Here is a 71,045-nt window from a genome sequence, read left to right as displayed (position 1 = left end):
CTTATTAACTCAGTGAATTCCAGCTTCTTATCTTGCTTGCTTAAGCTTCTTCGGGCCTCTCATAGCCTTGCTGTATCTTTCAGGATTATTCAGAGTTTATGTACTAATTATGCATTCTCCCGTGAGAACACTGTCTCCACAGTTTTTGAGTCCACATTTTCTTGTCCTCTGCTCTGGTAATATCTGTGCTCACGTTTTCTGTTTGCTGGTCTCGGTTCCCGAGTTGAAATGGTTACCCCTAGAAGTAATCCATTGGGAATTATACTTAGATACCTTTCTGTATGTAAGTGGGGGGAGTTCCATCCTATAGGATTAAGTAGTAAGGTCTCCACACACAACTGTTAAGAATTTTGGAAAACTACACTGCATTGACATTACCTTACTCTTCCTCACCTCTTTTCTCACCATGTCAGTATTGCCCTTGAGTAGCCTTCTGTAGTGGTGAGCCATGGGTGTAAAACCTCAAAAATTAAATGACCCATCTGCACCCTTCTGCCACACGTTGTTGCTTCTCCTTAGCATGGCTGTGGAAATTTTTCTAAGCAATGCTGTAAATGAAAGCATTCCAGTCACATTAATTTTAAAATGTCCACTCTTTTTCTAGGAAAAAAACTAAGAGGAACAGTTTCACTGTGCTTGCAAGGGCAAGAATGAATAACTGAGGGCAGGGATTTCTTAAGCTAGCTTTTCTGCTAAAGTTAGTGTCTCATGAAGATATACCTTGAGTCAGTTACTTGTGGAGTGTTGTTCCTATTTCAGAGGGTTTTTTTAGTTGTAAGACTGGTGTGATTTAACAACAAAAGCCACTAGGGCAGGAAAAATGATGGAGGATGTTACGGTTTTGGATGTATTTGCATATGACTTTGAAACGTGTGTATGATTTATTTTAGTGCATGTTTTAAAAAATGCATCCCTATTTATCTAAATTTCTTTATGCTTCTCATGAAAATTAAGTATTAAAATTAGCAACCCCATAGCGTAAGAATATCATATGTTTCTTTCTTCTGACTGTATCCATTTTTATGAAGAATTCTGATTTCTTCTTACTGCAAAAAGTTACATCTGTTCTAGTAACCAGACTTGGCTGCAGTTGCATGTAGTTACCAGTTATTTGGTTATGTTAGACTTGCTGTAACTACTTCTGTCTGTGTTTATGCTCTCTTTCTACCTCTTAATTTTGTCCTTTTGTTTTTCTAATAGTGATTTAGGCTGACATGACCGTATTAATAAACTGGTGCAAACAGGAGTTCTGTTTACATTTCACTGAAGTTCTGTATTACAGAATGTAATATTAGCAAATATAATAATGTAATAACAATATGTAATATTGTTCATATTATAGGAGAAGAATTTGGATGACAGGGCATACCGTAACATCCAGGAGCTTGAAAAGTATGCTGAGAACACTCAGAGTGCTCTCTTGTACCTCACCTTGGAAATGCTGGGTAGGCATTTTCCCCTTTTAAATTTTGTTGGTGACTCTGAGTGCAGGTACAATATTTACTGGTGTTTATAAAAAGCCCACTCCTTTTCCACTGGAGTTTAATTTCAGAAGAGGTTGTTTTAGATGATACTTCAGTTATCTTTTGAATGCTTAACCATAAATCTGGAATCATACCTAGAACTCTATACTTTCCTTAGGAGCTGCACAGTGGAAAGTGCATTAAAGTGCAACTTCGTGCCGCTGTGTTGTTTGTTACTTTGTTTTCTCTTTTCTTGCTCCCTGTGGTAAATTTAACTCTTCACCGTATTTTCTGATTGTTGCACTTGTCAGAACACCAAGTGCTGTAGTTTATTCTGCAGCTTTTCTTCTGTATTGCAGTGATATACACTGGTTATCTTGAAACAGCTGACTTCCCAACTTTCCTTGCTTATGATGTACATTTGGGTCTGAACTCTCTCCTCTTCCTGAAAGTAGGTTAACTCTCAGTGATTGAATAGCTAGGGAAAATGCAACAAAGACGATAGGACTCTTGTGATTAAGAGCTACTATCTGTGTTATGTCTAATAGAAGAGTCACAGAATGGGAAAGAACTGTTCATTTGCAGTGGGGAAAAGGATGTTCTTTTAGGTGTCTTGTTGCATTGTGGAAGTATTCTCTGTATGACTTCATATGTAAAAGAAGGGTGAGAATTATTATTATTTAGTAGCATTTAGTATTGTAGTAGCAATATATTCCTCTTCCTTACCACACTAGTCTGATGGAAGGCCAGTGCTGTGGTTAAAACAGCTTAAAAAGAAAAAAAAGACAAAGAGAGATATGGTGAGCACATTCTTCTTTGGAAGAAATGAGGAACCTCTCTCTTGACATCTGATGTTTACTTCCTCAGTATGAAATCAGTTAAATGTTGCAAGTGTCTTTCTGAACATCTGACAGAGAAATGTTAATTTTCCATTGCTTTGGTGATGAGATTCAATTTGCCATGCTACTGCCTCATTGCCCATGACAGCACAAGGGAGGCAGCAGAAATACAGTTTTGGGGCAGGGGACATAGCTGTAGGACCATTCTCTTGGGCTTCAGTATACTGCTGAATTGGCTGCAGCTAATCATGAAACCATTCTGTAAGCATTAATGCTTGTCAGGAATCTTACACTTGAATTATTCTTCTGGAAGGAAAAACAGTTCTTGGAATACTGTTATCCTGGGAAAAGACATGACAGTGAACATGTGTATGTGTACTGATGTATTGGATCTGAGTACTGATGTATTGTATCTGAGTAGGTGCTACCCTGTTAACTATACCCTTTGCAGAAACTGCAACAAGCTAAGAGATATCTTGCTCCTGAATGTGGAAGTCAATGAATTTACCTGCTGCTTTGCAACTCTGAGATGAGATCTCAAGGCAATTTATGAACATAGACAGTTTTAGCACAGATCAATGCACTTAGCTTTCCTTAAATATGACTGTGATACACATCAGGAAAGACTGTACCCCTCAAAAGTCCTGGCAGTATGTTTCTAAACATATTATTTCTGCAATTTTAGGTGTGAGGGATGTCCATGCTGACCACGCAGCCAGTCACATCGGGAAAGCACAAGGCATAGTTACCTGTTTAAGAGCAACTCCGTATCACTGTACAAGACAAAAGGTCTTTCTTCCCATGGACGTTTGTATGTTGGTAAGAGAAGCAAGTTGTCTGGAATTGCACAGGATAGTGTTTATGACTGTGTCTCTCAATGCTAGATATGAGAACATAGATTATTAGGCCAGAAACAAAACATGCAGAAAATTAGTGTGTAGAAATGCACATACGGAATGGTGCCTTTTTTTGTTGTTGTTGCTTTGCTTTATTTTGGATTTTTTACCTTTTTTCTTTTCCTATCCCCATGAATCATAGAATCATAGAATTTTTTACCTTTTTTCTTTTCCTGTCCCCATGAAGGAAGCACTGTGAGAAATCTCACTTCTGAAACATCCTTGGGTTTCTCTGTGCTATCTTTTCATAAATGTGCTGGTGGATTTGGGTGTTTTTTGGGGCTTGTTTTGTTTTTTTTCTTACATATTTGAGAGCTTGAAGCATACATTCCATATATTGCTGTATGAGATGGTGTAGTCCTGCGAATTCTGCAGTTCAAACTGTATACTTAATTTGCATTGGAATTTGGCAGATCTTGCAATTTGGGTAAAATGGGATTAAAGATTAAAATGTTTTAATTAATATTCTCTAGCTAGATCTGTAGGTATCCTAGCTGTTACTCCTTCATCAAACATTAATGCTGTTCTTTTTATTTTTCACCAAAATGTATATAATTATGGTGATGCTTAAGGCAGTTGTGTTAGTATTTTCTGACTATTGTTTCAATACAATTGAAAGTTTTAATTTGAAGTTTAGTAGTTTAGGCCACTGAAAAAAACATAGATACTAATACCGGTCAGAGTTACAAGGCTGCCGTAAGGAGCTGCACCCTGCTTTCAGCCCTTCTGGAGCTGGATGGTGTGGAAGGCCTTCCAAGTATTTAGCTTTTCAAACATAGCCTGAAAATTCACAGTCATTGCTTGCCACGGAAGGTGTTTTACAGTGAAACTGTAAAAACAGCTTGCATCCCTTCTGTGCAGACTGAGCATCCTGTAAGCATTTCAGCTGCTGGCAAGTGTCACAGAGTTCTGCTGGAGTCTCTACCTCCTTTGAGGCCTACCTGTCTGCCTCTATACAGCTTTCATATGTCTGAGTTGTGGTTGAGAACAGGCAACTGGTGCAGTTCTGATATACCAGATTATGTCTTATATTGGTCAAAGATTGTGATCAAAGAATAAGTCTGGGGTTCGTTATTTTTTTTTGGGGGGGGGGGAGTGGGGTTTTTGGTGTTTCTGTTTTTTTTTTGTTTGGTTTTGGCAGTGGGTTTGTTTGGATTTAGTTTTGGTTGGTTGATTTTGTTTGGGTTTTTTAGGTTGGGTTTTTTTTTTGCAGGCTTGGAGGTGCACAGTGATCCCAAGATAATGACTTACTTCATAAGCCAGCATGGCTTCTGTGTTAGCTGTTACTGGCTTTTTCTGCCTAATACTGATTCTTGAATTCTGGTTTTAAATATTGAGCATCTAAACTGATCTGAATTCCTGAAACTTTAAAATCTGACTTGGTATCTGACTGACCACAGAGTCTTCAGGGGACAAACTCATGCAAAGAGAGTCTGTACCAACTGTTCTCTTTGTTAACTTGATTTTTTTTTCCCAAGTGACTGGCCAAAAAAAGCCTAGTGGAATTAAAAAGGAAAGGGCAGTGGTAAAGCATTTAGGCTGTTTCAGTCTTGTGTCATTAGTGCATTTGCTGGGACAGGATTTTGAGAAACTAAAATGGAAACTTGGATATTTATTGAGGGGGTTTTATCTTTCTGATTTTCCTTCCTGTGTCTAGCATGGAGTTTCACAAGAGGATTTCCTAAGAGGAAAGCAAGAGAAAAATGTGAGAGATGTAATATATGACATTGCCAGCCAGGCCCATATTCATCTAGAACATGTGAGCTTCCTTCCCTTTTATTTAATTAAGCATAATTGATGCTAGGCTTCACAAAGCATTGTGCATGTGGTGTTAGAAGACTTAGAGCTGCATATTGGACTTCAGATATTTTACTTTTAATTACTTTGAGGGTTTAAGTAAAAAAAAGCAACAAATCAAATCAGCAGAAACCACCACACAAGCCCTTTAAATATTACAGCTACTTCTGTTGGAATATTATCTGTATGTACAGGAGGCAGTTTACTTACAGCCAGATCCAATTGCATGTGTATAAATAGTGCTTAAAAGCCTTATTACTGGGAGGGAAAATTCAAGCAGACTTTTCTAAATGCAGCTATGTGTTTATGTCTACAACTACATGCATACTTGATGCTTCACTATGAAAAGATGCCACTTCAAAGTAAAGAAATGCCAGATTTATCTCTCCATTTACAACTTTAATATAATCCTCAATTACAGCATTAAGCTGTGATCACAGTATTTTATGCAGTAGAGATGGAAGGGCCCTTCTTGATTTTTCTGAAAGTAAGATGAGGCATGCCTGGTTTCTTCAGTCAGCAATTAGTTGACTAATGTTTTTATTTTTTGATAATAATGTGTAGCCTTTGGCTTTATTTTTAATGCAGACTATTTATAATTTGCATTTAATACATTCCTGTTCATGTCATTTCACCCGATGCCTCAGTTTTTGTTGTCACATGCTCAAGGAAACTGTTTATTTCACTTAGAAGCAGGGAACAGAGTTGAGAAAAATGCAGCATCAGAACTGTCCACGATGTGTCTTTTTTTTATTGCCCACCCCTCAACCCATAATGCACCGTGTATAAAACCCATTGACTTTGGCTGCAACTGTGGCTTTCAAAAATTCCAGTGCTTGGCCTGAAATGCCTCATATCAGGGATGGGAGGCATGGAAAATGAGCAGTGTGTGTTTCTTGTCCAGATGTTTAAGATTTGGTTGATGGTATTGCATGGAAGCTTTGGGCAGAAGCAGGGAGAGAATTTGGTTCTTCAGAGCCTTTCAGCTAATTTAATAATTCCTAGTGCGCCGGTGCCCTGGCTCCCAACATGCCAAACCAGCTTCTGAAGAGAACAGGCAAAACCTTGCCCCCCCTTCTTCCCACTCCGTTCCTAGAGCCCTGCCCATGTGATGCACTGGGAGGGTCCCATGGAAAATCTGCAGTGTGATCATGTAATTAGAGACTACACAGAAAAAGTATAAACACAAGAAAGCAGATTAGGGCAGCATTAGCATTTTATTCAGCTGAATGTTGATCTTGGCAACGCTGCCCCCCCCCCCTTTTTTTTAATGGATGGGTTCTATCATCTTAGTTAAAATACGAAAAATCCTGTGTGAATACATGCTTCCAGCCTCCAGCATCATCAGCGAAGAGTAAGTGACAGTGCAAGATCTCTAGAGTGTTCAAACCACTTGAACTGGCAATAACTGGCAGTAATAACAGGGTATTAACCTCCTTGATAATCGGATGGTCTTTGTTAATGCAAGGATAAAGATACTTTCTCCCCTAATGGATTAAATAGGCTTTTGCTGGCAACGTTTGCTGGGTATTTCAGGACTTTAGGTGAATGTAATGGGCTGCTGCCTCTGAATGCATGTATTCTCCTGTATAAAATCACTGTCTTGTTTTGACTGAGGGTCTTCTCAGCCATTTACGCTCTGTCTTGGTTGGAATTTCAGGGTAGGGTAAAGTTTAAACTTGCAGAGAGGTTTCAACAATCTCAGCATTTATTTCACAGACCACATAGTTTGGAGGATGAGGGTAACAGTTACCAGCCCCATTTCACAGTCAGAAGAAATATAATCCTCATATGCTAAGTCTCAGCAATATTATATGAAGTATATTGTAATGTGGCACTTCGTGCACTGAGGTTTAGTTTCTGACATGTGGTCAGCTCTTCTTGATACTGCGACTGATGACCAGCAGAGGGCAAAGTAAGGTAAGGAAGATTGCAGTTTTCTTTAGGAAGTGTGTGGTTTATTAGAATAAAAGCATATAATAAAAGTGCTCTGTCAGTCCTACAATGATCCCTTCAGAAGCCTGCATATACATTTACATGTTCCACCTCTTTCTTTTAAGCATCCCTCCTTTTTGCTTTTTACATTTACCTCAATTATGCTAGATCATTATGGACTCAAATTTACCAAGGAGGGGAGGGTTAAACTGTATTTATTAAATCAGATGCAACTTGGAACTTTGTTGGAATAAGGGATGCTAATTTACATTAGTTTATTATATGTAAACTGTAAGATTGGCAAACCATACAAGAATTCTAGTAGGCCTCTCCCAGTATTGCATATATTTGTAATTCCTTTTGTATACAGTGAGGGATGGTGCTGGCTTGCACGTAATGAAAAATTATAGTTTCAGTATGTCAAAATAAAGAGGGACAGAGCCTGTAATGCAGTCTGTTGCCTCTAACCATTATATATAGTACTTGATGTTTAATGTGATGTGTTAAATTCTCCTTCTAAGTATGTTTGGTTTTGTTTTTCTTTCTCCCACCTTACCCCATTTACTTCCAGGCTAGATCTTTCAGTAAGAAAGTTCCTGTGAAGGCATATCCTGCTTTTTTCTGTACGGTGGGTGTGATACAATGCACTCTTTAAGTGATGGACTCCTTTCTGTGCTAGTATGTTTGTGAAGAGCATGAAATTGAGCATGGGTAACTAATGCTTCCTGTGTCTGTCTGGGGGAGGATGTAATGTGAAAATTGTAATGCCTGCTTGAGGAACCTCATGGTTTTGATCAACGCTTCTAATCCTTCTGTAACTACATCATTGCACCCAAGATGTCTGCATATTCATAGACCATTGTTCTGATGCAGGGGCCCAATAATCTTATCTATTTTTAGAATTTGCTGTTTGGTCTAATAAAGGATAATGCTTCTTTTCACAAAACCTGCTTTTTATATATCCTTTAAATGTGATGGTTATGCTACTGTTTAATAAAACAGGCAGATCATCAGGCCTTTTTGCATTTCCTCATTTGGTTTCATGTATTGCTTTTTAAACTTAATGCCCATTTTGTTGTGTGCACGATATGGATTAACCTTTTTTTTTCTTTTCTAGGTCGCTTTAGATGATTATTTATGTAATGTGCGAAAAGTGGACTTCAATATATTTCATCCAAGCTTACAAAGAAAGAGTGCATTATTACCATTGCATTTATATATTAGATCTTGGAAAAAAATATATTAAAGGTTTGGGTTTTTTTAATATGAGTTCAGAGTGCTGAGTTTTTTCTTTAATGCCGTAATTTTATAGAATTGTTAAGTGTGTAACTTCACACTTCCACAAAGTGGAGTTCATGGGAAACAGCAGATGCACATGAACTGTAGCTGTCAGCTTGCTGGCACTAGTTAAGTTCGTTCTTGGAATATTAGGCTGATATCTCTGCTTCACATGTCTGCCAAGTCATATGTCCCTGTCTGAGATTATACTTTTCTTGTCTTTCCTATAGTAACAGCAATATGACAGAATTCTTCTTGGACAAATTGTGTGCTAATGGATACTTCTGACAGTTCTGACACTTTACTGAGGAAAAAATAAAAAGACTGCTTTGTTTGTGCCCAAAAGCAGTTACAGTGAATGCTTTATAATCAGTTAAGCAATTCTGTTTAGTGCAAGGAGCAGACTTCTTGCAAGTATTAATGATGCTTTATAGTTGGAGGAATGAGCACATATATTTGAATGCAAGAAAACTGTCAGAAAAAGCTTAAGCTGTTTCAATTATGTAGAATTTCAGACTGGTGAAATAGAGCTGTAGTACAGAAATCGGTTAAATGTGTGTTGAAATTGAGTGTTAAAATGACTATAGGTAGTGGGAGGATAGCTTTGCAGCATAGGAAGAGAACCCTAACACTGTTTATCTGCAGCTCAGCCGAAGGGTTTTTCACTCTGCTCTTGGCTTGGCTGTATCTTCCTCCTGGCCTCTTGTCTCACAGCTACCATTTCAGTGTGGGTTTGACTGCTGCTTTGTTCATATTCACCATGCTGCTCAGGATACTCTCCTACATGGCTTCTGTGAATTCCTTTCCTTCGGTACTGTGAAGAAACATATTCCTGAATGTTCCAGGTCATTTGAGTCCTCCCTATGTAAAGATACTTCTCTGTATCTTTGGTGGGAAATTAGTGGGAGTGTTGTACTCTGTGCCTCTTAGGATCAAGGTAAATGTTTCTGTTTGAATTGGTTTTTGGTAAAGTCATACTTCCAAACATCCAACTTGATTCAGCTGCCCAAATCTGGTAGCTTATTCTGCCATCATCCTTGTTCTAGTAAACAGCTGCTTTTCCCAGAGAATTGTGTCTTTAATCGGGGTTAATCTCTCCAGATGCTTGGTTGCATAACAGCATCCTGTATTTTAAGTGTACAGTGCCTCATCATGAACTTCTGAGAACAAGAATCATGGCTTTTTTTTAATCACAGAAACTGTCAGGATGGTAGAAATCTTAGGAACCCAACATTAAATCCTTCATTTGGTGGTTTTATTTTACATGTCTGAAGTTAGTTTGTGATACTAGTTAATTCTGCAGTTTCCTATTTCCAAGTAAGACATTTGTCTTTGAATATGTTCAACTCAGGATCTTGGTTTCTGTATTATTAGAAGTGTAATAATCAGGGTTGTTAGGAACCTTGAAAAACCTGTGTATACTGTACTGGGAGAATCCTGGCTGTTTTCTAAAAGTAAAATCTCAACAGGCTCCATCCACTTCTCAGGTCAGCTCCTATATCTTATCATTGGGGTTCTTGGGTGTGGCAAAGACTGGTAAAAAGAAAACATTTCCTTCCTAAGCAGGCATGGCAGCTATTGCTGTCAAATGAAGAGCAAAGGCCTGGGCTGTATTGCTACTGCCAGGCCAGCTGCACATTCGCTCTGTTTATTTCGTGTTCTGCAGAAAGCATTACAGATGTCTCTTTCTGTTTGGTCCTTGTTTTGTTCCAAGTGTGCTGAGTCAGGACAATAGTGGCAGCCCTCTGTCCTCTCAAAAGGAATCGCTCTCCTGTAAAGTGAACTTTTGGCAGGAACACAGTACAATAAGGAGAAGGAGAAGAGAAAGCGTGTAGTATCTCCAGTGCATCGAGTTGCTACAGTGATATCTTGCTTGCAGGCCACAAGGTCAGCACTTAGCTTTGGTGTTGAAGTGGAACAAATCTTGACAGTGTGCTTAAAAAGACATAAGTAGAAGGGCTGATTTGTTGTAGTGTAGAAAAGAAGCCATGTGATGCAGTGAAAGGTTAGCAGAGAGACTTAGTAAACAGGATATGGAATAAATAAGTTCAAGTTATGACTTCAGTCACAAGAGAGTTTTGGGTGACCTCAGAAAGTAAAGCAGCACTTTGAATTGCAAGTGACAGAAGGCTGCTTGAATAAGCAATCTGTCTCCTTTGCAACCTTCAGAGAGCAGCTCTCTCTTGGATGGCTGTGCCTGATTCTGCCTTAGGGACAATGTTGTGAGCAGAGGTATTAAATACCTGTCAAACAAGGTAGTCTTTATTTGTCTGCTTTCACTAGTATCATCTCCGTTTTATTTCTCTATAGCAGTTCTGATAATTTGTAATTCTACATCTTACGAAAATTCATCTTATTTTTCCTTTTTGTTGTTGGTTTTGGTTTGTTGGTTTTTTTTTTGTTTACCTGTTGGACCTGACAAATACTTTCTCATACTGGTGCTAACTTACTGGTTATTGCTATCAGAAAAACAAGTAGCAAATCTGTTGCTAGATGCTAATTGCATGCTTGAAAAAAAATTCCCCATCTGGTTAAGCCTGGCCCATGTAAAGCTGCAGTCTTGCAGGAGTCCTCCTCAGTGACCTTATGTGTTTTGTATATCTTTGATCTATATGGTCTTGCTTGCTTTTGGTTAAGCACAGAATTGTATGTCTTTCTCTTCAGAGCACTTCACTGGAGTCTGTTCTAGAATCTCTTAGACATGCAAGCGTAAGGTAGCAAAATATAGGAGTTGTATTAAGTCCTGTAACAGATTTTCATGGTAGGTAACAACTACAGGATCAAAAGACGTGAATTAATAGAAACACATCAGACATCACTTACCTAGTGATCTTGCAGTTTCGTTGGTTTCCCACTTAGACACATAATAGTCTTAGTAAAAAACCAAATGAAATTTCAAGGTAAAAATGCAAAAATCTTAATCATCGCTTGTGAGAAATGTGTCCTTCGCATTGTCCCCGTTTCCCTCACAGCTCAGCATCTCAGTATCTGCGTCTTATTTTGGTCCTCTCTAGTGTCAAAATGTTCCAACAGTGCCAGAAAATGCTTTCCAGGCCTAAACACAGGAACTGCTATACTGCAGAAGGGGAGGGTCATGCACATTCGTCTTTGTGTTTTACAAAGGAAGACACAAGAGGAACCATTTAGACTATTATCAGCAGTCTCCAAATCCAAAAGAGTGAGGATTTTTTTTCCTTGCTGCTCTGATGCCAGGTTAAGAACTACAAAGTTTTAGTTATAAAAGGATTTAGAAGGGGATACAGTGTTATGCCGAATGTTCTCAGAACCTGTTTTCCATTGTGTTTGCTGATAGCAGTGTACTGAAAAATTATGTTTCAGTTGTTAAAACATCTCTTTCTTCAGCTTTCATGATTCTTCTAAGTCTACAGATTTATTTTTTTTTTTAATGTGGTTCAAAGTGGTGATCGTCAACCAGTTTGAATCCACTGAAGTTGATCTCGTAAAAAATTGTGATAACATCCATGGATACGTACATAATGACAAAATACACAAGCAGTCCTTTATGCTTCAGACCATACATTGATTGGTATTTGCCTTTATAGAGAGGCAACAATCCACAAGCTAATGTTCTCTGCCGAAGCAAATGGAGTTCAGCATTCTGCTCCCGTAGGGGCAAATTATATATGCAGTGGGTTGACCTATGGATACTTGTCCTGGGTTCAGCAGTAGCAGTCATGTTTCTCCTTTGTGGTAGCTGGTGCAGTGCTGTGTTTTGACTTCCAGCCTGGGAGCAATGTTGGTGAAACTGATGTTTTCGGTTGTTGCTAAGTGATGTATGTTTACCCTGACCAAGGACTTTGTGAGGCTCATGCTCTGCCAGGGAGGAGGGGAAGCCGTGAGGAAGCAGAGACAGGGTGCCTGACCCAGGCTAGCCAAGGAGGTATTCCATACCACAGCACGTCATGCCCGGGGTGGGGGATAACTGGGAGTTACCCAGAAGGACATGGGCTTCCAGGTGGGACTCGTTTCTTGGCCGGTGGTATCGTATTCTCTTCCCTTGTTATTTTCTAATTGTTGTAGTTGGTGGTAGCGGTGGTGATTTGTGTTGTACATTGGTTGCTGGACTGTTCTTGTCTCAACCCGTAGGAGTTGCACCCTTTCGATCCTCCTCCCCGTTCCTCCGGGAGTGGGGAAGGGGAGAGCCCCGGGGGGGGAGGGGGGGGCCTCGATTGTTGTCAGCCCGGCACCACTCACTGGGAGTGAGTGAACAAGTTACCTGACTGGGTTTAAACCACGACAGTTCTTTCTGGCGCCCAACATGGGGCACGAGGGGTTGAGATAACAGCGGATCTGACTGGATTAATAGTCACTTGTCACAATGCTGATTTATTGGCTCTCAAGGTTGTTCCTCTTGATCTCACAGTTTCAGTATATCGTACCTTACTTCCATCTGGTATTTGCTGTATTAGTGTTTTTCAAGTGTGGGGCTTGGGCTAAGGTTTTTGTCCCATTGTACTTTATGGTAATGACTTGTAATACAATAGAATCATTGATCATGAAACTGATCTGGCTTATGTTCCCAGTGTGGTCACCACCTTTATACTTTGGGAGGTATATAATAGAAGTGCTTAGCAATTGCACATCTTTTTTCTCCTTCTCAGGTGCTCAACCTGTGAAGGAGACATCCTTTTACCCTCCCAGTCGTCCCCCCAGACCATTTACATTTGAGAGTTTTGAATTTTTTGAATGGCCTTTTAATGCTGTTGAGACTTGTTTGCTGATGGTGATGGGAATCACCATGCTAACACGCATACAGAGTGTGTTTTACCCACGACTGATTTCAAGAGTTAAGCAGAGTCAGGTTTGGGTCTTGTCTGGGGTCAAACGACGATGTAGGAGGACCGAGAGATTTTCCCTGAGGCTGGACAGCCATGAGTGGCAGGGTGTGTGGGATAGTATGGGCAAGTATCTAGGTCAGTGGGCCCCTCCAGTACTTTGGAATTTCACTACCGAACAACTGCAAAATCCAGAAGAATTAGCAAAACACTTAAATGAGATGTGTGGTCATTCTGGCCATACCAGAGATGGACAAATCACGGCAATGTGCTGGGGCTTGGCCTATGCTTACAGGGCCTTGTTCAACACTATCCAGCACCTTCAAAAGGAAAAGAATGTCGGCGGATCTGAGGGCAAAGCAACAGTCGCTACTCAAACTTTGGCTGCAATGAACAGTGCAGCTACCCCAGCGGCAAGTACAGCAGCTGCTCAAACTTCGACTGCAACAGACAGCGCGGTTACCCCAGCTCCAAGCACAGCAGCTGCACCACCCCCAGCAACAAGTACAGTCACTACTCAAACCACAGTGATAATCACTGCAGCCAAACCAGAGGACCAATTCGTACCAATATCAGTTGCCCCTGTACGCAAGAGAACAAGCAAAAAAGAGGCAAGAAGGGTGAAGCGAGATGAAGAAACAATGAATTCACCACCCGGTCCAGAATCTGATCAGGAGTCATCATCACATGACGAAGAAGAAGAGGTAACTTCTCAACCTCGGACCTCAACCGAGCTACAGAATATGCGAAAAGATTTTACCCGTCAACCAGGGGCGTGCATCATCACCTGGTTACTCCGATGCTGGGACAATGGGGCCGATGGTCACGAACTAGAAGGTACAGGAGCCAAGCAGCTGGGATCGCTTGCTAGAGAAGGGGGAATCGACAAAACAATTGCAAGAGAGAAAAAGTCCCTCAGCCTTTGGAGGCGGCTCTTGGCAGCTGTGAAAGAAAGGTTTCCATACAAGGACAATGTTATGAGTCGTTCAGCCAAGTGGACTACTATAGACAAAGGCATCCAGTCTCTGAGGGAATCAGCCATCGTAGAGATGATTTATCACATCCAGCCGAATAACGGGGATACACCTATAGATCCAGATGAAGTTGAATGTACACGACCCATGTGGCGAAAACTTACACGGAATGCACCATCATCATATGCCCATTCATTGGCAACAGTAACCTGGAATGACATAGTACCACTAACAGTGGATGAAATGGTTCATAAACTCCGAGAGTTCGAAGACAGTCTCACCCCTTCCATCATCTCAGCTGTGAAAAAACTGTCCCAGGACCTCAAACAATTGAGGGACGATCTATCTGATTTATCCAGCTCCTCACGTGTACCAACACACGTCTCAGCTATTAACAAAAGGCGTCCTATTGTTCGAGAGAGGAGATACAGGAAGTATACCCTATGGTTTTACCTGCAGGATCAAGGAGAAGACATGACAAAGTGGGATGAAAAACTATCCTGGGTTCAGCAGTAGCAGTCATGTTTCTCCTCCTTGGTAGCTGGTGCAGTGCAGTGTTTTGACTTTCAGCTCAGGAACAGAGCTGATAGAGATGTTTTGGTTTGGCCAAGGACTTTGTGAGCCTCATGCTCTGCCAGGGAGGAGGGGAAGCTGGGAGGAAGCAGAGACAGGACACCTGACCCAAACCGACCAAAGAGCTATTCCATACCACAGCACGTCATGCCCAGGATGTAACTGGGAGTTAGCCGGAAGGGCTGGGAGACTGCAGGGTTGGAGGAGGTATCGGTCGGAGCTTGGTCGGGCTTGGGGGGCGAGTGATCGGTCGGCTGGTGCTGAGGTGTTGTATTCTCTTCCCTTGTTATTTCCTTTATCATTATTATTATTGGTGGTAGCAGTAGTGATTTGTGTTATACCTTAGTTACTAAACTGTTCTTATCTCAACCCGTGGGAGTTGCATTCTTTTTGATTGTCCTCTCCGTCCCTCCGGGAGCAGGGGGAGGGCAAGAAAGGGGGGGAAGTGAGCGAACGAATTACCTGACTGGGTTTAAACCACGACAGTTCTTTTTTGGCGCCCAACGTGGGGCTCGAAGGGTTGAGATAACGACAGATTTGACTGGATTAATAGTCATTCGTCACAATGCTGATTTATTGGGTATCAGAGTTGTTCTTGTTGATCTCACAGCTTCAGACCGTTGTAACTTACGTAGAGCCGGTATTTGCTGTGTTAGTGTTTATCAAGTGTGGGGCCTGGGCTAAGTTTCTTGTCTCACTGTGCTTTATGGCAATGGCTTGTAATACGGGCGGGCTCCAGCAGCAGGGCGGGACGGACGTGGCCGTGGACTTGTACCTGGCCGTCCGGCTGCTCTTCACCGTCCTGGCCCTCACCCTACTCTCCATCTTCGTGAGGCTGCGGGGAACTGAGGGGGAGCGGTTCCGGGAGCCGGCGGCTGCTGAAGCGGCCCAGGAGAGCGGCCCCGGGGACCAAGCGGCGGCGGGAGCGGGGCCGGAGGCCGCCAGGGGACGGCTGCCGGTGGAGGAGGTCGGGGCGGTCGAGGAGCAGAAGGAGGCGGCTGCCGAGCAGCGGGAGAAGGCGGCGGAGGAGCCGAGCCCCGCGGAGGAGCCCAGCCCCGCGACGGCCGAGAGCATTCCGCGGAAGCCACCCGCCGAGCCCCAGGAGGATGCAGGAGACCACGCAGCACTTCCCAGCAAGGCAGAGGAGGAAGAGCTGGACTCAGGAAAAGAGAAGCCGGTGGTGGGAGAGCCGGCAAGCACAGCAGCTACACCAGCCCCAGTGACAAGCACAGCAGCATCGTGTGAGAGTTCTGAAAGCTCTGAATGGCCTTTGGGTACCCTTGGGACCTGCCTGCTGATTGTGATGGGGATCAGCATGTTGGCACACACACAGGCTGTGTTCTACTCACAACCATTTTGTCTGATCTCAAAAGTTAAGCAGAGTCAGGTTTGGGTCTTGTCTGGGGTTAGACAACAATATAGGGGGACCAAGAGATTTTCCCCAAGGCTGGAGAGTCATGAGTGGCAGGGTGTGTGGGACAGTATGGACAAGTATCTAGTCCACTGGGCCCCTCCAGTGCTTTGGAAGCATCGGAGATGGAAGGCAGCTGTGTGGAGTCCCCAGCAACAAGCTGCAGAAACTGCTGAAGGGGACAGTGAATTATTTTAAGCCTGGTGGGCCCATGGCACTTCAGGCCATCAGAGCAGAGATGCAACACAGAGATGGACTCATGATCGAGGGGTGGACTTAACAATGGACACTATTGCCCAGGTTATTCACGAGTGTGAACACTGCACACAGTCTCTCCTGCTCTGGAAGACTGTTACAAGAGATGGAGCCTGACATGGACCAGATGGACGCAGCAGCTTTATAGGGACTGGTCCATGCACTAAGATAAGAGTGCACCGAGATAAGAGTGATGGTATATTGAAAATGTGGGATCTGAGCATGACGTGAATGGTATGGAATAAGGGGTGGATAATGTCCTGGGTTCAGCAGTAGCAGTCATGTTTCTCCTCCTTGGTAGCTGGTGCAGTGCAGTGTTTTGACTTTCAGCTCAGGAACAGCTGAGACTGCAGGGTTGGAGGAGGTATGGGTCAGTGCTTGGTCGGGCTTGGGGGGCGAGTGATCGGTCAGCTGGTGCTGAGGTGTTGTATTCTCTTCCCTTGTTATTTCCTTTATCATTATTATCATTGGTGGTAGCAGTAGTGATCTGTGTTATACCTTAGTTACTAAACTGTTCTTATCTCAACCCGTGGGAGTTGCATTCTTTTTGATTCTCCTCTCCGTCCCTCCGGGAGCAGGGGGAGGGCAAGAAAGGGGGGGAAGTGAGTGAACGAATTACCTGACTGGGTTTAAACCACGACAAAAACCTACTTCAGCTTTGGAGGAACGGGTGAGTGAACTGAAGAGGGGAGCCAAGACTGATCATCCCATGAGAGCTACGGCTTCAGTCTCTGGTGAGCAGTTTCCCAGATGGAATGGAAGAGCTGATTTTACTCCAGCTCCTGTGATAACGAAGAATAATCCCTTTTACCATGACTTAAGTGTCCAACGCTGTGATGACCATTAGAGGGGCCTTGCCTCCAGCCAGGTGGAGGTAGGGGACAATGGGATTTACTGGACTGTGTGGATCAGATGGCCTGGCACATCAGTCCCACAGAAGTATAAGGCTCTAGTAGATACCAGTGCACAGTGTACCCTGATGCCATCAAACTGTCAAGGGGTGGAACCCATCTATATTTCTGGAGTGACAGGAGGATCCCAAGAGTTGACTGTGCTGGAGGCTGAAATCAGCCTGACTGGGAGGGAATGGCAAAAGCACCCTATTGTGACTGGTTCAGAAGCTCCATGCATCCTCGGCATAGACTACCTCAAGAGAGGGTACTTCAAAGACCTGAAAGGGTACTGGTGGGCTTTTGGTATTGCTGCTTTGGAGACTGAGGAAATTGAGCAGCTGTCCACCTTGCCTGGTCTCTCAGAAGATCCCTCTGCTGTGGGGTTGCTGAAAGTCGAAGAACAACAAGTGCCAATTGCGACCACAACAGTGCACCGGCGGCAATATCGCACCAACCGAGACTCCCTGATTCCCATCCATCAGCTGATCCGTAGACTGGAGAGTCAGGGAGTGATCAGCAGGACCCGCTCACCCTTTAATAGCCCCATATGGCCAGTGCGAAAGTCTAATGGAGAATGGAGACTAACAGTAGACTATCGTGGCCTGAATGAAGTCACACCACCATTGAGTGCTGCCGTACCAGACATGCTAGAACTTCAGTATGAACTAGAGTCAAAGGCAGCCAAGTGGTATGCCACGATTGATATTGCCAATGCATTTTTCTCCATTCCTTTGGCAGCAGAGTGCAGGCCACAGTTTGCTTTTACTTGGAGGGGTGTCCAGTTCACTTGGAACCGACTGCCCCAGGGGTGGAAACACAGCCCTACCATTTGCCACGGACTGATCCAGACTGTACTGGAACAGGGGCAAGCTCCAGAACACCTGCAATACCTTGATGACATTACTGTGTGGGGCGATACAGCGGAAGAAGTCTTTGAGAAAGGGAGGAAAATAATCCAAATCCTGCTGAAAGCTGGTTTTGCCATAAAACAGAGTAAGGTCAAGGGACCTGCACAGGAGATTCAATTTTTGGGAATAAAATGGCAAGATGGACGTAGACAGATCCCCACAGATGTGATCAACAAGATAACAGCAATGTCTCCACCAACTAATAAGAAAGAAACGCAAGCTTTCTTGGGTGCAGTGGGGTTCTGGAGAATGCACATCCCAAATTACAGTTTGATTGTAAGCCCTCTCTATCATGTGACCCGGAAGAAGAATGATTTTAAATGGGGCCCTGAGCAGCAACAAGCCTTTGAGCAAATTAAACGCGAGATAGTTCACGCAGTAGCCCTTGGACCAGACTGGACCGGGCCAGATGTAAAAAATGTGCTGTACACTGCAGCTGGGGAGAATGCTCCTACCTGGAGCCTCTGGCAGAAAGCTCCAGGGGAGACTCGAGGTCGACCCCTCGGCTTTTGGAGTCGGGGATACAAAGGATCTGAGGCCAGCTATACCCCAACTGAGAAAGAGATACTGGCAGCCTATGAAGGGGTTCGAGCTGCTTCGGAAGTGATTGGCACTGAAGCACAGCTCCTCCTGGCACCCCGGTTGCCCGTGCTGGCCTGGATGTTCAAAGGCAGGGTCTCCTCTACACATCATGCAACTGATGCTACATGGAGTAAATGGGCTGCACTAATTACACAACAAACTTGAATAGGAAATCTCAGTCGTCCAGGCATTCTAGAAGTCATCATGGACTGGCCAGAGGGCAAAGATTTCGGAATGTCACCAGAGGAGGAGGTGGTGCCTGCTGAAGAGGCCCCACCATATAATAAACTGTCAGAAAGTGAAAAGCAGTATGCCTTGTTTACTGATGGGTCCTGCCGTATTGTGGGAAAGCATCGGAGATGGAAGGCAGCTGTATGAAGTCCTGGACGACAAGGGTCAGAAACTGCTGAAGGAGAGGGTGAATCGAGTCAGTTTGCCGAGGTGAAAGCCATCCAGCTGGCCCTGGACATTGCTGAACGAGAAAAGTGGCCAGTACTTTATCTCTATACTGACTCATGGATGGTGGCAAATGCCCTGTGGGGGTGGTTGAAGCAATGGAAGCAGAGAAACTGGCAACGCAGAGGTAAACCCATCTGGGCTGCTGCACTGTGGAAAGATATTGCTGCCAGGGTGCAGAACCTGGTGGTGAAGGTACGTCATGTAGATGCCCATGTACCCAAGAGTCGGGCCACTGAGGAACACCAGAACAACCAACAAGTGGATAAAGCAGCTAAGATTGAAGTGGCTCAGATGGACTTAGATTGGCAACATAAAGGTGAATTAGTTTTGGCCCGGTGGGCCCATGACACTTCAGGCCATCAGGGCAGAGATGCAACATATAGATGGGCCCGTGACCGAGGGGTGGACTTAACAATGGACACTATTGCCCAGGTTATTCATGAGTGTGAAACATGTGCTGCAATTAAACAAGCCAAGCGGTTAAAGCCTCTTTGGTATGGAGGACGATGGTTGAAGTATAAATATGGGGAGGCCTGGCAGATTGACTATATCACATTGCCGACAACCCGCCAAGGCAAGCGCCATGTGCTTACCATGGTGGAAGCAACCACCGGGTGGCTGGAAACACATGCTGTGCCCCATGCCACTGCCCGGAACACTATCCTGGGCCTTGAGAAACAGATTTTGTGGCGACACGGCACCCCAGAGAGAACTGAGTCAGACAATGGGACTCATTTCCGGAATAACCTTATAGATATTTGGGCCAAAGAGCATGGCATTGAGTGGGTATATCACATCCCCTACCATGCACCAGCCTCTGGGAAAATCGAACGGTACAATGGGCTGTTAAAAACTACACTGAGAGCAATGGGTGGGGGAACTTTCAAGCATTGGGATACACACTTACCAAAGCCCACCTGGTTGGTCAACACCAGAGGATCCACCAACAGGGCCGGCCCAGCCCAGTCAGAACTTTTACATATTGTAGAGGGGGACAAAGTTCCCGTGGTGCATATGAAGAACTTGCTGGGGAAGACAGTCTGGGTTATTCCTGCTTCAGGTAAAGGCAAACCCACTTGTGGGATTGCTTTTGCTCAGGGACCTGGATATACTTGGTGGGTAATGCGGGAAGATGGGGAAGTCCGATGTATACCTCAAGGGGATTTGATTTTAGGGGAAAACAGCCAGTGAACTCAATTGTATGCTGCTGCCTGCTGTGTAATACTTTTATAGCCCATCAACTAGATGTCTCCAGGTCACCAGCGACTGGCCCTGACTTCCCTCCAACCATCATCCCAACAGAGAATGAACTTTGATAGAACCAGATGAGTTCCACAGTAAAGGAACGACCAGCATCAGCAGGCAGCGATCCAATACTGCACACAGCCTTTCCTGCCCTGAAAGATTGTTACCAGAGATGGAATCTGCCTCGATTGTTGTCAGCCCGGCACCACTCACTGGGAGTGAGTGAACAAGTTCCCTGACTGGGTTTAAACCACGACAGTACTGCAGATTCCCTGTTCTAGGTCAGGCCCCTCTGTTATCTGCACTATGTCAGAAAGGCAGGATAGGTGTGCATTTCTGGTTTGTGGATAAAAACTGCCAGGAGTCTTTAGAGGAGGATGCTGGTTTTCTTTCTTCATAGTGGGGGGAACTTCAGAAACCTTTAACTGTGCAGTACTAAGTGGTTGAGGGTTTTTGGTCAAGTCAGTAGTAGAAGACCACTTTTAAGTGGTAGCTGCTCTTGTAGAACCTGCTGTAAGGCCTAGGAGCAGTTACCCAAGCACTCCTGTCTGGAGCTGAGGAATATTTTGCTCTGTGCACCTGAGGCTGAGCACACTCCCTTCTTACTCAGGCCATTCAGACTTTCTGTTTTATTAATCTGAAGACTCCAAAGGAATAAAAAAAAATCAAAATGTAAAGCTCTATCAGTCACTGTACAGAAGGCTGGACTTGCCTAAAAACAAATCCTTTTTGTCGTTGTGCATAATGCACAAAATCTGCAGCTTATTTCAAGTTGCAGGTTGGCAGTGTGTGACAGGACAGGGCATCTTTATTAGTTTAGCTCTAACTAATTTGTCCTTTTATCAAATCAGATCAGTTGTAGTTCATCAGCCTATGACATCATCCATTCTATGTCAGAATTACAGTGCTATGGAGAATCAAAGCTAAGGTGCTGTGGCTGGGATGGGAGATTGTTTAGACTTCTCTCAGTCCCCAAGCCTCAAACACTTACAAATTCAGAGGGCATGTCTGGTTTTGCCAGAGTGTGTCTAGATGCTGTTCCTTGCCCTATTACTGCATATAATCAGTTAAAGCTGAAGCGTGAAAGCTTAGATTTTGTAATTTCACACCTTCTTCAGTTACCACAGGCAGAGCAAAACATTGTGGTCTAGGACATCCATGCCTGTTTAGATTGCCACGCTTAAATAAGCATAAAATTAAATGAAGGGGAAAGAAAAATAGTTAAGATATAACTCTTGGGCTTCTTCTGTGTCAGAAAGGCCACATTCCTTCAACATAGTCTTTGCATATGGCATTCTGTTTTAGAAATCTGGTCTCTGTTCTAACCAAAAGGCCCAAGCAAAGGTTGGCTGCTGTTTTCACTGTATACAAATCTCAAACCCTACACAAAGCCAGATTAATATGATTTGTATATTTAACAAACCCTAAAGTCTAAACTTTTAGTAAGGTAATATGCTTTGAACGGCAAAAACACTATATCTGTGTGGCACTTGGAGAACCAGAAAGTTCAAGACTTAGCACTTTCTGAAGTTTTTGCTTAAAAAAAACACCTATTTTATCAGATTAGTTTCTACTAAGCTGTAAAGAATCATCTTTTGCTTTCAACAGCACAAGTTTAGAATTCCGCATTATTCATTATTTAATGAATGCTGAAGTTAAAAATGACATGAATGTTTGCAGGGACAGAATGAGACACATCCATCCCTAGGAAATGAAGAGTTATTTCTGGTTCAGCCCCTGAGCCCTTTCTTCTCAGGCTGCTCCTAGCAGTCTGGCTGTGGAAACTGAGGAAAAAGAATGCTCTATGAGAGAGAAATACGGTTGTGCAATGAAAATGGGATGAATACTAAATAAAGGTTGTCCTATGTTTATATGAATTTCTATTATAAACATTATTTCTAGGGAAAGGCCATGCTTCTTGTGGCTACTCCTTTGCCAAATTCTTTCGTACCTTAGGTGTACAACGAGTGCAGCCTCTTGGTTATGATGATTTCTCATCGTATGAAAACTTGGAGCACAAATGATGGATTTTGTTAGTTTTACCTTGGCTGATCCGGAATTGCCCTCTAGTAGTTCCAAAGAGATGGTGAGCAGAAATCCTTGCTGTGTCAAAGCCAGCAATCCTTTTGTGTCAGTATCAGAGAAGTAATCCATCAGAAAATGAGCTTGGCTTGAGCCTTCCTGGCTCTGTTGTTCGTTATGATACAGTGTGAAAGGGTTATTGCCAAGTCTCATTTGCATGGTGTGTACGGCAGAGGGGCAGAAAGAAAAAGCAGTGCATTGTATTCTGTCTTGATCTCACTTCAAAAGTCACCTATCTATTTGCAATTTAGCTTTTAAGGTATGTTAAAATGTTAGACTCTGGTAATAGTTGTAGGTGGACAGAGCTCAGCTGAAAACTGAGACAAAGCCTACAGATAACCTGTAATAACCATCTGAATTCAAGTCCACAGCTTGGGTCTAAATTTACAGAACACATGGTTTTAACCCAGAGAGGCTGGGAATCAGTCTGCGCTCTTGAATTTGAGTCCCCAGGTTTGGGTTCTGTTGTATGTGTACAACTACTGGCTCTCATACATCAGTGAAAGCTCTTCATTATGCAAGAGTAGATGTGAATTTAATGCCACTCTCAAACCTTTGCAACAGATTTGGATGATATCTGACAGCCAGAGATTCATGTTACTAACATAAGCTTGACAAAATATTTTAGAACGACATAAACTTGCAGATGGTCCTGTTTTACTGGACATGTTGTTTATAATACATGAGATAGACAAATGTTGTGCTTTTTTCCTTGCAAAAGTGCCCATAGTCTTACATGTTTTTATTTTAAAAGGGAAATGCTTAAAGCTGATTACTGAATTATGTTCCTTTGGCTGCCTCTTCTTATTCATGTTACATGGAAAATAAGAACCATAATACATCAATTTTACGAATGTTAAATGCAATTCCATAAAAATGGTGTGAGAATCTTTGTCACTTGGCTGTTTCCCAAGTATGGTCTCGTTGATGCTAAGAATTTTTTTCTCATGCCAAGAGTAAAATTCTAACCCGACATTGATGCAACTGAAGTTAAGTCACTCGCTGACCTGAGTTCAGTTTAGAGAACTATGGTGATCAGAAATGATTAACAGCAAGTTTCCATGGTTCATCTTAGGCTCAGCTGCTTAGTAGGCTGTGGTGGGTTTGCCAAGAACTAACTGCTCAAAGGTTAGCAAGCAGGTGTAACAATTTTTCAAATACAAAGTATACTTTTTATTCATAAAATTAATAGAAATAGATGACGGCAAAATTTTAGTAACATATATTTATACCTAATATATATTTTAATTTATTTTGAAATAATCACAGAATCACAGACTGGTTTGGGTTGGAAGGGACCTTAAAGCTCATTCAGTTCCAAACGCGCATGGACACCTTCACTAGACCAGGTTGCTCCAAGCCCCGTCCAGCCTGGCCTTGAGCACTGCCAGGGATGGGGCAGCTACAGCTTCTCTGGGCACCCTGTGCCAGTGCCTCACCACCCTCACAGTAAAGAGCTTCCTCCTAATATCTAATGTACATCTGCCCTCTTCTAATTTAAAGCCATCATTAATTCAATCATTCAGTCATTGAATAACACATTTATAAAAAAATAAGTCAACATGGTATGATGGTGAAAAAAGGAATTAGATAAATTTAAGGATTTGTTATCAGCGGTGCCTATTAAGGAACCTGTGAATTGCCATCTCTATCACATGAAGAACACATTCCTCCGTCCCCCTCCCAAAAAGAAGCCTTAATAAAAGCTCAATTAATGGGATAAATACGTAATTGCTCTTATTTTTACTTTTTTTTTACTTAAGCCTCCACTAGTGGTCACTGTTGGGGAAAGGGCACAAAGTCAAATGCCGTTTAGGGCTGCTGCTGATTTTGCACAAGAGTCATCTCTTTTGAGTATCATGGAGCTTTTATTTTTTGGGTTTTCAGTTTTTTTTTCCTTCTATTTCTATTTCTATTCTATTTCTAAATGAACGGATTCCCAAAAGGAGCGAGGAAGTGATAGGAATGAAAAAGAAAATTCACAGAAATGCTCTAAAAAAATAAATTTGTTGACAGGCAACATATATGTGTCTACAGCTGTCCTGGGTTCAGCAGTAGCAGTCATGTTTCTCCGGGAGAGCCCGGGGGGGGGGGCTCGATTGCTGTCAGCCCAGCAACACTCACTGGGAGTGAGCGAACAAGTTGCCTGACTGGGTTTAAACCACGACAACAGCACAGCTTAAAATGCTACCACAGTATTGTTTAGAGAAATAAATAGTATTGATATTAAATGTTTTTAATGCATGCTTCATATTCTAGCTATTGCTTCCTTTCTGCATAGAATCTACGTGGCTTGCATGGGTTTCTTGACTTGGTGAGAGATTTGCTCTCCTTCACCTGCGCAATCTTAGTTTCTTGGCTTTTCATCACAGTCCACTGTTGTCTATCCATGTCCCTGTCTGAGGTGGGGTAAAAAATTAAGATGAAATTCAGAAACTTCATTGGGTTCATTATCACCACTGGAAAGCCCCCCAGTCTAAATACTCTTATTTTTTTCCCCACAGAATCCAACCACATTATTGCTCATTAATGTGAAATGTGGGAAATGAAGCCCTGCTATATTGCATTTAAGTGGAACTGTCTTAAGAAAAAGCACCTCAGGCCATTTTCCAGAGCACAGACTTTGGCACCAGAGCAGTACAGAGCAGTGCATGGAGCTAACACTGAAAGAGGGCAGCTGTGCCCCCTTCCCTCCTGCTCCACAGCTCCCCAAACACCCCAGCCATGCTCCCGTTCTGGTAGCAGCCATCAGTGCCTGGGAATCTTAGAAGGGCCGTATCAGCTACTGATCAGCCAGATCTGGAAAGCCCTGCTCTGGATGACTTGATGTGTAGACATTAAAAACTGTAATGGAAAGGAGGGAAGGGGATCCTTGTGTTGATGGTTCCAGCAGCTTCTGGTGGGAGCTGTGCTGGCAGACCTGCCATGGTTTCTCCAAGCTGACCAGAAACTATTCAAACTGAAACACTGACATGGTTCAGTGGTGGTCTTGGCAGTCTTTAGGTAAAGATTGGACTCAATGATCTTAAAGGTCTTTTCCAACCCAGATGATTCTATGATTCTATGTTAATAACTCCCTTATGCGTTCTGTGTAGAAAGAGGTAATGGAAAACATGACCATCCCTATTTACTTCTGGGAAAGCATGCTTAGAGCAACGGACACAAACTATGGACCCGGGATGGTGTAGAAGGAATGGGAATATGGGGATTTCAACAAAAAACCTGAGGTAACTCTCGTGTCCTCACAGTCCCTCATCCACGAGGTGCCACTCATGTGCCGAGGCGCCCGCAGCTCCTCAGGGCCTACCCCACCGCTCAACCGCCCACTGTGGAATCACCTCAGCCCTTCCCGCCGCCCGGCTCCTCCCAAGATGGCGGCGGCCCCGCCCCGCGCGGGCGGTATCACGGAGCCCGTCCCCCGGCGGTGGGGTGTATGATCGCCTCGGTGTGCAGAGAGGGTGGCGGCCAGGCGCTGGGGCGGCAGGCGGAGTGGAGGGCGCTGGGTGAGCAGTGCGGTACCGGTTGTGTCCCGGCTGGTGGGTGGTCGGCGGCTGGGGCAGGTCGGGGACGGAGAGGGAAACTTTCCACGCGGAGTAATTCCCCGCTGGGGCTCCGGCCGATTTTTCGCGGCCATGTTGTGAGCCAGGGGTTGCCTGGTGGGGAACGAGCTCCGCCGGCGGGAGGCGGCGCTGGGCTCCGCTGGCGGCTGCCGTGCGGGGCTGTCCCGCTGGGGCGCTCCCAGCCGCCCGCCCGCGGTGGTATTGCTGCTTCCCGCCGCCGGGAGGGAGGCGGCAGTGAGGGGAAGGATCCGTGGAGGAGAGGGGCGGCGGTTGGCGCTGGCTTGTCCCAGGGCTCTGCGGGAGTTGCGGGGTCTGGGGAAGGAGCTTGGGGGGAAACAACAGTGGCCCCGCCGTGTTACGTAAGTGCCCGAAACTGCCCAACTCGTGACCGGCGCCGAGGCCCGGGCGGCGGCCGCTTACTGTGGGGTGGAGGGACGGGACGGGACGCGTCTGGCTGGGGCGGAGGGCGCTTCCTTCCCTGGCGGCCCTGCGGCGCACCCCGCCGCCGGGTGAGCGCTGCTAGCCGTGCCCAGCTCGGAGCGAAACCCCTGCACAGTCTTGGTGCTGTGGTGCAAAGAGAGCAGCGGAACCGCGAGCGGCGTGAGGTGCTGGGGTGTTTTGCTGTGAAACTCGGTTAGGAGAGGAACGTGACTGCTCTGCTGAAGACATATGTGGCTGTTGTCTGAAAGCGGCTCAGGAAAACACAGCCACATGGTTTTCCTCTCGTCTCATTTGAAGTCCTCTGTGCACAGACAGCGATGTTTATAAATGGAAAAATTGCTCGTCTTGGCAAGGGAGCGCTGGGAGAGCGGGCGGAGCAGCGCGGCCGGGCACCGGCTTTGTCCCCGCGCCGTGAAACTGCTGCCGCGCAAGTTTTAACGTCGAGCGGCAGTGCAGCGAGTGCTGATAACCAGACAGACCTGTTATATCTTAAAGGACTCCTTTGCCTGGATTTTGATTGAATTGAGTGGTTCCAGAAGCATCATTAAGTCCTAACTAGGGGTCCAGTGTGCTGAGTAGTTACTGTAGGGTTTGATGCTTATTTGACATACTACATCCGAGGCTGTAGTGTGCGTAACAGCTTAAGTTCGGATGAGGTTAATGCAGTAGGCAAAGTGAGTCTAAAATCAAAGTCACAGCGCTAGGATCAGTTTCAGAACTGAGATTGCCATTTCCTATTTCCAAAAATAGAGAGCTTCCAAGACTTGTTTATTATTTTAGGGATGGCTACCTGAAAGAAGGGAAGTTTTTAAAGATAACACTGTAATCAGTGCTTAAACCCTATGAATGATTTGCTTTGTAAGCAGTCATCAACATGCAGAAAGGAATTGGTTCTTTAGCCCAGAAAGCAATGTTCTTGCTTTTAACCTATATAATCTAAGTATTATTGATTAATTGAGTGAGAAATAAGAATCCCTGTGTAGTTAAATGTCGTGTATATCAGCTCGGTTTGTTAAATAACATTTTCCTAAGTGTTCTAGTGCTGTGCTGCTAGTGCTATAACAGCAGTGAAAGTGAAGTGTTGTGAGACTGAGTCCTGAATTCTCGTTTCTGAATGCAAATCAGCCACATGCCTTTTGGAGTGTGTTTTGCTCTGCACAGAAACACACATAAGGAGTCCCTTAAATGCTAAATGAAAATGGGTGAGTAGAAATTTGGAGCTGGAGAAGCTGGATCAGCTTTCTCTGCCTTACTCTCCAGAAGGAGACAGAGTAGTGTCTTTTCACCTAGAAGCAAGTTTTCACTAGATAAAGTGATGAAATAATTCTTAGCAAGAGCTGTGTTCTGTTTCCTTTACATTATGGGCTAAGGCTTAACTCTAGTATTATGTACATTCCTGGACTAATAGAAGATTTGCCTGTAATATCCTGAAGTGCTTTAGTTTACAGAAAATATAATCGGTAAAATGGTTGTTTAATTCAAACAACGCAGTGACTTAGGTTTCACTGTTAGGGTTAGTGGATGTGGAAGATTCCAGAGCAGTAAAGAGAGATGGAACTGCAGTCTCAGGTGAGGCGTGATATGGCAGAGTTTGGCCACATCTCTTAGCAATGAATACATTTCTTAGATGTTGGTAGGTAAGAAAGTTGACCTCTTGAATTTTTTTTTTTTTTTATTAAGAAATTAAATCTTACTCTCTACTGCTTCAGGTTCTAAAGGTACATTTGTGGTTTATTCCAAGCTCTGTTAATGTTCATACTTACTTTTCTATTGATGTAATTTTTAAAAATTATAGATGATGCCTGTATATTTTACTGCTTTCAGGGATTAATTCAGTAATTTGATACAAGTTTGATAATCTGTACATTGTTCTGAAAGAGAATATGTAAGATAAAAAAACCCCACGCTTTTGAAATAGAACGGTGTAGGTAAAACTTTCTCCCTTTCTAGGTTTGTAGAATACCTTTGGTTGTCATGATTTAGCAGAGGACTTGTTTTTACAGTTGAGGGGAGTAAAAAGCTACTCTGTAGGTAGGTGTGGTGGAACATGTTTACTGTGCTACAGATTATTTTGATGTCGTAAGCTATAAGATGTGATGAAAGCTGTGTTGGCAAGTAGAGTCCTGCAGACTGAGCCACATGAGTAGTCTTGTTGAAATAAATGAGTCTGCTCACATGAGGAGTGGCTTGATGGAGAGTTGTAGGACAGAGATTCTCCTTTTAGGAAAATAAACATTATTGTGCGGAAGTGTTACTGAACAGAAGAGTACTTGATGTTTTTCAGGCTGCCACTTTAATACTACATAGTCAAAAATGCGCTCATATGTTTACTTTAAATTTTAAAGTTACGTTACTAGGCAAGAGTGTTGCCACCTTGGACATAATGATGCTTTATATGGTGGTGTGGTTTTTTTTTTAGCCTGTTAGTGATTGTAAGTAATTTAAGGATTAAAATAATATTTAGGAGTGGCTTTTTTTTTTTTCCTCTTTGCATCATTATGTTTTGCAGCAAAACAGTGTTAAGCATATTGTGTATGTAATATAGCAGGATTTGGGCATTTTGTACAAGTGTAAAAGAAGAAAAAACAATTGAAAATTAAAGATTTCAAATAGAGGAATGTTCTCTCTATATCCCCTCCACCTCCTGTTCCTGAATGTAAGACCACATTCAAGCAGTTAGTTACTGCAGTGAGATGCAATGCTTTGAGAAGCTATACTGATTGAAATAGATTCAGGGAGGTTTCTAGATGTATCCAGTCATGCTGTCAGCAGCTTTAGTTTTCACTAGGTACCTCTTGTACCTCAAGTGGTATATATTACCTACAGGTAATTGTTTTGCTTTTAAGTACATAGCATGCCTTCTGCAAAAGGAAAAGCTACAGCATGTTCTTTGACATTTACATTTCTAAAGTGTATGCATAATTTGTTAATGCAAATAAATATTAAAGAGTGCACCATACACACTGCTGTTCAGGTTGTCAGGCAGCATCTTTCTCAGAACAGTTTGCTGTGCAGGTTAACTCCAGTGCAGACCTTTGTGCAGTTCTCAAGGTTTCATGTAGATCATGTCATCTTTGCTATGCAGTAAGGGCCTGAGAGCAAAGGAAAATGGCCTGTTAGATGGGACTCAGGGGGAGCACGAGCCCCTGCGGTATTCTGGGTGCTGTTTATTGCACTTGGAGGTCTGGTTTGTGCTGAGTGCTCTAATGTCTGTACTCAAAGTGCTTTCTCTATAACTTTAAAATGCATCAAATGTATTTGACAAGCAGTAAAAGGCAAAAAGGCCAGTGAGTGCATTTCCCAGGAAGGCCACCTACAGTAAGCTGCTGTGATTATGGGGTTGTTTCAGGAAATGACCCTCCCCCCCCCCCTTCTGCTTTAAATCTCTCCTAACTTAGCTGTGAATTCTCAGTCATGTAAAACTTCTGAGACTGAGTTTTAGTGCACTTCTGTTCTGAAGGCTGTGACAGTGAGATTTTGGTTTTGTTAATTTTTTTTTTCTCTTCCCTCTTTCCCATTCTGATCTAGGTTAGCAGCATGGAGGCACATGGACTGCCCTTTTAACACACAGGTTTCTGGCTGAAAAGCTGGTTACACTGAAGATTGACAAACTTCGTTTACCATTGCTAAAGCTTTCCTTTTTGACAATGGCTGTCAGATGTTGGGTTTTTTTTTTGACCATCTTTCACTAGGTATTTGTTATAAAAAGGGCTTATGTCCCTTGCTCAAGAAAGAGCAATTCAACACTTGGATTATTGGCTTATGTATTTTAAATTGCAGGTTAAATACATTTTAAATATTGCTGGGGGTGACAGTGACAGGTCCATGATTACAGCACTTCAGTGTTGTCCAGTTTCCTGAAAATCACAACATGTGCTTTGATTCCAAGCCCCAAGCTGTGTTTCAGCCCCTTGTTTCTGCTGTGCTGGAGGTTGCAGCATGGTGACAGCCCTGCTGTGCACATGGCTGCTGGGGCCTGAGACTTTTTTTTGGTACTGATTTAAGCAACTTGTTTCAGGAGGTTTAAATGGTAGCAAAAAGAATCCCTGCAGCCTGCCATATGTGCCCTTAGTCTGTTCGTGCTGGTAAACTAGTGCTAGAAATTGCTTGACTCTCTTTTTTTGTAAGGAGTTAGAAGCTTAAGGAACTAAGTATGTCTGAATATTCTGGTTTTCCTGCTGTAATATAGAAAATGTGCTGTAGAAGTGCTTTGTCTGACCATGCTAGTTAGTGGCCAGCTGCCTTGCCTCCTGAAAGGCTTTCTGCAGTGTAAAGCAGCATGAGGTTTTCCCCCTGAAGTGGAGATTTCCGAACTTATTTAGGTTAAGAGCCAGCAGCAAGTTGAGGTGACTGCACCTGGTCAGAGGAGAAGGCTGGGTGTTATTACTTGGCTTGTGTTTTGTTTAGTTTTGTGGAAATGCTTGGAATTAGTGAGCTGATAAAAGAAACCTCTTCATTGCGAATCTTCTCTTCCTGTAACAACAGGATACGTGAATTTAAAGGACACACACATGGGGAAATAATACTGATATGATAAAAATGAGATAGTGATGATGTGGTTATGCTGCTACGCTTGTAAACTGAGACTGCCTGGGAAAACTTTACATTTAGGTAGTATATTTTAAAACAGCAAATTCCTATTGTGTTGCAGATATTTGTAGGTAATTAATAGCTCTTGCCTAACGTTGACTACTTGGTGACTCATAGCTTGTTCATGCTATAATCAATCACCTATAGCCTGGTCCTTGTTAGACTGTTAAAGTTCAGTATATGATTATAGTAGTGAACTAAAGACAACTTAAAACAGAAAACTTTTTTTTTCCTAACACTAACTGGTTTAGGTACCTGTGCACCTTAAAAAGGTGTAAGCCAGTGAACGAAGTCAGGCATGTCATTAGTCTATGCATTCATGAAGAAAGGGAAAATAGAATTCTGTTAACTTGATGAAGCTTTTTGAACGTGGAGATGTTCTGGAAGCTTTGAAGTGTTAAAATATGAAGGTGCTCTGAAATCTAGGTGGTGCTGGTTTTAGTGTATACTTGTGCAAAATGACACCAGGCTGAGTGGTGCAGTTGACATGCCTGAGGGATGGGAAACTATCCAGAGGGACTTGGACAGGCTCAAGGGGTGGGCCCAGGCAAACCTCATGAGGTTCAGTGGGGCCAAGTGCAAGGTCCTGTACCTGGTTTGGGGCAACCCTGGTATTAATACAGGCTTGAGGGATGAAGAGACTGAGAGCAGTCCTGCAGAGAAGGACTTGGGAGTACCAGTGGATGAAAGGTTGGCTATGAGCTGGCAGTGTGTGCTTGCAGCCCCGAAAGCCAGCTGCATCTTGGGCCATATCCAAAGGAGCATGGTTAGCAGGTCAAGGGAGGTGATTCTGCCCCTCCACTCTGCTGGGACCCCACCTGGAGTACTAGATCCAGCTCTGGAGTCCTCAGCACAAGAAATGGACCTGTTGGAGCTGGTCCAGAGAAGGGCCACAAAATCAGAGGGATGGATCACCTTTCCTGTGAGGAAAGGCTGCGAAAGTTCAGCCTGCAGAAGACTCCAGGGAGACCTTATTGCAGCTTTTAGTTCTTAAAAGGGGTGTATAAGAAAGATGGAGAGAGACTTTTTAGCTGGGCCTGTTGCAATAGGATGAGGGGTGATGGTTTTAAAATAAAAGAGGGGAGGTTCAGGTTGGATGTGTGGGAAAAACTCTTTACAATGAGGATGGCAAAAATACTGGAACAGGTTGCCCTGTTCATTCCAGGATGCGCCATCCCTGGAGACATTCAAGGCCAGGCTGGTTGTGCTACTGGGCAACCTGATCTAGCTGAAGTTGTCCCTGCTCATTGCAGAGGGGTTGGACTAGATGATCTTTGACCAAACTATTCTATGATTCTGTAAGAGATACTCATTGGAAATGCTTCTGTAAATGTTCTCTACTTGTAGGTTAAAGATTCTGCAAGAGGGATCCTGGCAAATAATATTTAAGACTAAGTCTTCTTTTTCGTGCTTATGGGGAGACAGTCTAGATAGCTGTTGGCAAGTTACCTCTGTGTGTGCTCTAAATACAATAATCCGTAACAACAAACCACACAACCAGTCTTGTTTTGGAGAGCCTGCTTGCAAGATGGATTTAGCAACGCTTTGGGTTTTTTTTTAGGACAGCTGTATCTGGATCTGTTTTTTCTGTTCTAATGATGTTGTGTCCCTTCCCTGAAAGAATTTAATTAAGTCTGTTTCCAGATTTAAAGATGATGCTGTGGATTCTCGTCACTGTGCTGCGTTGGCAAGAATAAAGGTAGTATCTAGCTTGCTCTGAAATTGGTCAGATCTCTTTGAGTTTTCATGTCCCTCACCCAATGTCCATTTCATGTCAAGTGTAGTAGTATTTATGTATGTCACATTGTTTGCAAGCCCAGATGGGTACCCAGTGCTGCTGAAGTGGGCTGTCAGCAGTGAAGCTGTTCTTTTGCAGGCAGCATATCGGATGGGAAGGAGACACGCAGTGCCTGTCAGGCAGCCTGGAAGGGAGGGGTAGGAAAACTGCTGCCAAACTGGAAAATAACATTGGCTGGGGAGACTCTTTAAACAGCTAAACAATTGGAGTAGAAAACATAAACTGTAAACAGAAAAATGTGTTCCAGTGTTTGGTATTGCAGCCTGATTGAGTGATCTTTTAGGCACTGACCCTGCATGTGGGATTCGTATCTGCTGGAGTTTCTTGATCTGGAGCATGGTCCCAGGCCTCTGCCCTTGACTCTTCTGGCACATTTCCAAGGTGTTGGTTTGTTGTCTGCTATCCTTCTGATGGCCTTTAGCTACTCAGAGCTGTGGAGAGCTTCATATGGAACCTCAACTCTTTTGGCTTCAAGATCTTCAGAAGCTGGTTTTGAAACCACATTGTGTTGTATGTTCCCAGTGCTTTGGCTAAGGTGAAAGATAGAGTTTGCTAACACCAGAGGCTAAGCTAACCACTGGTAGTGCTCCTAATACATGCAAATGGCAGGTCAGAATGCTAGGGTGTATTTTCCCATGACAGCAAAGATTTGATCTGAGTATTGGGCTTTTTTCAGTTCATTGTTTGTTGATTAATATAAAATTGCTCATGTATGTTTATAGTTTATAAATATCTAGTTTGTATATATACAAACATACAAAACCTCAGTCTTTCTACTTCTATCTGTGAGTATGCCGACAGCTGGGAGTATTTGATATACCCATAGTTGCCTGGATCTTGCTTTATGTGCTTTGACAGATTGGTGTCAAATTGGAAACACTGTCCATGGTGGGTCAGGCCTGCCTGTTCACCTCAGTTGCAGAGCTCAAGCTTTCAGGGTTGTGTGGCTGTGTGCTGTGGGTTTTTCTGCTGTTTTTTAAATTCCTTTAATCCTAGTCATTACATGCTTTCCACATGCACATGCTGGCTACCTCACCTTTCACATCTTGAAAGGTGGTCAGAATTTTCCCATTCAAATGGCACCAGTTGGGCTGGCAGTACTGTTCAGAGCCGTGTAAGCCTGTATCAGTGCTTGGGGAGTGCTCAGATTGTCAGTAGATGGGTAAGGACATGGAGATGAAACAAGTTAAGGAAGTTACTGTTTGCTCCAGCCTTTGACTACCAGGTGGGAGAAGAACTTCTTTCCAGCAGCAGCTCTGTCTCTCTCATGCCAGCAGACACAAACAGTATCTGCTACTATGGTTTATTATAAATAGAAGCTTGACAGTGGTAATAAGCAGCTGATTTAATTTAAAAGCTGGATCTCTTACAAGAATGCTGCACCTGGGCTTCTGTAGTGAAGCCTCTTCTCCCCTAAGATGCATTTGGGGACTTCTTCCGGTGAAACTGGGAACAGAAGTTAAAAACAACCACTTTCAGCTGGTATAGGAGTAGATTGAGGCTCTCCTGATAACATACTTTGTGGTGCAAAGCCTTTAGTGCTGCAGAGGTTTCCTTCCTCCATATATTCTGTTACTGCCAAACAGGAGAAGGTGGTGGAAAAAGCTTTGAAACTCAGCAGTCCTGGGTCTCTGTTTCCCATTAATGGGTGCCACGTTTCTTGCTTGGAGCGGGGGTGCTGGCATTGCGGCATGTGGCATTACAGCCAAGGTGGTGAACTGCCCCAGCTTGTCTGGTGGGGCAGCCTGCTTCCGCATGCCTTTGTTTGCCTTCAGCCTCCTCTGTGATTATGGAGCATTACAACTCCTTCAGGACATGGGAGCTTGTCTTTCTGTTTACAAGCAGGTTAAATTGGTACTCTCTTTCTAGCTGAGGTTTATTGTGTTAAATACCAAACCTAGTAAGACACTGATGTGCAGAACTTGGATGGTTTTGCCTGCATACAGTAGGTCGGGCAGCATGCTAACTGCAGCAGAATGTTCTGGATGGTATACTAGCATTGCTCTGCTCTTGCTGTGCTAATGCATATGCTGCTTGGCAAAACAGCTAGTCTTTTGCTAAAAATAGTTTTCTGTACCCAAGCTAGCTTCTGTGTGGGTTGGGGAATACAAGGTCACACATCTTGAAAGATCTGCCTAGAAATTATCTCCATCCCCAACATGGAGTTGGCCTCTCCAGGCATTCCTAGCTCAGTTGGGCAATGGCTACTGCAAATTTGAAAAGTAATGCACTTGCCATGCAGATTTGATAATAAAGCCTTTTTTTTTTTTTTGTTCTTAATTTAGAATCATTTGAATCATTTGTATTCTGTGAGTGATTCTCACACAACTGGTCAATTAAAATGGGATGGCAATTCTTCCTTGGAAGTAGGGAATGAGAGTATACTAAAATAAACTGCAATGTATTCAAAGAATTACTAAACTGTAAGGTGTTAGGCAGTTAAAATAGGGGTGTCAACCTTCTGCCTTCAAGAAGAGGGGGGACTAGATTTGGTGACAGTTGTTTGCAGCAGTTTAGAAACAAAACCTGAACAGATCTGTCTGGGTTATTATGGTAATTGTAGGTTTATGATGACATCTGACGAGACAAACACATGCATTTGCTATTCTGATGCATTGCACATGACTAAATTCTGGACTGAGAAATAATATAAAGATTTCTGAAGTACTGGCAAGGCAAAGTATTCACAGGTCCTGTAGTACGAAGGAACATTGTTGTTGTTAACTTATTTCCAGCGTGGTTTCTGCCAGTCTCTGGCTGGTGCCAGAAAATCACTGAACAGGCTGAGACAAATGAAAGGTAAAGACTGCTGGTCTGTATTGGGTATACCAGTAAGGGAGTGAGCTCATCTGCGATTCCCCACACCACAGCCATTGCTCCACAGCCTTGTGCAATGCAGGAAGCCATTTCTTCACAGTGGAGGAAGAAAAACAAAAATCACATTCATGTAGAAAACATTGCACTGAGAATCATAGAAATGAGACTTGAGAGAGGTCCACAGTATCATCTGTTCTGCTTTCCTCCTAGTGTAGTATTGGTAGATGCTTATATTGTTCTCTCTATAGTGTTTGGACAAAGATACCACAAGCATCTTTGCTTCCTTAGAATGATACAAAGCAGTTTTGGCATTGCCACCATCCTTTTCTGGTGTTTTATCTTGCTGCCTTTTTGACTTTAATAAATGTCAGTAATCAATAAGGGTGTGAAAAATGGTGCAAAGAGGTGACAGAATATGTTTCCTCAAGGAAAAGGTAATTTTTTAATTTATTTTTTGTGTCTGTAAATCAAGTCAGTTTCTGTCCTGTTACTGGTACCTTTCTGAATGCTGCAGCCAGTAGCCAGGTTAGTCAAAAGTAATTGTGGGTAAAGACTATGTTGAAGAACTTCGAAGCTATCTTCTTGCCTCCTTTCCTGATGTCATTTCTACCTTGATCCAGTCTCTTTAATCTCTTGGTCCTTCTTATTTCTTTACAGTATTGTGATGTAGCTTTTTTTTTGTCATCCTTGATACTTGTATCTTTTAGACACCATCAGGGTTATCCTTTGTGTCCTCCTCATCAGCTCACTCCAGTACTGATAGCAAGAGAGTTTGTTAAATACAGCACTCGGGGGAAATACTTTTGTGAAGAGGATTCTTGGAGATCTGCTTGTTAGAAGGCTGTATTTCTCTTTAACTGACAGTTGTTGTCATCTGATGTTTTAAATAGCATCCAGGACAGCCAGCTCCATCACACTATAGGCATTTAGGTGCTATGTCATGTCAGCTTTTAGCAGTAGTAAAGACCTTTAGAAAACATTTGTCATACTCCTATCTCCTCTCAACATTTTTTTTTTTGATGAAATTTCTTCTAATTTCACTTAACTTTATGGTCAAATTGGTCTTTTTACTGATTTGTAAAAAGCAACTGGTGAATAATGGATATATATATGATAAAATTAATACTAAAACCCCTGCAGTTAATTATAACAGATGTATTTAATCGTAATGAAATGAAATATAAATGAATTTATAAATGCATTAATGGATACTAACAACTTAATTTTCCTCAATATTTTATTCTACGCATTGAATGATAGACATAAGGTTTAATTAAATATCTCTTGCTACTATTTCTGTGTCATCTTTAATCCAGCTCTTGGTATTACCTTTATGGTCCTTGACAGGTAGTGCTGACTCGTGTGCTTGGGTTCTGATTACAGCTAATCAGATAAAAGTGCATAGAAAACTTAATTTTGCCAACAAAGATGACACAGCGAAACATTCAGGACAAGCGATGGCATCATCCTTCTCTGTATGTATTGGAGGCTGTGTAGGAGGTGAAACTAGTGAGGCTAAAGTAAGATTTAAAATTTATGTTGGTTTCTCTTCTGACTTGTATTGGAAACTGAAGAATATCTGCTCTGTGTGTGTTTAGTTCAGCAATTTATCACACTGAAACTGTTTTCAAAGCACTAGGCATTGATAAGCTTCCTTAAACAGATTGCACTTCAGGAATTTACACTGTTTTACTTGGCAATGGTGCAGAAAGTCAAGTGTTGCTCTTAAGAGTAATACATCTGATATTAATAGAGATTAGAGTACTGTATTATGGTACTAAGATGCCTTCATACCTGAAAGCTTGTCCACAAAAGGTGGTGATATTACCAGTTCAGACAGAGCTTTAAATCGGAGGGATGTATGAGTGTTCTGGGTAACGGAATTGTTTGTGTTTATTCAACCCTAAGTTAAATTAGCTTGTCCTCCTTCCATAAACAAAATGCAAGAGGAAAGCTGAATGGGTCTGTGATGATGTATATCACTTACTTGAAGCCTATTACTGAAAAACTATGTAACTCTGTAAATGACTGATTCTGATGAACTGTTTGTAATGAGAGTTTCTCTGTAGATCCAAAAGATGAATTATCTTACAAAGCAGTCACTGAGTTAATGTTAAATATCTGGTCTGCTGATAGTACTTGACTGTCCTAGATTTACAATTTCTGTTCTGTAAAAGTTGTATTGCTCTTCTGTACCTTTCTTGTATGTTTAACTTGTGTGCTTAAATAATAATAAACCAAGATTCAGTTCTACTTTGGCCATCATACAACCTTTAACTTTGCCTTTTAAGCGACTCTAAACAGAGGCTTGTATTATGGAATGTACATTACCTTTAAGCAAGGAGGAAAATGTATTAATTTGAATGTACATGGTAGAACATAGTTGTTGATGTAGTCTGTATGTGCAAATGCAGGTTTAAGTACCAGTGTTCTGTACAACTGGATAATTATTTAGGAGCTTATTGAGTGGAAGGATATAATGTGCTTTTGTTTAGAAAAAAAACTGTACCATGTTTTCTATGTTTTCTTTCTTTATTCCTTTTGTATTCTTCTGTTTCTGAGTGTTCTTTTCTGTTCTCTACATTTGCTTCACTGTAACAATATCTGCATCTCATTTCATCCAGTCTAATGGTGTGACCAGATCCTTTTTTTTTTTTATTTATTTTTTTTAACTGGACTCAATTTACTGAATCTGGTTTGGAAGTGTCCAGGGTCTGCTGCAGCTTTAGGACTGCATGGGCCTCTGTGTGGTTGGTTCTGAGCCTTTACACTTTTTCCTTTAAAGCTGTCACCTTAACTGTGAATGTATGTAGTAATGGATGAGCTGCCTGCATCTTGATACCATAGCTCTGAGACATGTAGACTACCTGTTTTTTATTAATGCAGTGTGTTAAATGTAATAGTTAACAACCTAATTGCTAATTGTACAGCTGTTGATAGATGAACTGGCAGTTGCAGCAAGGCCAGTATAGCACTTCCCTCCCTTGAAGGAGTGTTGAAGAAAAATAATGCTAAAATTTAGGTGCTTGTTAATTAATATTTGTTAGCGGGGTCTGTGAACTGGACAGGACTTGTTCTTGCCCAGGCCAAAAAGTAGTGGAGTGATGGTTCTGCTGTATTGCTGAAGAAACTTGGGAAGTCAGGTGTGTCCCTTGTCCTTTTGTTTATAACTACTGTGCCTGTCCTGCAGTCTAAAGGGAGTGCTGGTTGTGATGACAGCATGCACTGAGCTGGTGTGAGGAAGTTCTTGTGCTGAGCTGTATACAGTCTGCATCACTATGCCATAGTAGCTTTTTCTATCTCATTTCTCCCCTCCAGCACCTTTGTGTTACCTATGGTTCTGCTCTGTGGTAATCATGCCATCTGCTACAGTGCTAATGTAGTAGTAGACAACATTTCTACTGTTCAATTAGGTGTAATGATGTCAGTCAGAGTTGCTTGAGTTTCAGTTGGTTCCTTGCTGTCTTCATCTGCAGCTGTGCAGTTTAGTCTGGCCTTGTTATCAGGAGCAGAGCTAGCATTTAAAAGAAACATTCTCCTATTTTGAGTAAGACCTGTAGAAACATTGAGTGCTGGGAAGTTGTCAGTTTGGTCACCAGGATACAGTGGCAGAAACAATTATGTGGGAAATGACTTGTCAGCGCACAGCAGCCATAACAGAATTATTTTCCTGCTGCAGAAGCCTGGAATGTTAATAACTATAGTAAGTATGTGACTCCCTCAGCAGGGGTGGTGCTTTAGGTAAGTGGGTAACTTGTTAGCTCTGCAGAGGTTTCAGTAACGTCTACATTTGCTCACTTTGAAGATGATGCTTCTCACCAACAGGTACAAATGTAAAACTGGAGTGAAAGAGGGGAACAAGAAGCTCTTGATATCTTGATAACAGAATTGTTACTTCTGTAGAAACTTCTTGTGGGTAAAACTAGAAATAGCTTAGTGTTAAAACAGTTCTGCATATGGTATGGAAACTGGGGCTTTCTGTGTCATGAAATACTTTGTCGCCTTTAAATAGCGTATTACATTGCAGAGATGAAAGCCTTTGACCAGCATTTTCACCATGAAAGGGGCTTAATGAGAGCATGTGTGTGGGGAGGAGGTCAAACTGAAGTTAATTGCAGCATTTTGAGAGGTGAAGTTTGTTTATTTGGAAAGGCTGCTAAACCCTGCTCACTGTGCAGCCCTGCGTAGCTAATTTTTCTTACAAGGTGATTTATTTTTGTGATGCTTTGACTAGCAGCTAGTACCACATTGCAGTCTGGACACAGAAAATGAATCTGATGTGATGGACTAATGCTCCCTATAGCCAAATGGAGTCTCTTTTTGCATAGGGGCCTGGGGACCTTTGAGAGTTTGTATGCTAAAAGTGTGAAACTGGAATCAAACACGCTAAAAGTGTGAAACTGGAATCAAACATGCTAAAAGTGTGAAACTGGAATAAAATGTGCTAAAAAGTCTGAACAGTAAGTTTGAGGGTTTTTACTTCATAACATCCATAAACCAAAAATATTTGTAAGGTGCTCCCACTTTCCCCTGAAGTGGGGCTGTGTAGTGTGTCATTTTGAAGCCCACGGTTCTGCTTTAATTCCTTACTCGCTTCTGGGAAGATCTGGGACATGTTTTCAGCAATTTGCCATCATCTGGGACTTGCTTTGTTTGATCAGGTCTTTAGATTCTGCATCTTGAGGACCGTAATCCAGTAACTGCTTTTTATAGTGGCCTGCAGTAGAAAGCTCAGAAAAAAGTTTTAGCTGGCAGAGAGGAGGATATTGCCACCCAGTTCGTCCCAGATCCTTTATCTTTTAGAATATATCTGAATATGCTTTAAGAAAAGTTTGTAATTCTAAAAGACTTGTCAGTCCAAAAGCTGTGTAAGGTTATCAATTATATCTTGGGCTTGAATATTCCTTTGTGCGTCCAGACAGTATTTTAATGTAACAGTTCCTGATGAGAAGAGGTGCACCTCTTCTTGTAACTTTAGCTCATTCTTGTGACTTGGGGATAGCTTCTCTTTTGTGTTTCTGATCTACTTTTTTTTTCCATGTTCCATTATTATTTCTAATCATGATGCTTTCCAAGTAGTTTCTAGTTATCTATTTCTAGACATACTTCTTTTCTCAGAAGAGGCAAGTGAAGATGAATGAGCATTAGTGTGCATAGGATTTCAGATGGATTTTTAATATTTAGTTCTCTAAAAACTTTAGAAAAATGTCAGAGTGCTCATTTTATAAAGTCTAATCTATTGGTGCAGGAAAATACAGCCCATGCCCTGGAAAGGTGGAATAATCCATCAGCAGTCTGTGGCTTTTGCTACATTAATTGAGGCTGGTAGGTGAGAGTTTGTTGGATGTTCCAGACAGAAGTTTCAGTGTAGAAGAGATGCGATTATTTTGTCTTTCCTAATAGTCCTGAACTTGCCACACATTCTTGCTTCAGGTCCAGTAAGTGATCATTTTCAGCAACAGGCTGGAAGTACAGTCTTCAGTACAAGCTCTGGAGTCATGTATCTTGGTTTCAGGCCATTATGATTCTTAAATGATCCTGGAGAGTTGTTTTCTCTTAGACCATCCTAGAGAGCAGTTAATTAAAACCTTTTAGCCTTTTCTCCCCGTTTTCTTCTGCCAGTGACTTGTATTTTGAAAGCTTTCATGGTGACCTTGCGCAGTTTGCTATTTATTGGCAGGGAGTGCAGAGTTGGAGTTGTGGAGCAGCGAGTGCTTCCTCCAGGTCGCTGTAAATTCACACCAAGAACTTGCTTCACTAAGAATGATCAGTATGATTGTGGGTATTTTTTTTTGGTGGAGGGGGAGGCAGGGGAGTTCCTCCTTGTTGACAAGCAAAGGCATTTAACTTGCTGTAATTTGCAGATAATTCATTAAAAAGTGTAAGCTTAGAAGTTGTGCATATTGATTTAAACCTGCAGAAAAGTGTATTATTCTGGTCTGTCCCCTTTGCACTCTGCTGACTGGTTTCCTTCCCCGCTTCGCAGGGAACATGGTATTACTAAATAACTTCAGGCTGACTCTGTGACAGATACCTTGTTTTCCGAGTCCCAAGCAGCTGTAGGTTCAGCTTTGGTGCTTGCAAAGGCTGTTTATTGCGAGTATGTTGTCAGGTGGGAATGGTTATTTGGCAGTTAATGACAATAACCCTCATTCCAAATCCTGGGCTTTGGCAGCCAAGCACCTGAAGTTTGAGTTTTGAGCCTAGGACTGTAGCAAATGCACATCAGAAAGCTCCTAGTTTTATCTTTTGTATTCCCTCCTTAGTACTTTCTCCTTCATAGACAGGTAAGAGCTGGGACAAGCAAGCAGCATTTCTGCAGAGTGGCACCTCTGCATTAGACAGGGCTGTAGTAGAAGTGAATCCAGTCACTTAACCAAAAAACTCACTCTGAAGTGTTTTACCCTTTGCCATGTGGTAGTAGGTAGTTGGAAGGTGTATATTTAAAAAAAAATAGGAGAGGGGAAAAAAATTTGGTAGAACTTAATGCCAAATAAAACATGTAGAGGTGGGGGAGTATTGCATGTCCCTGTCTGTATATAAGTATGGGTGCTTGGAATGCTTGAAAGAAAGAAAAAAGGATCATTGTGAGGTAATTTGAGTCTTCTGCTGTTCTCTGGGAGAAAAAAGATACTGTCATTACTTCTGTTTACTGATCAGTTTAAGCCAATGTACTTTCTATTCAGGACTTGCCTAAGCATCTTCGCTCCCATCCCTCCATGATATCCCTCCACTGCAGCTATCCTGCCAACCTGAGCCCTAAAACTCAACTGATGAGCTCATCAAAACTCAGAGCTGATGACCAGCTCTGATTTAATTCTCTGTGTAGCTTCTGTAGTGGCACAAGAGAGCAAGGAGGGAGGCTGATAGCTGATGTGGTTCTGCTTTGTTTCCTTCTGTGATGATACTGATTTATGCTGTTTGTTGCGGAAGGATTTAGGGTTTTAGTTCACTGTCCACTTATGGGCCTCTTTTAAAGGGAATGATGGACAAAGCTTCAAGAGCTTTCACAGGAGTGATGATTCAGAAAAGTAGGGCTGGTGAATGAGATGGAAATAACAGGGGTTTGTTTATTTATTTATTAACTTCTACTTGGACTTCCAATCTTATCTCTAGAGGTGACAAGCATTTCAGTCCTCAGACAGGTGAATAAAGTCAGTAGTAATTATTGTTCTGATTAAAGAACAAAATGTTTTGCAGCAAAGATGATTTAAACTTACTGTTAAGAAAATACTTTATAATTGATCAAATGGCAAGCCACTGGACAGAGTAATGGAGGTCGGCGTGGTTTTATTTTGACTGATACCTGGTAGAAATAGCATAGGTGTACTTGCCTGTGTACCTGGATGCAATGCAATTACATCTCTTGAACCGTTTTTAGAAGGCAGTTTGTGTTTTGTCTAGACTTTCTGCAGATCAAAATAATTTCAAATTTGGTGGCTTTGTAATTCCACTCACCATAAAACTGGTTTTATTTTTTTTTTACTCACACACAGTAAGTAATACTGTAAGGCACAAAATCTGAAAGTAGTGCTGGATAATATATAATATCTTTAATAGATTCTCCTGTCTTCAGTGTCAGACTTTGATACAAGGTGATGTTGTGTGCAGAGCTTAAAAAATGTCAGTTTAGTCGTATTTGAACGAGCCCTCATGTCAGACTGTTTTAGTGTGGAACTAATTAAACTCTCAAAGCAGTAACTTATAAATTATCTTTTAATCACACTTAACATTGGCCATGTGCATTTGTGTCAGCACAGTTAACATACTGATTTAGATAAAGCCTGATGAGAGGTTTTTCTGCCACCAGATTTCTATCCCGGTTTTGTAAGGGAGTATCTGAGATGTGATTCAGGGGAAGATTGCCTGGTTCAGGCTATGGCAGAGCAGAGAGTCTTGAGCAGCATCAGTTTTGAGCCTTGATTCAGCCCAGTTTCATCTCAGTTACAGGCTGATACTTTATTGGTGACAGACAATGTGAATCTAAAAGAAAAGGTAGGTGGACTTTGAGGACTTCTCAAATGGGGGTTGTGCTGGGAAGCACAGACAGTAGGCGCTGCAGTATTTTCTACTGTGCTCTCCTTCAGGCCTGTTCAAAGCAGTGGTTGTACCAGACGGTGCTGTGAGCGTCAGCTATGCAGTAGCTGGAAAGGAAGTGCTGAGAGGTCTGTCCTTAGTACTTGTCTCTGCCAGCTGTCTCTTTGCTCTCTAAATTCATGGTTCAGGTTCATGTCCGTACTCAGGAGGAGCTTGTGGAGCAGATCTGGCAGGAGTTTCCTTTGCCTGACTTCTGCCTGGTTAGCTCTAGGGTAAAAGATAGGCAAAAGGGTGGTTTGCTGAGGTGTGAATCACTATAATGACGTCTTATTTTCAGTTCCCTGTTGGATGCCTTAGGAATCTTACCCTTATAAGAGGAAAATCTTACTTGCTACTTGGGGAATGGCAAGGGATGGTTTTAATCCGTAACTGGAACATACGTACTCTTTTGTTCATCAGTACTTCCTAAAATGTGAAGGTTTCTTGCCTAGACTTTCATCTGGTGCAGATGGCTTAGTGTTTCTTGAGAGCATAGTGAGCTATGTGGCTTGTCCTCTGTGCTGGTCTACCTCTGTACATCACCTCCTCATAGTGGCTGCAGATGTGGTTTGAGTATGTGAGGAGTGAGGGACTGGGGCTCCTGCAAAAAGGCATCAGCAGCAAGTGCATGGTGGACCACCAACCATGACCTGCTCTCTGCTCAGTGTTTGTCATGAAAGGAGGTGGTGGGGGCTGCAAGCTGGGGCCTATACAAAATGATTTTAGTAGGTAAATTCACGGTTTTAACCCATGATTTAAGGTTTACATACTGAAAAAAGAGCAATACTGAGCTTGGCTGTGGTGGTTTCCTATGTGAATATCAGTTGTACATTTTTTGTTTGCTGTGTCAATGCTAACATGAATCTCCAAGCTACTCAGTTAAGTTGATGTTTCCGTCATTAGAATTTAGAATGATGGATGATACTTTCTTTTGCCATCCAGAGTAGGTGCAGAAGGATATATAGAACATATGGAGAAATACAACATTAAACCAGGATGCAGTAATGTTACAGGAGAGGAAACCTCTCATCTGTTGCCAGAAGCTCTCAAGTGCAGTGCTGCAGGTGCTGTCTGTGTGATAAAGATAGCTGTCGGCTGGATGGAACATTTTTGCTTTAAAAAAGAAAAGACTAATCTGTTGCTAAAAATTCTTTAATTTTTAGTGTTAATACTTATTTAAATAAGTATTTAAAGTGTTAATACTTATTTAAATCCAGCCCAAGTCAGTGCGTCTGAGCCAGCAGGGTCTGTGAGGTGTTTTAAGAAATGCAGGTTGGTACCTTCCTTGGGGAAGGCGCTGTTGAATCTGTCCTGTTCTAATAACAAACTTTTTTTTTTTCTGATTTTAGGATACTTGTGAAAGATGGTGGATCGCTTGGCAAACAGTGAGGCAAACACTAGAAGAATAAGTATAGTGGAAAACTGCTTTGGAGCAGCTGGTCAACCCCTGACTATTCCTGGTCGTGTTCTGATTGGAGAGGGAGTACTAACAAAGCTGTGTAGGAAGAAGCCAAAAGCAAGGCAGTTCTTCCTGTTCAATGACATTCTTGTTTATGGCAATATAGTCATCCAGAAGAAGAAATACAATAAACAGCACATAATCCCACTAGAAAATGTCACTATTGATTCCATCCAGGATGAGGGAGACTTACGGAACGGGTGGCTTATCAAAACACCAACAAAGTCTTTTGCGGTTTATGCTGCCACCGCTACAGAAAAGTCTGAGTGGATGAACCACATTAATAAGTGTGTTTCTGATTTGCTTTCCAAAAGCGGGAAGACTCCTAGCAATGAACATGCAGCTGTCTGGGTACCGGACTCAGAAGCCACTGTGTGCATGCGCTGTCAGAAAGCAAAATTCACGCCCGTCAACCGTCGTCACCACTGTCGCAAGTGCGGCTTTGTCGTGTGCGGGCCTTGCTCTGAAAAGAGGTTCCTGCTCCCAAGCCAGTCCTCCAAGCCTGTGCGGATTTGCGACTTCTGCTATGATCTTCTTTCTACTGGGGAGATGACTGCTTGCCAGTCCACTAGATCAGACTCCTACAGCCAGTCGCCTAAATCATCTCTAAATGATGTATCTGATGACGATGAGGATGAAGACAGTAGCGACTGAGGACCAGATGTTTTTTTTTTTCCCATGTGTTGCAATTCGTTTCAAACCATATGGAGCTGCTTTTGGGGAAGTCTGTAGTGAGGTTCCTCAGAAAAAAAATCCTGTTCTAGCCATAAAATATGCCTGAATATCTTCAATTACAATGTGCCTCAATCTATGAATTCTCTAGACAATAGTTTTTTCACTCCTCTGCAGGGATAGGCTGTTGCAAATGTTATCAGAATATTTTCCAACTTCTTATACTTGTGTCTAGGTTAGACTTTTGTGGAAGATTGGAGAATAAAATGTACTTTCTTAATTTAACAACCCATACTTCCTAATGCTTCATATTGCTATGTTGTTAAGTGGGATTTTTTTCCAGATATGGAGAGGAAGACTAAGCATACATGGAACAGCGATGTTTTGGTTAATCCCTTAGACCATCTTGTGTTTATCTAACCATGGTATATAATGAGTTGAAATGTGACATAACATGCAATCCTAAATGTCACAAAACTTGGAAATTGTCTTGTTTTGCTCTTATTTATGACTTCCTATGCCAAGCAGTGCCTTGTACCAATTGTGCTGATTCAGGAAGAAACACATCTATTGTGTTGTCTGTATTTGCCTGATGCCGATATCTGAGAGATTGTTGGTGCTATTGAAAATAACTGCTGTGTTCAAAGTGGAGCTTTGATAAGGTCATAACTGTACCCAGTGGTGGGTGATGAAGACCCAAATCACACATTCTCACCTGTGCAGGCAGACCCCAAGACTCCGTTGATTCCCACAGGCTGCAGCAGGGTTCTCCTAGCAGGAGTTGCATTGCAGGTTCAGGATCTTGAGATGAGAAGCTTAGTGTGGCTCTTCATGGGGATTTATATATTTTATTTTCAGAGCAGTTTCTAAGTTTCAAATTTGGCAAATGCATTAGCTGGGTGATAGAGCATTTGGATGTGATAGCCTATATATTTTTGGAAATAGCTCCCTAAAATAATACTAAATTTTTTCTTAAAACATTGAGGAGAGGGTCAGGTTTCCCCCCATCCCCCAGGAGTTTTATTGGCTTGTTTAGAAAGAGCCTCATTATTTTGAACAAAAAGCCTGCAAGTATCCTTACAAAAATTGGCTTTCCTTTTTACACAGCTGACCTCAGGATAAATGTGAGATGCTTGTTATTTCATTCTAAATGTATACCCAGGACCAAGAAAGATGTATTTAAGAACTGTAATGAAGTCGTCAGTGCAGAAAATATCTGTGATAATATTCTTTTTTATTTTTAATAAGTTCTTGTATACAGAAATGTCATGTTCCCATATAAATGTCAAAGTTAGATTTGCAAAGACATGTTAAACCCCCAAATACTATGTTTCTATATTTTTATAATGGTAGTGTCAATTTTGAAGCAGAAAAACCTCTTTGAAATAGTTGTATGAATGTACAACTGACTTTATAAAAAGTTACACTTTTATATCTCCGAGTGACAATTTCTGCACTGTTTGCCTTGGTTGGCAATAATTGGGTTAAATATTTATTGAATAAACAATCAATGCTGCATATTGCACTAGTCTCCCTTTCTGTATGCTGTAAATCTCAGTCTATATATAAAAAAGAGCAGAGCACTTCAGAGCTGTAGCCGTCTGAGATTTCTGGTAGCTGAAGATGCACTTAGTATCTTTAGGGAGGCACTCTGCATGAATAGTCTGCAGGACATCACTTCAGGTGAAAACTGCATTAATATTTTTAGCTTGAGCAATTTCTAAAAGTAAGGTTTTTTAAAAAGCACTCAAGAGCACTTGATCTACTTTGAAATACACGTAAAAAGGGGAGAGCTAGGGATGAGGAAGACTGTAAAATTACCAGAGAAGCAATAAATAATTGTATACACTGAAAAAGTAGCTGAAATGAGTAGTTACATTCACTTATTCCTTGAAAGATGAGGGAATGGTGACTTGCAGCAGGGGAAGACGGGCTGTTCTGAGAAGGCACTTCCAGTTAATAGTGCTTACTTTTTGTACCTCTCAATATTTATATTTCAGGACTGGAGACTTGTAAGCCTAAGTTTTTATACAGAATCAAAGTACAAACCTCTCTTATACATAGCTTCTGATGACTTAACAGGTATTTTCTTCCATGTGCAATTGTTTCTTAAGCTATCAAATATTAACCTGTCTTGTTAAAGGGTCTGTCTCTGTGTACTTTCCCTGTGTTTCTATATATTGTGCTTACTTTTCAGCACTTTCTAGGGGGTGGGAAGAGGGTTGCCGAGAGATCATATCCTGTATTTTGCAGGATGTTCTTGTACCTACTTCAAATATCTTTTTATCTGTGAATGAAACTTGCACTGTGCCACACTGATCCCTGAAGCTGTAACCAAACCAACTTGTACATGTGGGAGTTATCATCTGAAACTGATGTATGTGGTCCAAACTTTTTGAGAAAGCTTTAAAAAAAGGTGTTTTATGGTATTACTCCTATCCCTCAGTGATATTAGTTTAAAACTTTACAAAATGGACTTAACAGTGACTTCTCTTGTACTTAAATTCCTGAAAGGGCTCGTTTCATACTTTGTGATCTTGTTCTTTCAAATTATTTTATTTACAAATACACGGTGTAGCTTCAAGCCTATGTGTTTAATTTTCTTTAACCATGGGCCTTCAAGGGTGACCAAATAGGGCAGCTGTTTTTTATCTTGCAAGTATTTTAGCAGCAAATTTATTCACTGTCTGGAGGGATTAATAAACTGGGAGTGTGAGCATACATGAGGAGACTTAAGACCAAATTGGAAATAAATGTAGTTACGTATTTAGAAGCCACTTGCACACTTTACTGTCTCTTTAAAACAAGGGTGACCAAGCGTGCTGCGGAGTTGGGCTTTTGTTGGAGTAATGTCAGCTGGGCCATTGGAAGAGACTGGAGGACCCTTCACACAGGGCAGGTGCTGAGCAGCTCAGCCACAGTGCTGAAAGTCTCTGCCCTGGGCCCTATCAAACCACTGCTGAAGGCAAGACTTCTCATGGTGCCAAACTGGAGGCTAACTTAGTACACTTCTTGGAACTTCTATGCTCTTAAGATCTTAAAATAGCGATTAAGTATGGTCAGTCTTGGTGTATGTTGTGTGCTTTCATTGGTTGTAGTAGGCTTAACCTGCCTTTTTTTTTTTGATAAACTTTCCAAATCTAATGGAATGAAACTGGCAGCAGTGTCTGCAATGTCTCTCTTGCAAGGCTCTGCACTCAGCTTCTGCTTTGTAGAAGATACTGTATTGGAGAAATAAGTTCACATTTGCTCACTCTTAACCAGTACTTTCTTTTGCTGGTAATGCTAAAGGAAAGGGAAAAGTCTCTCTTCTGAAGGTTTAATTGAAGCCTACTAATTTTAGCTTCTGCATCTAAACTGCCATTTTTATCTTAAGATACAAATTAGACTTGTTTTCCTTTCAGGCTTGATGCAGCTGAATTTCCTTTAGCTAATGAGTAATCAGTGAGGGTCAAGCTTTGTTACTCAGTTTCAAATAAAGTTGAACAAAATGGGTGAGTGAATTAATGTGCGTTGAGTTTGCAGCGGGGCATTTAAGGTCTCTTCTCTGGTGTGCAGATTACGAAAATGACATGCAGAAAGGTTGTACTTATGTGGGGCTTTCCCTCAAGGGATATACTTTAACTAATCTCTTAATGCAAACGAAACAGGGGTTATCAGAGTTGTTGATGTTCAAGTGGAAACAGATTATGGCTTGTATTGTGATTTCTGTTTTCTTGTAATCCCTGGACCGATAGAAGGATGCCTGGTTCTGTTAGCAGATACAGCCAGGAAGGAGCTGAAGTACTGATTTCTCCCATTATCCCCAGCAGCAAATTATTGTAGTACATATTAGAAGGTCTCTTGGCTGTGTTCTGCCTTTCATTTGATGAAATCTGAGCTACTTGTTTGTGCTTGCAGCCGGCCTCTTGCCAGCACTGGCTCCCGTGACTCATCGAGTAGCCAGCATGCTTGCTGCGAAGAATCTCTGTTCTGTTCCCTTGCTGTGATGGAGTTTGGAGCTGCTGGGGAGTGCAGCACAGCCATGATGGCTCTGCTGTACAGTGACAGACAGCTGTACTGCACTGCATGGATCTGAGAATAGCCTTGAGCTCAATCAGGAGTAAGAAATCTGAACCTCAGAGTAGAGATTCCTTGTGTTCTAATTTACTTTCTGTCTGATGTACTACCCGTGCCCAGAGTGAGAATCAAAACACTTCAACTGCATGTGGACGCATTTAGGATAAGAACTAACAGTGTAAAGTGATTGAATGAACAATGTAATAAGCTGCCAAGGAGCAGGAGGCAATTCAGGGTCACTTAGTGCATCTGACTGCTGTTATATCTGCCTAAGTGGAATGAGCTTTCCTCTGGGGTGAGATTAGAATCATAGAATAGTTAGGATTGGAAAGGACCTTAAGATCACCTAGTTCTAACCCCCCTGCCATGGGCAGGGGTACCTCACACTAAACCATGTCACCCAAGGCTTCGTCCAACCTGGCCTTGAACACCACCAGGGACAAAGCAGTCACAGCCCCCCTGGGCAACCCATTCCAGTGCCTCACCACCCTCACAGTAAAGAATTTCTTCCTTGTATCCAATCTAAACTTCCCCTGTTTAAGTTTTAACCCATTATCCTTTGTCCTACGACTACAGTCCCTAATGAAGAGTCTCTCCCCAGCATCGTTATAAGCCCCCTTCAGATACTGGAAGGCTGCTATGAGGTCTCCACGCAGCCTTCTCTTCTCCAGGCTGAACAGCTCCAACTTCCTCAGCCTGTCTTCATACGGGAGGTGCTCCAGTCCCCTGATCATCCTCATGGCCTCCTCTGGACTTGTTCCAACAGTTCCATGTCCTTTTTATGTTGAGGACACCAGAACTGCACACAATACTCCAGGTGAGGTCTCATGAGAGCAGAGTAAAGGGGCAGGATCACCTCCTTCAACCTGCTGGTCATGCTCCTTTTGATGCAGCCCAGGATACAGTTGGCTTTCTGTGCTGCGAGTGCACACTGAAGCCGGCTCATGTTCGTTTTCTCATCGACCAGCACCCCCAAGTCCTTCTCTGCAGGGCTACTTTGAATCTCTTCTCTGCCCAACCTGTAGCTGTGCCTGGGATTGCTCCGACCCAGGTGAAGGACCTTGCACTTGGCATGGTTAAACTTTATAAGGTTGGCATCAGCCCACCTCACAAGCGTGGCAAGGTCCCTCTGGATGGCATTCCTTCCCTCCAGCATATCAACCGAACCACACAGCTTGGTGTCATCCCCAAACTTGCTGAGGGCTCACTCAATCCCACTGTCCATGTTGCTGAGAAAGATGTTAAACAAGACCGGTCCCAACACCGATCCCTGAGGGATGCCACTTGTTACTGCTCTCCAGGCACAGAGGTGAGACTGACTGGTCTGCAATTCCCCGGGTCATCCATTTTCCCCTTCTTGAAAATGGGGGTTATATTTCCCTTTTTCCAGTCATCAGGAGCTTCACCTGACTGCCATGATTTCTCAAATATGATGGGCAGGGTCTTAGCAACTTCATTCACCAGCTCCTTCAGGACCTGCGGATGGATTTCATCAGGGCCCATGGGCTTGTGCATGTTCAGGTTCTTAAGATTGTCTCGAACCAGATCCTCTCCTGCAGTGGGCCCTAGGTCTTCATTCTCACAGTCAATTGTACAGTTATAAAACTTGCAGTTACTCGTATCTAGTATTGTAAGAAATTATGTCTCAGTTTAATTTCTGCAAGCATGAAAAGCTACCAGATAACAGCAACAGCAAAGCGTAAGGTGGTGCAAAGAGACCTGACCCATCCGCCCTCTTCAGAGTCAGTCTCAGTTACACGGAGGGTAACTGGATTACATCTAAAAGAGACCTTTAGGAATCCTTTTACACAAGATGATACCCCCAGCCTAAGTAGTGTTTAGGCAGAAAGCAAGAGCTTGTTTTATTCAGATGTTCAGATGGGGCATAATGTTAATGAGTTCAAGGGCTTAAATCTTGTTATGATCAGATTTTCAGGAGTGTCTGTTGACCTTCCTTAGGTAGGTTTTTTTTGCTGAGGAAGGGTAGATATGGTCAGCTCTATTACAGGTGTGGGTGTTTCTTAGAAATTCATTTTAGCTTCTGACTAGACTTCCTATTTAGATTTTTTTGTCCCAAAGCTATTGCCTGTGTGCAAATTCAGTTGTAGTCTGTGCTATAGTAAGAGTTGGGGCTTTGCTGGCTGTTGTTTATAGAGTCTGGTAAAGTGCTGTTGAGCACTTCTAACCTGTGAGGTTGTAATGGGTTTGCATAATATCAGCGGTCTTGAAGAAAGCTGTCTAGCAGTGAAGGAGAGGGACCTGCTTGATCTGCTTGCAGTCAGTTCCTTTTACCTGTTTGCCCTGGTCCAGGTCTGTGGTGTCTCTTCAGAATGCCAGCTCCACAGTGAGCTTGGCCACCTGCTTCCATATGTAAGAGTGTACAGGTAAAGTAATTTCCTTCCTTCCCCATCTGCCTTGCTTCATACTTGCTTTATCAGGGTATTACCCTGGAAGATGAGATGTTAACCAAGGGCTGAGCCTCTGCCTCCTGCCTGACAGGGATGATGTGAGCATTGTTGCAGTGTCACAATGGGTTGTGGGATGTGTACTCTGTGCCGGGAATAAGGAAGACAGCAGAATTAACTGCTGTGCTGAGGAAACAAACACGTTAGTAAATTAGCGTTGTGTGGAAAGGAAGATCTGGCCTCTCAGCCTGTTGTTAGCACATGCAGTGCTGTGGAGTTTCCTGCCAGATGCAGAAGGCAAGGCAAGGCAAGGAGCTTCAGTGAGAATGGGCTTTGGAGGACCTGTGGTCTGCTCTGAGGTTTTCTTCTGAAGCTAACGTTACTATAAAAAAAACCCAAAACAGACTACCAAAGAGAGAGTGTAGCAGTATTACTTGTGTGCATCTGACCTATATTATATAACTTGGCATTTTGAGTACAGGAGTCTTAAAATTTGGAAGGACCAGCCTGGCTTTTAAACACGGTAGTTGTGCAATGTTTTCAACAGCACTGAAACAGAAGCATGCAACAAGAATGAGCATGAAAAAGCCCATTTTGAAAACAATTTTTTTCAGGTTTCCCTGTCACCCTTTGTTTCAAAAATTTGGGAAGGAAAAAGAGGTACTGCTGTCACTGGTCAGTGTGTACAAATTAATGCTGAGAAGAGCAAAGTGTGGTCCATAGTAGCAGCAAACCCCAAGGCTCCTTTGGTGTAGTTTGGAGATGGCTAACTTCCTGGCATGCTGCCCAAAAACCGTACATGGGGAAGGAACGTTGCCTCGTCTGACACGCCCCATGCCTGTCATCCTTGAATGGGGTGCCCAGTGCTCTTGGCTGCTCTATGACAGCTTTTCAGAAGTGCTGGGAGCCCTCTTGCTGCCTGACTGTGCCTCTGCAAACCCCACCTGAGCGGCCCAAGTAGCTGGGAGGTGGTGAAGGGGTGCAGGGAGGATCACCCTGGGGTATGAATGGGCTCGGGTGAAGTTTGCAGTTGGTTAGCAAAGTACAGAGACTGCTCGTAGTGGCAAGCATCGGCATGTCTGGTGCGTGTCACCTGGCTTTGGTCAGGGAGGTGGGGCTCGGCCCAATACCTGGTGCTGAGGATGCTGCCTCAGAAGCTTTATCTGCAGTTTCTGTCTTGGATCCAGTGCTCTTTGGCAGTACCTGTGTTGAGAGGCTGTTTCATTTGTGTCAGGATCTGAGGTGCGTGCAGTTGTCCTCATGCTTTGGAAGCGTTGATGCCTAGCGTGCAGGTGACTGGTGCCTGAGGCCAGCTTCTGCCGCTGCTGGTTTTGTGGCTGATGCTGTTCATTACAGCATGTGGCAACCTCAGCAGAGCTGAAAGGGAGCTTGCTGGTCCCTAGAATGTATATAATGCAGTTGCCTGCAGTGGCAAGGGACCAGCAGTGCAATACAAGGTTCCCTCTGCTCCTCTGTCCTGTGGGCTGTCAGACCAGTCATGTGAGGCCAGGACTGACCTGACTCCTTGGCTGTAGAAAAATCTGTGAGCTCTTCTCCTAGTCATGCTGTACTTGTGTAAACTGGAGAGGAAGGAAGACAGACAGTGCCTGCCTGCCTGTTGTATGAAGTCATAGGCTGGCTGGTTCTGGCAGGACCTCTGGAGGTCATCCTATCCAACCCCCCTGCTCAAGTAAGACCACCTAGAGCTGCTTGCCCAGGACTGTGTCCAAGTGGCTTTTGAATATTTCCAAGGATGGAGGCTCCACAGCCTCTCTGGGCAACCTGAGACAGTGCGTGGCACCCTCACAGTTAAAATGCGTTCCCTGATGTTCAGAGGGAGCCTCCTGTGTTTCAGCATGTGCCCGTTGCCTCTGGTCTTGGCACTGGGCATCACACAAGAGATTCTGGCTCCATTCTCTTTGTACCTTCCCTTCAGGTGCACCACACATTGATGAGGCCCCCCTCAAGCCTGTCAGTTTCTCCTGCAAGGAGAGATGCTGCAGTCCCTTAATCATCCTTGTGGCCCTTCACTGCCTCTCTCCAGTATGTCCGTGTTTTTCTTGTACTGGGAAGCCCAGAAGTGGATGCAGTACTCCAGGTGTGGCATTACCAGTGCTGAATATAGGAGAAGGGTCACCTGCTAGCAATAGTGTCCCTCATGCAGCTAGGGATATTGTTAACCTTTGCTGCAAGGTCATATTTCTGCCTCATGTAATGGATCATGAAGAGCTGCTTTATGTCTATAAACTGCTGGTAACTTGAGTCTTTATTTCAGTTTTGTTGGTCTCCCCCTGTTGTTGCATTCCCCTTTCTCCTAAAAAAAACAAGAAAGAAAGAGAAAGTTTTATTTGTTATAGTTCTGGGAAGATTTTCACTCAGGTTTTTCACAGAGATGTTATCTCCCCCTGCTGCCATCCCTTTGCTCTGCCATGCATTCTTACCCATACGGTGTTTCTTTCTAGGTGGGAGACTATTATCCAACCTTTGAAATACTCTTCTGTTTTCTAGCAGAAGTGCTGACATCGATTCAGTTTGGCCTTGCCCGCATAGTGCAAATGATTTGATTTGCTCCAGCCTGGAGTTCATGCACCAAACATCCTGGCGTGGCCTGCTGCATTCGGGATGGTTGTGTCCCAGATGACACATGGTTTCTGATGTGTCATGCCCCACCTGTGGGTCTTCCTATGACTAAAATAGCACATCTGTGGGTCTTAGTACCATGACAGCTTGTGGTAGTGGGAAGAGGACTTCCCTCACCTGAATGTGTTTGTCCTTAATGCCTAAAGCAGTTTAATGCGGGCAGCCTAGTGCGGTAACCATAACCCTCCAGGCCTGGCTTCCCACCACCCAGATGCTGTGAGGAGGATGTGGTGCTCAGAGCAGGGAGCCACTACTCAAGCCAGGATGGGCATTGTCTCAGCATTGAGCACTCTGTCCTGGAGAGGATAAGTGTTGTGGTGCAGGGTGCCACATCACCCCGCTTGCGGGCAGGGAGGCCAGAGAGCAGGAGCCACTCTTCTCCTGTGGGGCTGTACCACCCTGGCTGCTGCAGACACGGCCCTGCATCCCTGCTCAGATAAGGGCTCCTTTGTTGCTTCACTGTGTGTAAATGCCCAGACCTGCCTTCTCTAGCAAGTTGGGAAAAGGGTAGATACAGTAGAAGGGGAGATGAGTCACAAAACAACTGGTTCAGGGCAGTTGGGAGAAGGTGAGGGCAGGGTTTGGAGTTGTTGGTGTGCTTCTTGCCTTGTGGATCCCTTTCTCCACGGTGTGCAGTTTCCTTCTCTTGTCCATCAGAGACCTGGTGACCAGGTCCAACCTCCCATTTCTCACAGGAGCAGTACCTCACCTGTCTATCTCAGGTGCAGGGAGGGCAGGGCTGGGGGTCTGGGTGCAAGTCCATGCCCCTCATAGTGTACTTGTGCACTGGGAGTGCCCTCAACACTGGTGTAGCTCCAGGAAAGTTACACAGGGCTCCTCTTCATGTTAGGCCTCCATTGTACAGAGTGCATGACCTATACAACACTGCTACCTGGACATTAAGAGCTGCATTTCATGGGTATCGAGTATTGGAGAGTGAGCTTAAAGTGAACTCCTGTTAGTGATCAAGCAACTGGGGCTGTCTTTATGCATGGAGAAGTCAAAGCAGAATTAGATGCATGTTTTGCATGTAATGGCACGGGGGTACCTAAACCAAGTGCTGCAGATGGGATTTTCCTCTTGTACTTTGTGTAACTGCTTGTTCTTGGCGTTGCAGAGACCGTGGGGGGAAGGAGAGGGTTTCCCAGGCTGTGCTGGCTGCTAGCGGCTGTCACGGCTTTGTTAGCAGGGGGATGCGAGGTGCAGCTTACGCTCTGTAAAGCTTTATGTGGTCTAAATCCCCCCTGCATCAGAGCCCCCTGCCCCCAACCACATCCGCCTGGTTCAGCTGAGTGGCAGTGGCTGTGTCCCTGGGCTGAGCATGGGCCATTTCCAAGGACATGGCTGGGATCAAGTGGAGCCTTGTTCACACTGCAATGTGCAATGCAGCCTTCAAGGAACTTCTTCAGTGCCTTCAGAAACACTCCCTCAGACCTTTAAGTCCCCTGCTCTGCCCAGATTCATTCACCTTATTGAAGATGCCATTGATCTCCCTTTCACTTGCACATGCTGCAGTTCCCTGTGCATTGGCTTGGCCCTGTCAGTAACTTAAGCTGTGCTTAGTAGGTTTCCAATGCAGCCTGTCTTAAGAACAAGGAGGGGTAGAAGAGGCTGCAGAAGCTGCTGTGGTCGGTGGCTGGGCTATGGCCATTTTCTGTCCTCTCCTTGTGCTGAGGCAGGGCTCTGCAATGCCTCTACTTCTGTGTGCTCTGCTGAGGTGGAGACATGAAACTCCCTGCATCTGTGAGGGAGGGAAGCTCTTCCAACCCAGGGAGCATCCGCAGCTAAGGGAGTGCTTGCTGCTTATGTGAAAGTGGAGGCTGCTTCCCAAGGGGCTCCCAAAGGAGCACCTGTGAAGGAAACAGCTGCTTTCCCTAGCATGCTGCAGTGGAAAGCAGGGAAGGTAGAGAGGGGAAGGAAAAAGGAGCCACTTCCTGCTGTTTGCCTGTCAGCTGAGGGCAAGGAAAACTTCAGGTTTTAGATGCTGCCAGTTGCTTTTGCAACACAGCTCTTAATGGAATAAAGTCAAAACCCTTTAAGGGAATCCTTATCCCTGTGAGCTCAACAGCAAATGTGACTGAATACAGCAAATGTACAGCTACTGCTACCACAGATGTACAATTTACTTGAAACCCATGAATATGAGCTCCCCCCTCCCCCCCAAAAAATGCTTGGGGGCAAGCGGCTGTCAGTTGTTACCTGTCCCAGAGCAGATGCCAGGCTGTTAGTGAGACCCAGCTGTGTTACTCCACCAGAGTAAGAGTCAGAGGCACAGTCACAGCAGTCACTAATGTTTGGTGGGCAGTGTAAGCAAAGAAGTGTGGGGTTACTTTTAGGTTACTTCCTCTGTCTCAAGTTTCAACTTTTCACAGACAAGGAGCTTTAAGACTTTGTTCCCATCTTGGATTTGCTGCTTGCAACAAAGCACTGCTCCAAATTGAGCACCAGACGTGTGCCATTTGCAGGTCTGGATTGCTCACTCTTACAGGTGAAAATTTCCTCCCTTGGATGCGAATGCCTATAAAGTAACTATGGTCCTATAAAGTGGTCCTATAAAGTGTGACCCTATAAAGTGGTCCCAAAGTACCTTGCAGAGTGCGCTGGGTATTGTTTTCTCTGGTTTGGAGCACTGCTGAAGTTGTGACTTACAGAATGTGACCTTATCACACTCTATGAACACCAGAAAGGAGGATGTACTGAGCTAGCGGTCAGTCTCTTTCACCAAGGAACAAGTTACAGGACAAGAGGTAAAATCCTCAAGTTGTGCCAGGGGAGGTTTAGATTGAATATTAGTAAGACTTTCTTCACTGAGAGGGTGGTCAGGCATTGGAACAGGCTGCCCAGGGCAATGCTGGAATCATTGTCCCTGGAAGTGTTCAGAAACCATGTAGATGAGGCTGTGACATGGTTTAGTGGTGGACTTGATGATCTTAAAGGTCTTTTCCAATCTAGGTGATTCTGTATTCTAGAATATGGTCCTGGTGAGCCCTGGTGGTTTGCAGAAATGGGTGGATGTTGTTTCTGGCTGGTCTTCCCAGGGATATTCTACGCTGGGGCTGGCACCCACTTCTGCAGGATCCACAAACGCAAAAGAGAATGTGTCTCCTCTCTTCCCTCTGTTTTGGGATGGAGCTTTGTGACAAAGTATCTCTAGAGTTTTTCTTTACACTAAATCTGTATGAATGTGGCCTTTCCATTTGGTGGTGAAGGACACAGGAGATGGAACCCATCCATCCTGGCCAGACACAGCTTGGGCAGCCCATGCCCACATGCCAGTGTGCCGGGTTGGAGGGCAGAGCTAAAAAGTGAACACAGGAGAGGAGCCAGACTTTGGCAGGCATCAGGCTGTTCACCATCCATCACATTACCACAGTATGCTGGGAGCAGCTGCCTCGCCTAGTTCTTGTAAAGTACAAAACTGGCAGCTTCTTACTTATCTGATGAGCTGAGGGAAGTGCTAAGTGAGCAACCTTTTCCCCTGCAGGCTGTGTGTGGGGGTTATGGTTTTTAAAAGGGAAAGAAGAAAGATTTGAAGATACGTGATCTGCAATCTAGCTCTGAGCTGGTGGAATGTTTACTTTGTTGTATGTGTAGTTATTAAAAGCCTTATCATGAAGGAAATCAGGAGGCTCATGATTCAAACGAAGTAGGCACCTAGATGTGGAGAACATCACAGGGAGACCATGCTGCATGCAGAGAAACCTACTCATTGTCATGACCTCGCTTACGCTGTGCTTTCTGTGGCACAAAGGGCATCATCATGCAGTGTCACCGTATCCTCCTGGGTCTTTCTGCGTTGAACCCTTCATCTGTGCTGGTACCCATGTAGCTGACAGGTAGTGCCAGAGCCACTGTTTGCAATGTGAAGCTGTTGCCATGTAGGACAAGGGAGATGCTGCATGCATTTCTGAAATGCTGTAACTGCCCATAGCAAGAGTTTTGCAGAACTGCTGTAAACAGGCAGCTGTGTGAGTCAGGAGAGATTGCTCTCTCTCCTGATGCCTGCTGCAAGCTGGCTTCATTTGTCAGCCTGTTCTACCATGAGGGTGATGGCAAGATCTTTATTTGCTATCTCAGCCTTCATAGGGCTTCCCCTGGCTTCAGGGCTTCTAATTTATTTTCTTATCAAACACTGTTAAACATGGTGAGCAGATTCAAAAGCTGTTCCGGCACGTGTCTGTGCGGTGTAGGAGAGAAGGGATGCTTTCCTCAGAAGTCCTGGCTAAAACTGTACCTCTGAGCGCTGGAACATGAAGTGGATGAGAAACCAAAAATGAGGAGAGACCTTGGAGAAGGCAAGAGTTTGTCTGGAGGCTGTCCATATGGAAACCCACAGCAGCAAACTTGTGCATTCATGTTTGGGTAGCAGCACATTGCTGTGTTCCCTATATAGAGCCAGGCTGGGTGCCTGTGTGCAGGCAGGCAGGACGATGCTGTAACCTTCCCTGGTGACAGGGCAGCATGCTGCTTGCAGTTGTGAGGAGCGAATGACACCTCTAGTCATTGTACGAGGTAACTATAGACCGGTCAGCCTAACCTCCATCCCTGGGAACGTGATGGAACACCTTATCCTTGGTGCCATCTTAAGGCATATCAAGGATAAGAGGGTTATGAAGGGCAGTCAACATGGCTTCACCAAGGGGAAGTCATGCTTGACCAATCTCTTAGCCTTTTATGAGGAAATAACACGGTGGATGGATGATGGCAGAGCGGTGGATGTGGTCTACCTTGACTTCAGCAAAGTATTTGACACAGTCTCCCACAGCATCCTCACAGCTAAATTGAGGAAGTGTGGTCTGGATGATTAGGTAGTGAGGTGGACTGTGAACTGGCTGAAGGAGAGAAGCCAGAGAGTTGTAGTCTATGGGGCTGAGTCTAGTTGGAGGCCTGTAACTAGTGGAGTGCCTCAAGGGTCAGTACTGGGACCGGTATTATTTAATATATTCATCAACGATTTAGATGAGGGAATTGAGTGTACTATCAGCAAGTTTGCTGATGACACTAAGCTGGGAGGAGTGGCTGACACGGCAGAAGGCTGTGCTGCCATCCAGCGAGACCTGGACAGGCCGGAGAGTTGGGCAGGGAATAACTTGATGAAATGTAACAAGGGAAAGTGTAGAGTCCTGCATGTGGGCAGGAACAACCCCAGGTTCCAGTATAGGTTGGGGAACGACCTGTTAGAGAGCAGTGTAGGGGAGAGGGACCTGGGGGTCCTAGTGGACGACAGGATGACCATGAGCCAACACTGTGCCCTTGTGGCCAAGAAGGCCAGTGGCATCCTGGGGTGTATTAGAAGGTGGGTAGTTAGTAGGTCGAGAGAGGTCCTCCTTCACCTCTACTCTGCCCTGGTGAGACCGCATCTGGAATATTGTGTCCAGTTCTGGGCCCCTCAGTTCAAGAAGGACAGGGAGCTGCTGGAGGGAGCAGATGATTAAGGGAGTGGAGCATCTCCCTTATGAGGAAAAACTGAGGGAGCTGGGTCTCTATAGTTTGAGAAGAGGAGACTGAGGGGTGACCTTATTAGTGTATATAAATATATAAAGGGGGAGTGTCACGAGGGTGGAGCCAGGCTCTACTCAGTGGCAAACAATGATAGGACAAGGGGTAATGGGTACAAACTGGAACACAAGAGGTTCCACTTAAACTTGAGAAGAAACTTCTTCTCTGTGAGGGTGACGGAACACTGGAACAGGCTGCCCAGGGAGGTTGTGGAGTCTCCTTCCCTGGCGACATTCAAAACCCGCCTGGACACATTCCTGTGTAACATTATCTAGGTGTTCCTGCTCCGGCAGGGGGATTGGACTAGATGATCTTTTGAGGTCCCTTCCAATCTCTAGCATAGTGTGATACTGTGATACTGTGAGGCCATCGTCTGCACTGCTGAGCAGCTGTGTTGAGGGGTGATGGTTTTCCCTTGCAATGCTTCAAAAAGGGAGGTGAGGACAGGCAGGAGGGGCTGCAAAGGAAAAAAAAGGGAGAGAAGGGCTTGGAAGTGAGATAAGAAAGAGGAAGGGAAGATAGATTAGAGAACAAGAAGTTAAAATGGGCAAAACCAAAGAATAAGGATTTGAGATGTGGTCAGGTCCGTCGGGGATGATTCCTGTCCTGCAGGGCATCTCTCTTGGTGGGATGGTCTCTACCCCAGGCAGGAGGAAACAAAGTTTTGTAAAAAGTGATCATGTAAAAGTTAGTAATAATTTGCTAATAAAAAACACAGAGAGAAGCCGGAGGGGCTCCACTAAGGAGCAATTTTGTTCATCTATTCTAATGCAGCAGAGGTCCTGGTGCTGATGTCCCTGCTCAGTTCTTGCCTGCCAGCCCCGCTGGCCTCTGCTCTGGCTGCAGGTGCTTGAGTGCAGCATGGGGTGCCTGGTGCCATGAGGACCAAGGGCTGGCCCTTGCAAGCTGCCATCCCTGTTTGGTGCTGGGGTCTGGATGTGGGCCTGCTGCCCTGGGTGCTGCCTGTCACAGTCCTCTGGCTGAGTGTGAGCACATCTCTTGTCCTTGCTGATCCCTGTCCTTCAGCTTCCCATCATGCACCTTAAGTGGAACCTGGCACCGGCACAACTCATATCAAAACACCAAATCCCTGCTTCTAGCAGCCCTTTTTGCTCTGGACAGCTTAGAAACCATTCAAACATCCTGATTGAAACAGAAAGATTCTGTAATGTGACTTTTTCCATTCCAAAAGCAGTAAGAATATGCACTTTTCAGCCCTTTTGGTGACCCTGTGAGCAGCTGGCCATTCAGACATGACTCCCTTCACCCTATGTATGGGAACCCCATCGCTAAGGCAAGACACGTGGTTTTTAACCCATCATCATGTATGATTCTGGGGTGTGTGCAGGTGTTGGGCTGTCCTTGGGCAAGGAACTGCTGCTCGCAACTGGCCCTTTGCTGGCTGGGTTGGTAGGAAAAGCTGCATGATGTGGCTGCTGTGGGAATGGTTACTGATGTGTACAGCCCAGCCACAGGGGATGGAGGGTGCTGGAGATGTGAGCAAACGCTGCCCACTCCTTGGAGAGCAACAGGATTGCCTTCATGCCATTACCTGCAGAGATAAGTGCCCATTAGTCACTCGGCCAAGTGAGCTATCTGCTGCGAAAACTTGGCTTACAGAAGAGGCTGCAGGGGTTGGGCCTCTCCAGAGTTCACAGCATAAAACCAGGATAATGTGGTAGAAAATGCATGAGGGTTTTGGTTCCTATAGCCTTTACAACTATAAAGTGCCCCTTCTCACCCCTCAGCATATGGCTGTCCTTAGCTTTGCTCTGTGCAGAGAAAATTGTACTTTGGAGGTGACCTGCACCTTGGGAAGGGGGGAGGTGTGAAGTGTAATGTGAAATAAGCTGCATCTTGGAGAGAGAATCTGGGTCTATGTTAATGTGTGATTACCCCCCGCCCCCCCCGCCACCATTTGTGGCTGTGGTTTGCTTTTGTGACTTTTAGAAAAATAAAGACAAGTTTCCGGTGGTGCAGTGAAGTGCGTAGGGTGTCAAAACGGCCTTTCCAACATCCAGGCCTGGCTGAGCCCCATCGGTAGTGACTGAGCACTGATCAAGGGCCAGCTGGTGCCTGGCCAAATACCAGGTAAACCTGCAGCGCTCCTCTGAGGGTCCACAGCCTGTTTTACACTGCTGCTTGCCCAGGGTTTGAGTACGGAGATATCAAGCAAAATAACTTCTTGGGGCCATGGAATGACTGTCCTTCTACAGGGCAAACCTACATAGGTGCTGTAACGCCCCAGCAATCCTCTGCCTGGTTGCAGCCTTCCTGGAGTCACAAGGAGTTCTAAGTGAGTAAAACCAGCCTTTCAAACATCTTCCAAAATGCTGGAGAGCAGAGAATCAGGCCTGCAAAAAACGGCAGCTCCTCTGGGACAGCCCCCATGTGCTGCCTGCTGGTGGTGGTGGCTCCTCATCTGACTGCACACAAGGAGGGTCGGCCTCACTGCTGTGGCCATGCAGCCACGAGGCTTTGTTAATGCTGAGCCTCTGTCTGGACCCCACAGGATTCGCCATTGCTGCACGCGTGGTGTGTCAGCACTGAGCAAAAGTGGATGGACCAGGACTTGCTTCTTGCTTGTAACAGCCAGAAGCACTTGACATCGATGAGGCTGTTCTGCAGGGAAGGAGAACCAGACCTAATCCCAGGGCTTTGCCATGCCTTCTGCTCCCACTGAACTGCTTCGTCTCTGGTCTAGCAGCTTGATATCAATGCAGGAAGCGCAGTTGCCTGCTGTGAGTGGAGAGGTGGGATGGGGCAGGGACAGTGCTGCTGTGCAGTGGCTCAGCAGACCTGAAGCAAACCCACTGCAGCTTTCCATGCCACTACTTAGCAACAAGGGTATTGCTGGGTCAGGGGCCACCACTGATCAGGTCTTGATATGGCCTCAGCTGGACCACCAAACCCAATTATTTTCCTATCAGCTATTATTAAATGGGGGTTTTAGCAGAAGCTTAGCATCTTTAGCCGTAAAGGATGGACTTGGCAAGCTCTACTGCATCCTCTAGGGGTATGTGCCCTCTGCCTTTGCCTGCACCAGGACAAACCCTTTCAAATTACAGGGGCTCATTGATAAGTAAATCCCCTTGCTGTCCCTGTAAGTGTTTCCCATTTGGTCGCTGGGTGAACACCTTCCCTTCCAGCACTGAGTGTGCTAGTGAAGGCAGGATGGAGATCTCAGCCCTGGCTTCCCTTCCCAGCCCTGCCATTTCTCTGGCTAACAAGGCAAGCCCCCTTGTCTGATATCACAGTGTGAGTCAGCAGAACCCAGAATGCAACCCCCATAAGGCAGATTTTGATTTGATCCCTGGGTAAGTGCACAGCCTAACTGCTGGTCTGGACCTGGGATCCTGCCAACCTCCTTCTGCCCTTTTCCCTTGGCTCCCCATTTTATCATTGACTCCTGGGGCTGGGTCAGAGGCAGTGGTGCTGTCAGGCCAGTCCCCACCCCAGCTCTAGTCTCAGCAGGAACCTCAGGAGCACCCCTGTAACCTGTGAGCATGGTGCATAAGCAAGGTCATGGTATAATTTGGTTTCCTAAGCCTGCACTGGGTTTTAAGGCATTAAACATCCATGAGCTCCAGGTGCTGTTTAATGTGCCTGAGCTGCACGGCGTTAGGTGGAACTGATGTGTAGATATTTGCTCCACCCAGCTTTCCCTTAGTGAAATAACCTGTTTGTTTGTGGTGATTAGGGCTGAATCATAACCAGCCTGGCCCATTTGTGAAGCATCATCTCTCTAACCAGGAACATGTGCCAAGAGAAGCAGACGTTCATGGCTTCTGTGCTGGGGAGGAGGCTGCAGCTATGGGACACCTGGTAAGGCAGCAATAAACCACCATTTATTAGCTGCTATGAAACAGGTTCTCCCATCTAAACCCCAGCCAAATTACAAGCAGCGTGATGAATTAGTACCAGTTAATGCACTCCTCATAACTACTTCAAAGGAAATTACTGGGAATCACAAATGTACTATTCATTTAAATATTACTCATTTATGTTAACTTGCTGCAAGTAGGCAGGCAGAAGGGCTGCAGGGACTATGTGGTGATGAGCACTAATTGGTATGGCACGTGCTCCATGGAGCTCATGTTCAGCTGGACCCACACGCACAGGGGACGCTGCTGGATGGCAGGAAGATCCTGTGGTCTCGGTGTGAAGCTGGTGGTAGTTTAAACGTTGCAGCCATTGGGCTGGGCACAAGCAACGTGGGGCCCAGCTGAGATCTGGAGCTGCCCAAGTAGGGCCGGTGCACACCTCTCTCCTCCAGGTATCTTGGGGTGAGGAGCTGCATGGCACCGGTGCCAGCTCCCGGTCCCTGTCCTTTTCCCCGGTGGGCACTGCCTGGTGGCTGTGCTGAGCCAGGATGGGGTGCAGTTTGTTCCCCTGAGCTTGCAATGCCTGTGCAGCAAGTGTGTGTCTTCAGTCTGGTCTTTCACGGGACTTATAGAGCACCAGGTTATCAAACTCATGGCCTGGGAGCAGCGCCTGCTACATCTCCACTGGCATCTCTTGCCCTCTCCAGATGAGTTTCTCCAGTGGGGGAAATCAGATCTCATATCTTAGCCTGCGTAGATGTTCAGGCCTCTCTGGACTGAGCTCACTTTGTCACTCTAGTGACATGGTTTAATGATGGACTTGGCAGGCCTGGGATGAAGGTTAGACTTGACAGTCTTAAAGGTCTTTTCCAACCTAGTTGATTCTATGATTCACTTTGGACATGTGTCAAAGGCACATCTGATTTTACACTTGTCTCCAAACATGCAGACTTTTCTCCCAAGCATTACCCTCTCCAAGTCACATGAGCACAAGAAAAATCAGCTTTTCTTTAAGAGCAACCCACCCATGGCATCTCTGCCATAAAGACACTTCACAGAGCCTCCGAGCAGGCCAAAGTGTCTCTCTTAGTATCTACCCCAGTGATGCTTCACACTGGCAAAGCCATGAGTTTCAAAGAAGCTTCAGGGCAGGACAGGGCATGGTGTGAGGGTTTTGTTGGTGGGACAAGGGGCAGGTCCTGCAAGCTCAGAGGGAGGTCTCTTGTTGGCTGTGTCTTTACTTACCCAGAAGATGGGAATTTAGGTACAGCACCTCTCATTTCCCTTGCAACCCCCAGTGAATGCCAAGCACCTGTGGTACACTCAAGCCATTGCAGAAGCTGTGGTCAAAAGATACCTCAGAAGGGTTTGAGGCTGAAGCCACAGAAACTGTGCTTTTTGAGTCTTCTTGAGAGGGACGAAAACCAAAGGAATGATCGTTTTCTTTTGCTGCAGCCCTTTTCTTGATCAAAAAAATCAGTGATCGTGTATCTGAGCAGATCAGAGTGGCCAAAGCATCAAGGACTGGCCACAGTCAGTGCCTGTGAGACCAAACTTGCTTCAAAACCATTCTAAAGCACATGGGTTTGGGTAAAGATGTGGGTCCTGCTTCTGGTGTATGAAGGGGGGGATGCTGTCAAGCCAGGGCACCCATGGGAGCAAGGGAACAACGTGGAAATGCTGGGATGCTCAAATAGCCTGGAACCGTGAGGATATTTGCTCAGGTGTCTTGTGCTAAACCTGGTGCTCTGAAAGAGGCATTGATGAGCACACCCAGCCAGAAGCAGGGCCTGATCCAGCCCAGCAGGCATTTGCCCCCACTTCCATGGCATCTCACCTGGGTTGGTTTCGGTCTGGCAGGCAACACCTGCAAGAGAAGGGCACTGCAGGCCCCACAGTGCCAGGTGCCGTTTTACACCCACCCGCCTGCTTATGAGCACCCCATGGGATTGAGAGGGTGCTTTTTGGAGTCTGATGTTTCAGAACAGAGCTGAGGTTTTGACTGAATAATTACACTGTGGTTTATAATAGTAATAACAGTGGTTTCCTTTGCCCAGATGTCTGCCCCCCTCCATGTGCTTCCTCTGGAAAGGGGGATCAGTCCTGCACTTTCCATGCACACTTCAGCTCTTTTCCTCTGCTATGTTCTACCTCCTCAAGCTTCTTCATCAGTTGTATTCAGTCTTCTGTCTATTACTTGGCTGCTGGTCACACTCTGTGCTCCTCAGAACCACCATTCCTCATTGCAGCATCTTTTGTTTCCTCTCCGCCAAGTGCCCGTGGGTGAACCGGGGGTGGTGGTGACAGCACAGCTGCTGACAAGACTATTTCTATGTCAAATAAGAAGTGTCACCTGCCTTAATGCCTGTCTGCTCTGATGGCAAGAGAAAAGTTTGTGTTACTTTCACTGACCAGGGGAAGCATCTGCAGGTTGATATTTGCTATTACAGAGACGATCCTTTTGCATTTTCAACGCAAAAGGCTTTAAACAGATGTTAAAGGACTGCAGGAACAGGTGAGCTCCTTGCTCCAGACTCTATATTTTATGAGATTTCCCAATACCAGTTTGGTAAAAGGACACATACATCCACAAACACCCTGGTACTTCTTTTTCTTGGTAGATTTTCCTCTCTCTATTTATTCCTTAGCTATACTTAAGCACATCAGTTGGTTCAGCTATAAGTGATATATCTAGGACTGGTGGTTGTTAAACATGTAGTTAAACCCCACTAATCTACAAGCAGGTAAAGGCAATGGAAGTCTCCTTGATTATTTATGCTACTTATTTGCCTCTGCAAAAACAGTTCCTAATAAACCTGCCAAATTGAAAAAGTGGGAAGTGTTTGGTAAGTGAATTGGCTATCAGCTGTCTGTAATGTCTCTGTATTCATTTCCAAAGGTTAAACAAGTGAAGGAGAACAGATCTGTCAGGAATGATTCTGCCAGTCTGGGATGTGATAAAATGCATGATATGATTTCTATTTGAAATTGTGGTTTAAAGAATGAAAAGAGATGAAACCCAAGAAAGCCTTTCTCCTTCCCACCATGTGTCACTACCCCAGGATTTGCCTTAGAGGGGATCTGAAGTGTACACTGTCAAACAGTAATAATTCTATAAACTAATCTCAGAATCTCCCCCAAAGAGCCAGCTCACTTCAACTGGGCACCCACCAGCACAGCTGAGGGCTCCCTGTAATGCCAGACCAAGGACACCTCTGCAGTCCTATGCGTAGTAGTAGCATGTCTGCTGGCAGGGGACGGTGGGATGGGCAGTGCCACGTGATGCCCTGTGTGTGCTGGGGGCTGGTCACACAACAGCCAGAACCAGGTGGCCAGTGATGTCCTGGAGATCGCAGTGGACCTGAGCAGCACTGGGCTTAGCAGTGAGTGGCTGTGATTTTTTATTTTCCAAGTGCCAAGCATGGGGAAGATCAGTGCCAGGGTGGGATCCCCCTTTGCGGCTCTTTGGTCTCCACTGAGTGCTGTGCGACAGCACCTCTGCTCTGTGCTGCAGTATGGCTGGCCAGGTCACTCCAGCAGCACAACTGCCTGAGGGAGCGGTGGGTTTCACCCCAGGCTTCAGCTACATGTGCATTTAACTAAGGAAGCTGATGGATTTTTTATCTTTTAGAATTTGTCGTTCACCCAGATACGTTCAAGTGCTTACCCCAGACGAATTCAAACCTGTTGCCAAACTGCTTTTCTCAGTTATTTTTTGTGCCCTGTCTGAAGGTGGAGGAAGCACACGCTGAAAACCACTGGAGCAAGCGATGGTGGAAGCAGGTATGAAAGACACCTGGCTAAAATGCAAGCTGGAGTATGTGAGTTTTGCAAAACTTCAATTAGTTTAATTGTTTCCGTTGAGTTAATGCAGTTCTACATTTAGATAAGCTCCTGAGGTATGACTCTTGAACTAGTTTTCTCAGGAGAGTATCAAAGGCTGGATGACTGTTCTTATTTCTGGCTCCAGGCAGAGCCTAAAGGAATGATGCAAAATCATCCAGCTGGTTTGATGTAACCACCACGCTCTAAACCAAGCGAAGGCACAGTCACTTCTTCCACAGTCCACGCTAAACCGGTCCTAGTGGGAAGCTGTCCTAGGGCCAGCTTGCCTTGCCTAGTTATAGGATGTTTTACTGCTCAGACACATGATCAGCTTAAGGGGAACACATCAGTCAAATGTCTTCACGTTACCTTTAATCAGTGGAAGGTATTTTCAGTGTGCAATTACAGGTTAACACTGTTTGACTCAGTCCTTACCCTGTTGCAATTCTGGGAGCTAGTTTTGAGAGCAGAAGCCCCCAGTAATGGTTATGGGGATGTGTGTGTGCCAGACTTGCTCATCCCATCTAGAAGTTATAAGCATGTAAGTCACCGCCACAAAGCCATGAAGCTTCATTAATGTAGCAGCAGCAGAAAGCTGGCAGACTCCTAGTGCTGTAAGGGAAAAGAGTGAGCCAGCAGTTGGGAGCCTCAAAATCCTCATCTAGTGCTGAAGACTGTTGACTGTCATTCTTCTTTTAACTCCAGAATATAATGTACTTATATGGGGACCGGTCTTCCCTTCACTGAAGGCTAATAATACCCTGGTGGGCATTCCTTGCAGTAGACCTATCTAGTGTGTTATCACAGAGATGAGAAGGTTAAGTTTGTGCTGTTTGTTGGATACGCAGGCAGTAGCATCTTAAAATCCATTTTCAAGTTGCAAAACACTTGGAGAGCTTTCTTCCTGGGAGTTCTCTCCCAGACTGAAGCAAAATGGGTGGATTTAACTTGAGCAAATGGCTTTTGTGTATGTGCCATTGGTTAAACTCGGATTTTATCTCCCCAAGGAAAATCTGGAATAATCCCGTTGAAGGGCTCAGGATTTAAAGCAGTGCCTCCCGTCAGTGTGTGGCCTTGCCTCTGCTCTCATGGGAAGGAATGCCTCCAGAGGGATGGACCAGTTGCGTCAGGCATTGCCCTGGGTACACAGCCTGACCCCGGATGAGGATCAGGCTCTATGTGACTTTGGTGCATACCACGTTTTTTCCATGGTGCAGCAGCAGCTGCTGCATGCTGTATTTTGAGCAGAGTAGAGAGGATTACTGGCAATGGGGAGCATTGCACAGGGAGCATTCCCTCGCTGTGATGCAGAGAGATTTAGGTTTGTAACTCCTGATGCAGCTCCATAATAGTCACAATAAACTGGTTTTGCATCAGTCCCTAATATATTGTCCAGCTGCGGTCCCTGGAAAGCAGCTCCGCAGAGAGCCACTGCAGCCCGCGGGTGAGTAGGGCCAGACTGGAGCTGTACCCTTCAAGTGTTGGGTGCAGAGGTGATGGGATGGGGGTGCTGAACCCCTCCCTGAACCCCTGATCTCCCTCTGCAGCTAGAGCTGCCCTGAGAGCCAGTCTGGTCCTGCAGGGAGGAGAAATCCTGTGCATGAAATCTGCTGTGCGCTTCAGTGGGAGTTTCTGTATGTAAATGATGGCCTTGCCATTTCTCTAATACTTATCAAGGCCTCAGCAGTGACCCGGAGTGCAGCTTGATCCCTGCCCAGCCATTTCATCCTTTAATTTAGGTTAATGCTCCAAAGAAGCGCTGTACTTATCCTCATTACACAACCACGGTCAGGAGGCAGTTCAGGGCCTGTGTACCTTATTTTAGCATCAGCTCCTCTCAAAACCATTAACTTCCTGATGCTGTTTGCGTCACATTGATTTATGAACCAAATGAAGATAATTTCTCAAGTCTATAGGTTGTAAAAATCTCTGGGTCAGGACCACATTTTATTTACACTGATTAAAGGCTGTGGCTTATTGCAATTCTTACATTCTTTCTTTGTGTTCCTCACTAAGAGGTGTCATCTTTTATTTCTGATTTTTAATGGCTAGCAGTTTATGGCGAGATGTTGTGGCTGGACAGACACCTTCTTACAAGATACAGCACCAAATCCTTGCTACCCGTGTGGGATTCAGGGAAGGAGGAGGTGTGGAAGGGATTTCATCTCCCAGGCAGCATTCTACATCTTCTTCCCCTTTCCAGGCCATTGCTACTCTTTTGGCAGCAACCACTGAGGAGCTCCTGCTGGGAACCCCTTTCTTTGCATTTAAGGTGCATGAAAGAAATCTGGAGCCCAGGACTTGGCAGGGTGGTTTGGTGCCATATGTTAAAACTTCCAGAAGTACCATCAGCAGAGGGAGGGGAGCTCCTCAGGTGTGCGTTTCCAGTGAGCAGGCTCCTCGGTGCTCACTAGCACCTACGTGGGTGGCAGCAGCGCACATGATGATATTTCTGTACTGGTATGTTCATGGTCTATAGTTCACATACTGGCGCTGAGCCACAACAGAGGGAAAAGATTTTCCTGCCAACATCTTTGCATTTCAGGATTTGCCTCCATATCTCGGAACACACAGTGGGCGCTGATGCCCAACTGCTGCTCTTGTCTCAGACCTTTCTTTCGATCTGCAAACCCTCTCCTGTTTTTTTCTTATCCTCCTACAGGACAATCTCCAGCACAGCAAATATAAGACTGCTGACAACAGACCTGCTTTTCTTAGTTACCCTTCCTTAGCCTTTTAGATGTGGCCTGTGACCTCCTGGGGCTCAAAGCTACATGAGGGCCTGCAGCACAAGACTCTGTGTCCCAGGAGTAGCAAGCTCTTCATCAAACATTTAGAAGGGTGGTTGTCACATGCAACAGTTGAATTGGTTAGACCCATTGAGAAACTAAACTTACTTCCTCAAAGTTTACATTGCAAGCATGCCCTGAGTAATTCCCAGGCCGTCCAGACTGAGATAAGATTATTTTCTGAAGGACAAATAAACATAGTTTC

General features: G+C 44.3%; 2 protein-coding genes across 9 annotated transcripts in view; both read left to right on the top strand.

Moving 5' to 3' along the window:
- Positions 1–8,191, top strand: part of NDUFAF6 (NADH:ubiquinone oxidoreductase complex assembly factor 6) — a 22,141-nt gene extending 13,950 nt beyond the window's left edge. For 4 of the 7 annotated variants that reach the window (XM_061448068.1, XM_061448072.1, XM_061448073.1 and 1 more), the window contains 5 exons: positions 1,343–1,445; positions 2,988–3,121; positions 4,856–4,957; positions 7,502–7,558; positions 8,048–8,191. In XM_061448068.1, the coding sequence (XP_061304052.1) occupies positions 1,343–1,445; positions 2,988–3,121; positions 4,856–4,957; positions 7,502–7,558; positions 8,048–8,176 (525 nt within the window). In that variant the 3' untranslated portion in view covers positions 8,177–8,191. The remainder of the gene's footprint in view (positions 1–1,342; positions 1,446–2,987; positions 3,122–4,855; positions 4,958–7,501; positions 7,559–8,047) is intronic. The other 3 variants (XM_061448069.1, XM_061448074.1, XM_061448070.1) reach the window with 2 other exon arrangements.
- A 17,537-nt stretch (positions 8,192–25,728) lies between these two features.
- On the top strand, positions 25,729–47,317 carry PLEKHF2 (pleckstrin homology and FYVE domain containing 2). Of its 2 annotated transcripts, none has more exons than XM_061448066.1 (2): positions 25,729–25,889; positions 45,018–47,317. In XM_061448066.1, the coding sequence occupies exon 2, from the start codon at positions 45,032–45,034 to the stop codon at positions 45,779–45,781; it is 750 nt and encodes a 249-aa protein (XP_061304050.1). In that variant the 5' UTR covers positions 25,729–25,889; positions 45,018–45,031; the 3' UTR covers positions 45,782–47,317. The 2 variants fall into 2 exon arrangements, with proteins under 2 accessions (XP_061304050.1, XP_061304051.1); XM_061448067.1 differs by lacking the exon at positions 25,729–25,889 and adding an exon at positions 26,118–26,305.
- The last annotated feature ends 23,728 nt before the right edge of the window (positions 47,318–71,045 follow it).

Source organism: Pezoporus flaviventris, unplaced genomic scaffold (genome assembly GCF_033815535.1).
Source record: "Pezoporus flaviventris isolate CSIRO_AGI_PZ_B2104156 unplaced genomic scaffold, CSIRO_AGI_Pfla_v1 ptg000007l, whole genome shotgun sequence".
Classification (NCBI taxonomy): domain Eukaryota; kingdom Metazoa; phylum Chordata; class Aves; order Psittaciformes; family Psittacidae; genus Pezoporus; species Pezoporus flaviventris.
Note: the sequence above shows the minus strand (reverse complement) of the source record. Positions and strands in the feature narration are given on the sequence as shown.

Excerpts from the sequence above, each read along its gene's own strand:
- PLEKHF2 (XM_061448066.1), top strand. The coding sequence starts at position 45,032 with ATGGTGGATCGCTTGGCAAACAGTGAGGCAAACACTAGAAGAATAAGT.